Raw genomic sequence first — 71,238 nt, 5'->3', positions numbered from 1 at the left:
GACCAGGGCTCGAACCCGTGTCCCCTGCATTGGCAGGTGGATTCTTAACCACTGCGCCACCAGGGAAGTCCCATAAAGGTATATTAATAGGCAGGTTACAGATTGGGCAACTGAGGTTCCATCTCACTGCCGGCCCTCTGAGAAAGCACATGGAACATGCCTCAGACTTGTGCTCTTCTCTACTGCCCAGGACAGGAGGTTGGAGCATGAATCCATCCACCCCTGTCTTCTGTTGGTTGAGGGTTGCCTGAGGGGGTGTGAATTCCCTGGCTTATTTTAGTTTCTGGCAGTGAATGAGCTCTGGTTTGGGAGAAATCTCTCAGACAGATCAGACAAGAGAGGAGGCAGGTGCTGACTGCGAGGCTTGCTTCTCTGAGCCTCGGTTTCCTCAGATGAGTATTTACCTTGTAGAATTAGAAGAATCAAACCAGATGAGATATAAAAAGCACTTAGAACATTTCCGGTACACTTCCAGTTGAGCCATATGAAATTGCTGATATCCAACGATTTTTGGCCCACAAAAATGGAAATTTCAGAGCTCAAACTATGAGTTGGGTAAGTGCCAGTATATATTAACATTTACTATTATCAGTTGTAATATTAGTTTTCATGTTTTGCGAACACAAAGGAAGGCAGCTGGGAGTCCTAACTTCCCCCAAGTCCTAGAATTGGGATCTTGGGTGTTCTTCTCTTCTTCCAGGTGCAGGAAGGTCTCACAGCCTGGGTGAGACAGCAGGGGTCATACTCAGAAGGACTGACTCAGGGTCCTGCCCCTTCCCTCTCATGACTGGTCTCCCTCACGCCTCATTCTGGGAGGGGTCTGGAATGCTCTGCTCACCCAGAGTCCAAATGCCACATCCTGCTGAGCTCAGGAGGAATTTCACAGCGTCTGTACAAACCCAGCCTGGCTGGGCCTGACCCCTGGCCTCTCCCTGAGGGCTGCCTCACCTCCGACTGTTGGCTCCCCGAGCTCTTGAGGGCAGGAAGTGTGGTAGCCATCCCCACACTCGTGGTAGCTGATCTCCATGGCTCCCTGTCTCACGAACTGCTGGGCATTTACACACCTGATTCGGGATGTTTTTTGGCCTGTTAAGGGAGAGAAGTGGCCTAAAATCCTGAGGACACAGCTGGGGAAGTACTGCTGTCTTTTTCCTCTTGCCTTCCTCCTTCCCCAAAGAACAAACACCCTCAGGACACAGCATAGAGTCAAAAGACAAATGACACACTGGGGAGGAATTATTTGCAATCTATATTACAGGTAAAGTGATGCCATATAAAGAGCTCTGTGAAATTGAGAAGAAAAAGTGCAAAAAACCTAACAGGCGAATGGGTAAATGACACGCGCAGACAGTTCATAGATAAAAGAAAGGCAAATGGCTCTTAAACGTATGAAACTGCGTTCAGTTTCATAAGCAATCAGAGAAATGCACATTAAAACTTCATTGAGGGCTTCCCTGGTGGCGCAGTGGTTGAGAGTCCACCTGCCGATGCAGGGGACACGGGTTCGTGCCCCGGTCCGGGAAGATCCCACATGCCGCGGAGCGGCTGGGCCGGTGAGCCATGGCCGCTGGGCCTGCGCGTCCGGAGCCTGTGCTCCGCAACGGAAGAGACCACAACAGTGAGAGGCCCACGTACCGCAAAAAAAAAAACCAAAACTTCATTGAACTATCATCTCTCACTTATTAAATTGACAATTCACTCTGAGGCTGTGCTGTCTTGTGCGTCGCTATGAGAGGGCAGAATGGAGGGGAAGTTGGCAGTACCTAAGTGGCACATGTAGTTACCCTTTGACCTGGCACTAGCCAGGAATCTACCCTGAAGATACAGCTCAACAAATAAGTACATGGTTATTCACTGTGGCATTATTTGTAAAAACAAAAGATAGGAAGAACCCAAATGTCCAACAAAAGGGGGCTCGTTGAATAAACTCTGGTATGTCCAGGTAGTGAATACCAGGCAGGTCTAAAAAAGGAATGAGGAAAAATCTCTGTGAATACATGTATGTTGATTTCTAGGATATACTGTTAAGTGAAGAAAGCAGGATGCCAAACAGAATATATAGTGTTACCTTTTGTGTAAGAAAGAATTGAAAATAATAATTAGATACTGTTTGCAAAACAGAAACTAGAGAAGATACTTACATATTCAGTGGGGATGGGCTGCTGATGAACCGGGGGTAGAAGATAAGGATGATAGACTTTTCTGAGTACATCATTTTATATACTTTTAACTTTTGAACTATGTAAATGTTTTATGTATTTGAAAGCAAAATTAAATAAAAGGAAAAAATATACTCTAAAACTGGACAGAAACAGATGAACCTAACTCCATGTTAAATTGATAATATTACTTCATGGAGAAAATAATTATTTCAAACAACTTTTTAACATAGATTTCTGACTAGAGTAGAATATATTTTAAGGGGAAAAACAACTGCAAAGAAAGTTAAAATTTCACTTAGTAGGCTTATTGTTAGAAGTAGTATTGTAATTTTGAAGCGATTTTATTTTTGTGAAATAAAGCAAAAAAGAAAATATATTAATTTTATTAGGAACCAAGATTTTCAATATAAGAGAAAAGAGATACAAATATAAAAATAAAAGAAATTAGAAAAAAACTTGCAATATTAACTTTGCATTAAAAATTGTAATATAGACGCATGGCTTTTAAAGGTTTATTTTCTATCCACGTCCTTAAAGCACTTAAAGCAGCGACACCTCAGTGGCGATGAGCATACCTAGTGCCCAGATCTTGGTTTTTAAACACTATGGTGCCTTGGATCTTGGCTGAGCCCAGCTCTGGAGCAGGAAAAGTACAAGATCAGCCTGGAACATCTTTTGTGTCAGAAAGCAAGGCGGCACTCAAAGGTGAATGGAAGTTATGTCCAAAGAACACAGGAACCAAATTGAAGGGCTTTCTTCTAAATAAACGTGGCCCAATTTGAGCCAAATCATAAAAATAATGATGGTCATTAATTGTAATACTAAGAATTAAAGAGTCCTAAGAGACTCCCACCGCTCCCCGCAAATAGAGAGAGAGAGAGAGAGAGAGAGAGAGAGAGAGCATGCGTGAGCGGGTGAGCACGGGAGGAGGGAAAGCTCTGTCTCTTTTAAACTGAAGAAAGTCTACTTGTACATGTAAAAAGAGTGATAGAATTAGAAAAACATTTCACAAGCTCCAGTGTAGCAATTGATATAGGCAAAGATCGGCAATGGATGCCAAAGTCATTAGGTGAAAGGTCAGTGGGGAACTGCCCGGTGTCAAAATAGCACTCCACAAAATTACTTATTTCAAAGAGAAAAGCATACCTTTAGGATGGAAATACCTGGAGGGCATCACCATAATCCGAAGATCAAATAGCATCACTCAGAGTGAGGCAACCTGATAATATATGCCTTCTGGTGTGATGCAATGTAAAGAACACAAAATCACTTAGGAAACTTGTTTAACCTGAATTAGTACCAAAATTTGTTTAACCTGAATCTACTCAAGCATCTAATTCTCACTTCTAATTTGTAAGAAACATGGAGATTGAAGAACAAGTGACATAACACCATGTGGACACAGTCGGGCAATGTGGGAACCTCTACAAAGCTTAGACTCTTCAAAGAGCCAATATTATGGGTCTGGCTACATAATTTATGGGGTCAAGTGCAAAGGGACATGTGAGGCCCCTTGTTAAAAGAGTAAAGAACAAAATGCTTTTAAGGACACTGTAATATAAAGTTTTTTCCTTTTTCTATGGTTCCTCTCTTGATTGGTCATATTTAAAATTTGCTATTTAATGACATTTTAAGTAAAGAGGAATGAGCATTATTAGCATGAATTTTCTCATCCATCTTTATTTTGTGCAATGCCACTTTTAACCACAAATAAGTACTTAATTCATATGTGGAATCACCAAAATGATACAACGTGTAGTTCATAGTTTGTACATACATGTGTATTTGGTTATTACCAGAAGAGTGGGATTGCAGCACAAAAATAACAGCTGCTTTTATTTCATTTCTTTTTTTTTTTTGGCTGCATCGGGTCTTAGTTGCAGCACACGGGATCTTTGTTGAGGCGCGTGAACTCAGTAGTTGTGGCACGCAGACTTAGTTGCCCCGCGGCACATGGGATCTTAGTTCCCTGACCAGGGATCGAACACATGTCCCCTGCATTGGAAGGCGGATTCTTTACCCCGGGACCACCAGGGAAGTCTCTATTTTGCTTCTTGATACACTTTGCCAACACTCTCTACCTTCCATGTACTTATAATTAAGGAAGTCCGGGAAGGAAAAGATTGCTCTGTCTTTCCCTTTCCTTATATGTCATCATTTTCAGGTAAGTTACAGGAAAGCATGTTACAAGGAATTAAGGTGAGTAAGGAAGGATATGATAGGATTCCTTGGTCACGCGTGTCTCTTAGAACCCTCTTGCCTTTGTTCTGCATCTGAAGAAAGCCTCTGGTTTGAATGAAAGTGCCCCACTTACTCTGTCGTAGATGTAACATACATTATGGGTTCACTGGAATTGTGTGCTTGTGGGCTATTGGGGACTATACACAGAAGGGTGGCAGAATGACGGCAGACACACATATTGTGCATTTTTCCTCTGCTCGTACACATTGTCCTCTCAGACTTCACTTATAAAACACGAGCTCAAAGCTAAAATTTCAGGAGAAATTAAGAATTTCAGGAGAGCAATAGCAGGACATCAAACCAAGCACTGAGTCCTCCTGAATACAAGTGCACAAGTCATACATCCTTGGTCACGGGGGACAAAATGTGGAGAGAGAGCTCTAGATCAGAGGTTGGCAACCTATGGCCCACAGGACAAATCTAGCCCACTGCTTTTTTTTTTTTTTTTTAACAGCTACAAGCTAAGAATGGCTTTTATATTTTTGAATGGTTGTTAATCTAAGTACCTACCTTTGTTTTTCTTCTTGGCCTGAAAAACATAAAATATTTAAATACTATCTGGCCCTTTGCTGAAAAATCTAGATTCCCTGCTCTAGATTAAAAGAGACTAAAGAGCAAAACAGCCAAATGCAATGGGGGAACTTTAATTGGATCCTTGTTTGGGAGAGAAAACAGAAAAAGTCGTTCTTGGGACAATTGAGGGAAATTTGAGTGTGTATTCATAGAGTATATACATATTCATTGTACTAGTTTTTCAACTTTTCTGCACATTTGTATTTTTTTCATAATAAAAATTGGGGGAAAAAATACAGGCCTAATGAGTTTCCCTGCCTATTGGGGGTTCAAAATTACTGTAATATAGGCTAGGTTTGAAACATACCATAGATGACATTAGAATGCAGGGATGCACTATGCTCCCAGGCCTAGCGTGGTGAGTATCATTCTTGCTCATGTTGGGGTTCCTGGGGTGCAATCATTGGTGTGTTGTTAAATGTTTAACAACTGGATCGCCAGGAAAAGAAAAACCAGTTTGTAGCATTTGCCAATCTCCGTCGTATCAATGCGCTCACCATGGCTGATTTAAAACTACCAACGTGATGTTACTGAACTCAAAGTTGAGAAGACATTCTCATAAAAACAGCTCTCATAGGCCCATAAGAGTTGGCTGCAGTACACCACTACAGTCTGGCCTGACAAAGGGTCGGACCAGACAAAATGCATCCTGATTCCTCGGGCGTTAAGGGAGGGCTGGTGGCTGGAACCTGGACCTCAGGAAATAAGGCACATATCAGCTAAGATTTAGGGTAAAATGAGCCTCCCAGCTTGAGCCACCCTCTTGCACTGCCGGCACGTGGCACCTCTTCACTGCGCTTCCCATGGGTTCCACAGTCTCCGAGCTGGATGCCCCACCTCCAGCTGGCTGCTCACCATTTCCAGACTGTCCACAGCACATCTTCTTTCCTAACAATCCATCCTTGCTCAAGGCTCCTGGGGCTCTCCACCCAGAGTCTGAACTTCTTTGCCTAGGTGTTCTCTCCTTGCTCCACTTCATTTCCCACACCAGCCCAGTGTTCATCCTCCCCTCACTGCCCCACAAATACAACCTATGTATTCTTTCCCTGCAAGTTCTCACTAACATTTCCCTGGCTTGGAATGTCCTACTCTCTCCTCTCTAAATTTTACAAGTCTGTAAATTCTGGTTCAAGACTCACACATTCCAGGAATCCCTCCCTGACTGCTGCAGCTCACAAATGACTTCCTTCTTCTTTATTCCTCATCTTCACTGCAGTGATTGCTTCCATTAATCATCACCTCCACCACCACCTCCAGTGCCTTCGTCACCTCCACCACCCCTGTCCCTCACCTTCACTAACTAACACCACTATCATCACCACCACCAGCACCTCTACCTTTATCTTCATCTCCTACATCACCTCTACCTTCACTGGTTCACAACTTCCACTACCACTTCCACCACCAATGCTCTGTTACCTTCACTATCACTTCCTCCAACACAATTATCACCACGTCTAATTTTACTTCCACTGACTTCATCTCCTTCTTCACCCCCACTACTGCTCCATTATCTTCCCTCCCACTTCTACCGTCACCCCCTCCATTATTATCGCTTCCACTTCTGTCTTCTCCACTGTTACTTCCATGTCTTATTCTCACTCGTCAACGCCACCATTATGACCACTGCTCTTTATTTCTTTTGCCTCTATCCTTAGTGCCTCCTCTTCACTATTATCAGATTTTTCTTAACTGCTTCCGTGTCCCTACCTTCGACGCTGAACATAGAAACCTCATATCTGGCCCTTGCCCGTAAATGATATCCATGTAAACATGAGCCTCTTCCTGCTGAGATAAGGAGACTTGTCTGAAGAAAGTAAAGTCAGATAGTGCTCAAGCCCATGGACAAGGACATTCACAGCCTTTCTTGGGCACTAGAGCTTGGCACATATGTGAGTAGTGGGGGAAGAGAACATGTGATCAGTTCAGAGGGTGGCGCCACCGGCTCAGCAGCTCCCACTCTGAGTCCTGCTTCCCTATCATTATCAGAACCAGGGTCCCCCAGGCTTGAGGTCAGTGATGCAGGAAGCAGGAGCGGTGCCAAGCCGGGTTGGATGAGTGGTCAGTCCAGCCCAACCCTTGGTCTGCCCTGTCTGCAGGCTTGCTGGGAAAGCATGCTGGTGCTCCAAGGCTCCAACCTCAGGTGGTTAGGCATAAGTGCCAAACATCCCCAGCTTCCCTTAATAATCACTGTGACTCTCCCACCCCTGAAATTATCAAAACCCTCCTTGAACCAATTTTTGTTTGCCTCCCTACCATCTCTAGGGTGGATTAATTCCAGATGTTTGCAGCTTCCTGGGCAAAGTACTGCTTCCTGTTTCCCCCCCACACAAAGCATCCCTTTCTAAACTTGTTGGGGTTACTCCCTGCTTCCACCATTTTGACGTGCTGAACCTTCTTCACTTTCTTCATGACACGAACACTTTCTCTCTTCTTCTCAGTGCTCTTGAGAATGAACAAGACAAACATGTAAATCTCTTTTCAGTCTCAGTTCCTGGGTGCTCTGATGGGCTTAGTCACTCTTTCTCCATGCGTAATAATGCCTTTATCGCTGGGGAATGGGAGTGAGTCGAACAGGGCTCCACTTCATGAAAAGCATACTGTCAGTTACTCATCTGATTCCTATGTATGTGCCTTCAGGGTAAATTCAGAAGAGGAGCAGGGCATACAATTGTTTTTCAGATTCGACCTCTCTCACCATCCTGCTTCCCTCCCTCAGGCCCCTGCCATCTGCCAAACAGCTTTGCACTTGAGGCTTCTCCTCTTGGAACGCCCTCCCTTCTCTTCTTCTTCGGGCTCAAGACCCAGTTCAGACACTTGGTCCCTAGAAGTCTTCCGTGTTACCCAAGGGGGAGACTAGATGCCTTCCACTGGACTCCCAAAGCCCCCTATACTCCATCAATTAGAGCATTTATCACACTCCACTGTAACTGTCAGGTTAGGTGCCCCCATCATCACCCCCTAAACTGAGATCTGCACAAGGGGGAGGGGCCATGGCTTCATCTCTGACTTGAAATAGCTTGTACTATTGGTTTGAGATATCTCCTGTAAGAAGTTCCTTGAATTATGTTTTTGACCTATAAACCTTATTAAGACAGCTCATCAAAGAGAGGCTTGTGGATGAGAGGATTCATACTTCTACAGAGAGGAGCTTGCCTTTTAGAACGAACAGAGGAGGAAAACACCCAGGGCTTGGGTGGATCAGGAAGTGATGCAGGCGTCTGGGTTGGTGAGACTCAGCGCCCTGGCAGGGGAGCACCAGCTGCCTCTCTGGGGTGGGGGGCTTCTGGGTTCCTGTGCTTCCTCAGACCCACTTCCCATTTTTGAAAACATACCTTTTCCTCTACGATGATCTGCAGTTTCACCAGCCCAGCCAAACAGGTTCATTATTTAGCAGCTCTTTTGGAGCCCTAGCTCACATCTTTCCTGGACTTTCAATATGACATTTTAAATAGTCTTGTGGCTTCCTGTAGACTAGTTACTTTTAAAGCAGAAAATGTTTCTATTTATTTCTGTTTTTCCCTAACAATATTTTCCAATAGTTCCTCTTACTAAAAATGACAGCTTTTTTTTGGTTCTGACCCTATCACCAGGAGGTAGAGTTTAATCTAGTATGTGTGCTGGGGTGAGAGGTTTACCCAAGTATTTCCTGTGTAAGATCCAGGCCACTCAGGACCAAGCTCCGTGTGTGTCCTTTCCCTGTGGGTTCTAAAGCTATAGTGCCTGCCCCAGGAAATGCTTGTGTGTCTCCTTTTCAAACATCTCTTCCATTCTGTGTTCGGAGGAGGTTATTTCTGCTTTCAGAAAAGCTGTCATGTTGGATGTGCACAATCAACATGGGTGGACACGTGTTCCTGGCCCAGGGGTTTCCAGGATCCCCAGCCCACACAGTCCTTCCCTGGCAGTGTCTGTGGGAGGAGAGGAGCTGAGCGGCATAGAGGGCAGCGAGGGGGCTGAAGGTCCAGCTCTCTGAAAGCAGAACCAGCTCCACCGTGGCTTCGGACCAGTGAACTGGATCCCAGTGTTCAAGAGTCTCATTGGATGGTGGGTGCCTACTCGTGACACATAAAAGGGAGAAGTTTCCCCTCAAAGATTTCATTCTCCCTGGCCTCTCTGGCAGAGCCTTCGTCTTTCCCCTCTCCTTTCCAACAGGATACATACACTCCGTTTAAGCAAGGGGCAATGTCAGGGCCCAGCTGATGGACTGTTGCTCTCAAGCTCATATATAGCTTGACAGGGCTCCCATAGGTATAGCTCAGATCAGGACCACCCCCACCTCTAGCTTCATCATCTAAGCAGATCTAAGCAGTGCCCTTCCAGGGACCACGTGCTTTCATTCCCTTTTGTTATCAGTCTCCTTCCTGGACCAAGACGTGCAGCCTCCTGCATAGTCCTTTCTGGTGCTCTGTGTCCTATTGAACTTAAGACTAAAGTTGGCTTAGAAGACATTTCTATTTTATACTTTCAAGTATGCTGGGTATTGCAGATAAACTTGCTCTGGACGTTCTTTTTCATGTCTTTTTGGTGAATATTTGTACTCCTTTCTGTTGGCTGTATATCCAGAGGTGGAATTGCTGGGTCATGGAGCACTATTTACCTTTAGTAGATTCTACCAAATGTTTTTCCAAAGCAGCTGAAACAACTTACCCTCCCACCAGCAGTGTCTGAGAGTTCCGTTTCTCCACATCCTCCCCAATACTTGGGATTGTCCATCTTTTTAATTGCAGTCTTTCTGGTGGGTACGTAAGAGTGTCTCATTGTGTTATTATTTACATTTCTCTGACAAGTATTTGATGTTGGGGATTTTTTCTAAGTAGCCATTTTGGATATCTTTTTTAAAGTTCCTGTTCAAATATTTCCCCTATTTTTTAACTGAGTTGTTTCTCTCCTTATCACTGACTTGTGGAGTTTTAAAAGTAAACATTCTAAATAGGACTTCTTTGTCAGATATGGGTATTGCAAACATCTCTCAGTCTTTGGCTTATCTGTTTGTTTTCTTAATAGTGTCTTTTGATGAAGAGGTTATTGATTTAAATGAAGTCCACTTTTTAAATTTTTTAATGCTTAATGCCTTTTGTGTCCTTTTTAAGACATTCTTGCCCTTCCCAAGGTCATGAAGATATTGTCTTATGCTTTCTCATAAAAGATCGTTTTACTTTCCTAATTAAGGCCTGTGATACACTTTGAATTAATTTTTGTGTGAAGTATAAGTTAGGGGTAAAGGTTAATTTTTTTCCACGTAGATATCCAATGGCTCCACCATCATTTATTGCAAGATATTTTTCTCCCATTGAAGAGCAATGGAGCGTTTGTTGTAAATCATAGCAGCTTTATTCATCATAGTCCTACAATGAAAACAACCCAAATGCCCATGAATGGAGAGACAAACTGTGGTACCTCTGTACAATGGAATACTACTCAGCAATAAGAAGAATGAACTATGGATAAGCACAATGACATGAATGACTCTCAAAAACATGTGGAGGAAAAGAAGACAGAGACAAAAGAATGCCTACGGTTTGGTTCCATTTATATGAGGCAAAACAAATGCACGGTGATAAAAGTCAGAACAGTGGGTCACCACCACTGGGAGCGTATTGGTGGGATAGGCTGGTTTGCAAGACACTTATTTTCTCAGCATAATCACCCTGGCAATAAAGGTCAAGAGAGGAGATGAGGCATCAGGTAGGAGGCTGTTAAAAATCCAGAGTAATACAACCTGTTTCTGTTTTAGTTGGGTTATTTCCATTTCTGCTCTGAGCAGTCTCGGGACAATTGGACCTTTCCCGTACTGTATCAGGGCATTAATTACTTTCTGTAGAGTCCCAGAATGTGGAAACTCCTAGAGTCCTAAATCATTAGTTCTAGAAGCAGTCTTAGGGCTCATTTGGCTGAGCCATCTCATTTTATAGAAGAGACAACTAGAGCTGACAAGAAAGGGGACTGTAAAAATGAAAACTTGGATCAAATTTTTTATTCCCAAAAGTTAAAAAGAGTTTTATGATCATCATTATTATTTTTGTCATCATGGCTGTTAAGATTTTGCAGACTCACTACATGGCAAGCACTGTGCTAAGCCTTGTGTAATTAATCCTCCCAACAAGCCTGTGAGGGAGTTGCTAGTGTTAGTACATGGTACGGATGAAGAGTTTGGAGCTTGGAGGGGCCCAGGTCACACGGCCACATCTGCCTAACTCAGTGCTGCCGAGTCTTCATAACTAGTCACCGTGTGCCCCTCCAGTGCTTCCATTCCTCAAACATGTGGTTCTTGTAGACCTCAGTGTTCACATGGTCTTTGAGTAGTCCTGGCCTTCTGTTCCAGGAGGGCCTGGATCCACACAGCATCTTCATGGGTCCTCCCTTGTCTGCTGTGGTTCCTGAGGCTGCCATCATATGGGAGCTACCTCCAGAGGTGTGGATGTGAAGGGCCCTCACCCAGAGCTTGTTCCATTCTGTCCCCTCCCACCTTCTCTATCTTTTCGGGTTTCTGTCCTCTGTGTAGTGTTGGGCCAGCCCCCTTTGGGCTCCCCTTATGAAGCCCAGCCTTGAAGGGTGATGTGAGGCTGCATTTTGTATGGACCTGTGGAAGGCTCATGAGCAAGTGTGAAAGATGACTCATCTTCACACCAACCCATGGTTCCCCTCAAGCCCTGAGCCCCTGGATTCATGTCCCAGATTTTCTCAATCTTTCCCTATTGGGTGGAGACTTTATAGATAGAAGTGACATATTGAGAAGAAACCCTAAACCAACCTGAGATTCCTTTTCTGCCCTGCAGACCATGAGACCACGTTTGTACGTGCGTGTGTGCGCACACACATACATTCAGGGGACCAGAGCCACGGGGATCCAGGATTGGGACTGCCTTTAACCACAGAGGCAGATCTGTGCAGTGGAACTTAAGTGGGGGCTGGGAATTAACTTTCTTCTTGACTCACTTGGCCCATCCCCTAGTATCTCCTTCCCTGGCCGGGGGTGGGTGGGTAGGGGTCATTGCTTTATGTTGGTGACTGGCCTCTACTAGGAGTCCTTGCCCTCCCTTGGATCTGAATCCAGCTGCCTGCAGCTGTGCTGAGTCTCCAGGAGATATAATCCCAGGGGTCTCCAGCCAAGTGCAAGGGAATGTTATGCCCACAGGATGAGGAAGAGTGGATGGGACAGCCCAGAATCAGGGACTTCTGCCCCCCTGCTCCCTGAAACCCTAGGCCAGAGGCAACCCTCAGCAGCCTTCTGCCTACCTGGCTTTCCCTGGGCAGGGGAAGGGGAGGAAAAAGAAGTAGAGAAAAAACAATGGGAGGAAAAAGAGGAAAAAATAAGGAGGAGAATCCCCCTTTCCCTGTCTCAATTGGGGGCCCATGGTGCCCTTCAGGACTCTTCCCTGAGGAAAGTGTGTGGATGGAGGGCTAGCAGATACCTCATCCCTGAAAAAGTGCTTGTATTTTTTAGGGGCTGCTTCCAGACAGGGCCCCAGAGGTGTCTGTTTTTAAATATAATCATGGAGGACTTCCCTGGTGGCACAGTGGTTAAGAATCTGTCTGCCAGTGCAGGGGACACGGGTTCGAGCCCTGGTCCAGGAAGATCCCATATGCCGAGGAGCAACTAAGCCTGTGTGCCACAACTACTGAGCCTACGTGCCTAGAGCCTGTGCTCCGCAACAAGAGAAGCCACCACAATGAGAAGCCTGCGCACTGCAACAAAGAGTAGCCCCTGCTCGCCGCAACTAGAGAAAGCCCACGTGCAGCAACGAAGACCCAACGTGGCCAAAAATAAAAGAAAATTAAAAGAAAATACTAGGATACCTCATTTAAAAAAAATAATAAATAAAAGCATGGAGTTGGCTTGAAACACTTTAAAAGTGTGCTGGTGTCAATAGTTGGGTCCTGTGCAGTCATAAATATAAGACACTAATTTATGTACTTGTTTGTCTCTCCAGCAAATGAATGTTCCCTGCTGTGCTAGACCCTGACATGGCAGAGAACAGAGTCATGAACCCTGCTCTTGAGTCCCAGGCATTGTCGGGGGAGGATTTCCAGCAGAGGGAGGCAAAAATGGATGATTCCCAGGGAAAGTGATGAGCCCTGGGGGGAAAGAACCAGGAGACGGCAGAGACAGGAGACAAGACTCTTCTAGTCCAGAGTCAGTGGAGGGACACCTGTTTCGTGTAACAGTTCTTCCTTTACATATGGTCTGTGGCAGCAGTTAGATGGTTGTGGCAGAGACCACAAAGCCCGCAAAGCTGAAAATAATTACTATTTGACCCTTTACAGAAACTGTGTGACAACCCTAACCTAGACTATAAGCTACCGGAGGACAGGATCCGATCCTAATTTTGGAGCCCGAAAATCTTTAACACACTGCCCAATGTGTACTTGTTGCTCAATAAGTATTTGTTGTGTGAAAAAGTGAGCCTAGAACAGACTAAAGGTGGGACATAGCAGAGAGGATCCAGGAAGATTTGGTTCAGGAAGGGAGTGGGGAGTGCAAGAGGAACACACAATGATCCTCTGTATTCAAGGATTACATTTTCCGGAATTTGCCTACCCACGTGTTCTTACTGAGGTGGGATAAGGTGATGCCCTGCCTTCTTATCTCAGCTCTCATACTATAAATAAGTGGCCTTTTTTGCTCTATTTAGTGACACGTTTTTTACATATCTGTACTTTGTGTGGGTGATTTTGCTGTTTAGGATGGCCCCCAAGCATAGCACTGAAGTGCTGTCTAGACTTCCTAAGAGCAAGAAGGCTGTGATGTGCCTTATGGAGAAAATACATGCTTTAGATAAGCTTAGTTCAGGCATGAGTCACAGTGCTGTTGACTGTGGATTCAATGCTAATGAATCAACTACATCTATTAAATAAGATGCCCTTAAACAGAAACGCACATAAAGCAAGGTTATGTACTGATGGTCGATGAAAATGTTGTGGCCAGAGGCTGGCAGGAGCCTAACCCCACACTTCCCCTAGGAGCAATGTTTCAGTATTTGCTAATTAGGGTTCACAGTGACCTTATGGAACATAACTACAGAGAATAATGAGAATTTACTGTAGATCAAATGGCAAGAAATAGACAACGCTTATTAGAACCGACCAAGAGAAGAGAAGGGCAGTGTGGAATGAAGAGGATGCAGAATGGACAGGAGGAGGTGTCAAGGAGATGGGGTTCTTTGGACTGAACGAGGGCCAGCAGCTGTGAAGCTGTGAGGAGGACAGCTGGGCCGTCAGCACCTTTAGTCAGAGGTCACAGCAAGGGCCAGGGACCCACACAGAGAAATACCTGAGCCCTGCAGAGGTGCAATGGGAGATGGTGCCCACCTTGGATGGAGGCGGGGCAGGGTGCAGGTACACCTGGAAGGGAATTCTTTTACCAGGAGGGCACCCCAAGGTGCAGTGGGAGATTGGACCTTGAGGATGAGGGGCCATCCCTCCCTCCATGCCATGGGAGATGGAGTGGACAGGACCTTCCAGCCAGCACCAGGCTTCCTGAGCCTCAGGCACGGGCTTGTGACAACACACACCTCCAGAGCAAGCCCAGAACTGCCCTCGGAGCAGAGGAGTCTGTCTTGGGCACCAAGCCTGCTCTGTGGGCCAGCTGGCCGTGGACAAAGTCCGGGGCAGGGAGGCATCAGCAGAGCAGGAAGAGGGGCAGAAGGTCAGGCCAAGGCTGGGGGCTTCAGGGGAATGTCTGCCTTCTCCCCTCTGTTCCTGGTAGGGGCAGTGGACTCAGAACCATAAAGGCCCCTCCATTCAGAAACCATCTGCCCAAGAAGACTGGCTGTGATCAGACTGATTTAGTCCTTACCAGTGATCTGAAAGTCACGAGGCAGGGGCTTCGCTGGTGGCGCAGTGGTTGAGAGTCCACCTGCCGATGCAGGGGACACGGGTTCGTGCTCCGGTCCAGGAAGATCCCACATGCCGCGGAGCGGCTGGGCCCCTGAGCCATGGCCGCTGAGCCTGCGCGTCCGGAGCCTGTGCTCCGCAACGGGAGAGGCCACAACAGAGAGAGGCCCACGTACTGCAAAAAAAAAAAAAAAAAAAAGTCACCAGGCAGAAAACAGCTCCCCACCCCTGACCCAGGCACACCTCGTTATGTCAATGTTCTGTTTGCACACAAATAACCTTTTGTTGGCATTTTAAAAAAACTATTAAGTCATAGGTTTTCAAACTGGAAAGTGCCTCAAGAAGTGCAGTTCCTTACCCTGGAGCAAGTAGAATATTATTATTGTGCCCACGTTACAGATTAGGAATAGGGTACAGGGGCCCTTATAGATAATAAGGGGCAGATGGGGACCTGAATGCAGGTCCCTTCTTCCTAGGGTCTCCCTCTAGACTAGCTTGGCTCCCCCATGTGGTTTTGGGACTTGACTTTCTCCATTCGATCCCTGTTTTCCTCCAACACGTCTCAATGTAACGGAGCCATGTGCCTGCTCTGATGTGCGCTCCCGATAACTTCGGCCTCTCTGTCCCCCATGCCGGCTCTCTGGTCTCAGGCCCTGACTCTCTCAGTCCTCTGTCCATGGCTGCTCTCCGTGGCTTCAGAGAAAAGTGGCTGTGAGGGTGCAGACACGGGTGGGCTGCCTCGTAGAGCAGGGGGTTCTGTGGCTCCCTGAAAACAAGGCTTACTCTGTTAGCCATGCTGCGGAGGCCAGCTGCTGGGGGAAAGCAAAGGAAAGAAAGTCTGTTTCAAAAAGCCCAGGTGAAGGTGGCCAAGACAAATACACTCAGCCGAGGGAACAGGAGGGCTGGAAGATTCCAGATGCAGAGGCCTCCCTGCACTACCACGATCTGACCAAGGGGCTGGGCAGAGGAGGGAGGGAGAGGAAGATGCCAGGCAGGGTGTCTTTACCTGCTGCCGTCTGAGCCCAGGCAGGAGACGTTCTCCTGGGGGCAGGCCCTTAGTGGGTGGGGGACTGAGCCGGATTCAACCCAACAACACAAGCTTCCTCCGGAAAACCACGGCCCCGCAACGGGAAGCAGGGGAAGGGGTGTGCAGATAACACCCGGCGTTGTCCCAGGTGATGATCAGCAAGGGAAGGTGGCTTTTTGCTCCCTCTCTTCCTCATTCCAGGCCCCTGCCTTACTCACTCTTGTGTCACGTGGCTCTTCTGTCAACGCTGGCTGAGCAAGAGGTGCTGAGGGAAGGTGTGGGTCCTTCTTTTATTGCTGTTCTGGGAACCAAACCTGGGCCTCACGGAAATGTATGTTCTGAAAGGACAGCTCGTGGTCTCCCAGCACGAGACATTTACCCAGGGCGGGCCCCGGTAAGTCAGGGGGCCACACGTCCCGGGAGAGAGTCACGCCAGTGGGTTGCAGGCCTGAACAGTAGGGCATTTTGCTGCCGCCTCATACCTAACCCTCTCTCACGAGCACAGGGAAAGGGAGAGAAGGGCAGAACCAGCAGCAGACAACGTCGACACGAGGGAGAAGACCACACTGGCTGGAGGAAGCCCGAGGACCTGGTTGGGCCAATGCCTCTGGGGCTGGGCCACCAGGCAGAGGCTCTGGGATCTGCAAACAGTGGCCCCCTCCCTGACTGCTGGGAGCAGACATGTGTTGGCCTGATGTCAGACACACTGGGCAGGCCCAGAGGGAGCAGGGCAGTGGGACAAAGGCCTCCATGGGCAACCTCACCATATGTCTGAGGCCTCCTGGCTAAGACCCAGGGGTCTTTTCCAAAATGTTGAAGGGCTGGCCTCTGGAAGAGAGTGATGCTGCTCTCTAGGCCCCCCCGAGGGAACTGGAGTGATGGATCAAAGAACCTGGAGACAGTTATCCTCAAAATAAGGAAGAGGGACTTCCCTGGTGGTGCAGTGGTTAAGAATCCACCTGCCAATGCAGGGGACACGGGTTCGAGCCCTGGTCCAGGAAGATCCCACATGCCGCGGAGCAACTAAGCCCGTGCGCCATAGCTACTGAGCCTGAGCTCTAGAGCCCGCAAGCCACAACTACTGAGCCTGCGTGCCACAACTACTGAAGCCTGTGCGCCTAGAGCCCGTGCTCCACCACGAGAGAAGCCACCACAATGAGAAGCCCGTGCACCGCAACCAAGAGTAGCCCCCCTCGCTGCAACTAGAGAAAGCCCGTGTGCAGCAGCAAAGACCCAATGCAGCCAAAAATAAAGAAATAAAATAAATAAATTTACATAAAAAAAAAGAACTTGTCAGTAATTGTGAAATCTCTCTGAGGACAGATAAGGTGTTTTAGAAGATAATGAGTTTCCTTCCATTAAGTGTGTCCAAACAAAAGGTAGCAACTACTTTGGAGGGATGTTTGGAGGGGAGTCATGAATTGGATTAGTGACTGCCATAGATTTTCTTAAAGGCATGTCTCATCTACCCTGAAAGTCTTTAAGTCCCAGGAATTGAGTCAGTGGCATGCACATTGGCAAGTGTTTTAATCTCACTGAGCCTCAGTTTCCCCATCTGAAAAACAACATGTCTGGGTCACATCATGATGGGGATCCAATGAGCTTTGACACTCTCAAAGATATAGTGACATGTAAGATATCACTAACATGGGCTCTCAGTAAATATGGGTGGCTATTAAATTAGCAAGGTCAGTATCTGACACCAATGGCAAGACCCCCATATCTACTGAAGTCTCTAGTGCCAAGCCTTGCCTCATTGTTCCCTAAATCAGCAGTCAGACTGAAACACACACACACACACACACACACACACACACACACACACACTCTCTCTCTCTCTCTCTCTCTCACCTCCTCCCATTCTGAAGAATCTTTCAGGTTAGTCAGGGAGCAGATCACCTTCCTCCACCTGACTAACTTTTACTTTTTTTTAAAAAAGACTGAACTCAAAGACCATCTCTTAAGTTCTTTATGACCTACTTGCCCTGTTTGGACTAGACCTTCTCGCCCGAGCTAGTATTTCTATAGGTCTTTTGTAATGGTCTGTTTCCTTGCGTATCTTTCCCACCAGGCTGAGCTCTGGGGGCCAGAGGTGGTGTATAGTGCATCATCAAGGCAGGAGAGTTCAATGATAAAGACTACGTGCTTTGGAATTGAACATACCTGGGTTAGAGTCCTGGTCTGCTCTTGACTAACTGCTGCAGGACCTTGGCCTCCTTGGCAGGAACTTGAGTCTCAGTTTTCTTGCCTGTAAATGGGAAGAATAAAGTGAGGATAGGGTGGGATGAACTGGGATATTGGGACTGACGTATATACTCTATTGACAGTATGTAAAAAACTAAATAAAGTGAGGAAGATACACTCAGAGTCATTTTGAGGATTAAAGAAAGAAGGTATGTAGGAGTTTAGCATGGGACCAGGTACACAGTAAACGTCCAATAGATTTAGCTATTGTGATTTTGATTATGGATTATTTGTTCCTAAGGCACAGTGGTAGTTTAGAGTGTAGGTGACTGAACGGATGGAGAAAAGACTGAACATTCGCCTGTCCCCTGGCTGGCAGGGCTGAACTCATAGCGACCTTCTGTGGTGGGCCCCCTGTACTCTGTCTCCCTGCGGTGGAAAGTGCACTGTGTTAGGGATCAAGGAGCAAGGAGCCCCTTAAGGCAGGGAACTGAGGGACCAAGGGGCTGAGGCTTTATCTTGGGTCCCACCAGAGCCACTCTGGAACACTTCAGAGGAGGCCCAGGAGGGCGGTCCTTGTTGGGGAGCCCTGGAAGGTCCTGGTGCCACAGCCTGGGTCCCATCCGCTCTTGTGCAATCCTCACTCCCAGGGTGACTGTTGCTTCTGGAGTTTGCTTAAGGAAAGTGGCGGAGGGAGCATGAGCTTTGGAGCCACTCGGCGTCCGCTGTGGCTGCTCAGGCAGACACACAACAAAGCAGCCCATTGAAGGCCAGAACAACCAAGTCCCATAAACAGCCTTCAGAAGGGACACCTTGTCCCACATTTACAGAAATGCACCCAGGGTCTATTTAAAGGCCTACACACTGGAATAAGTACAAGTCGGTTTATTTCTGATTGTTCACGTGGCCCCCCCCTGGGATTTTCTCTGAAGAATGAATCCCACTTCCCTATTGTCCCCACCTATCCCCAGACATTTTAGCCTCTCTGAGTCTCTTCATTAAAACGAACAAACAAACAACCTAGTCTATTAGATTTTTAAATTTTTTCTTTCTGAAACATGGTTTAGCCAGATCCCCCTTTGAGGGCTGAGCTTTGGCCAAATATAGATGTTTAAAATTTAATTATTTTGATGTTACCAAGTAGCAGAGACCTGTTTTCTTGGGGGAGGAGGGGCTTGGCGGAGGTACCGGGTATGAAATATAGGCCAACTGCAAACTTGGAGCCTATGATGACTCCTCTCTGCCTGGGCAGAAAGAACTTTTAAAATACAAACAAGAGGCAAAGGACCCCTGGGCCCAAACTACCCGCTTCTAACCAGCCACTCGTAGGGAAGGAACTGAGGAAGGGAAGGGCAGTGCCAGGTGTCAAGCTCCGAGCTTGGAGTGTGTGTGTTACACACCCAGCCTGGGTGTCGCTACAGGGAGGGGCAGGGGGTGGGGATCTCTGGGGTCAGGCAGACGGGGGTTGAAATCCTGGCTCCACCAGGGAAACGTCTTACCTCTCCGTGCCTCAGTTTCCTCGCCTGTAAAAGAGGATAATAAAAGAACCAGCTCATAAGGTGGTGGCAAGGATGACATGAAGTGATATTTGCAAAGCAGTTAGAACAGTGCCTGGGTCATGATAAATAATCAATAATTATTATTCCCACATTAGAGAGGAGGAATCAAGGCTTGCAGAGATCGGGCGAGTTGCCCAAGGTCACACAGCTAGCCAGTGGTGGAAATGGGTTTCAAGCCCGAATCAGCTTGGTGTAGAGCTAGTGGGCTTGCCCTCACCCTTTACTGCCAAGCAAAGGAAGGGGATTCCTGCTGAGTCTTGAGCTGAAGAGGCTGAGGGGGACCTTGCCTACCCTTTCCCATGCCCACAACCTAAGGGGGCCCAGAGAAAGAAGGTGAGTCCTAGGATTCTGGGATTATTTAAACACTGACATTTAGCCAGTGCTTCCTACTGCTTATATTCAACAGGAATACAGCTTTCACTATGGGCCAACTCTGTTCCAAGCACTTTACATGTAACTTACTCATTTAGTTCTTATAATAATCGCCTATGAGGTGGCTAGTTATTGTTATTAGCATTATTTTTCAATGAAAATCATTTATTATAAAACCACTGAAACTTTCCTTAAAAGGTCAAGCTTGCAATCACTTGAACGTGACAGAATTAAGAACGGTTTTCCCCACTTCCATCCTCAACCGCATATTTCATGGCACAAGCAAAACTGGATGGAGCCTTAGCCTCCCAACCTCCAGGTCAGCACTCCTGCGGGCAACACCATCCTAGTCCTGGGTCTGCCACCAGCAGTCATCTGGATAGGGGATTCTGGACCGGCCCCAGCCTTAAACGAAGCACCCCCAGGCCCACGCAGAATTTAGCAGCCATCTGGTCCAGAGCGCTCGCTCGATTTCCCAGGATACGAAACTGGAAAGACATTGCCACAATGAGGAGCGTCATAACATACTGGTAAAAGGGCGGTCCGATGATGAAGATCCAAGAGTCTGCATCCTGTGACCACGTTGATCACGAGGAAGACCCTGAACCACATGTAGAAGGCCGTCAGCATCTTGCTGACCTGGCCAAACAATGCGGGTAACATCCACAGCTCCACGTAAATGACCTCTGGGTTGTGGCGCCTCTAATCTGTCTCAGACTTCGGGCACGAACAAGCCCCATGAGCCAGAGGGGCACAGGGAGGAACATGGGCCCGCTTCTACAGATGAGGAAACTGAAGCACAGAGAGGTTAAGTAGCTTGCTCAAGGTCACACAGCTAGCACATGCTGGGATTTAAACCCAGGTCTGGCTCCAGAATCCATGCTCTTAACCATCATGTCAAATGTTTTATATTCAAAAACATTTAAATCTGCAGCTTGCCCCTCCCCCCTGCCCTCAGCACCCCATTGCTTGATCCTTTGCCACTTTTTCTTTTCTCTATAGACCTTGTCACCCTCTAACTTAACATACACTTTACTTATTGATTATGTCTATTGTTTATTGTCTCCCCACTATCTTTAATGAATATAAGTACCACTAGGAGCTTGTTTTGTGCACTGATGTATCCTAGTCACCTAGAACAGTGCCTGCACACAGTAGGCACCAATAAATACCAAATAAATCATTAGACGAAGAAGCAAAGGGCTTACGGGGGTTGTGTTGTATCAAGTACATTAAGCAATTTGTTCAAGCATTCATTTGGTTGAGTGGTGAGACAGGACTCAAACCCAGATCTGACTTGATAATGCTCTTCTTAATCATGGGTTTTCTTTTAAAAAACGATGTGTTTAACCATATATATATATATATATATATATATATATATATATATATATATATATATACATTTTTTTAAACCAACAAAACTCTGAGAGAAGTCATGTTGGGGCTTATTGTTTGCTGGCAAACATAGCTAATACCACACTTTGCAGGTGCTGTTTTGAGAAACCAAAAAGCAGAAGCAAGTTTCATAAGCAGGGCTGGGTAGAGACTTTGAAAGTTGCTATGGACCTAGAAGAATATGCCCCATATGTAATCAATATGAAAGCCACACTAAACCAATAGGAGTGTAAGGGAGGCCAACAAAATTTTCATTTGCCCTATAATAGGGACTTTGATGCTTTTTTTAGAAATGTCAAAATTCTAACTTCTTTCAAAAAAATCTTATGTGTGTGTGCCCCTGCTCTGCCGGTGCACCAAGGGGCTGAGCTGGACTTGGGGATGACACAGTTCCTGCCCTCGGGGAACTCAGGCCAGTGGGGGCAACCAAAACGTAGTGCCCAGTGACTGTGGTGCGTGGTGTATAGAAGCTTAAGGATGAGGCGCTTGGGAGCACAGGGGTTTGGGAGCTTCAGGGAAGTCACCCAGAAGAGGGAGGGGACATTGGAACTAGATCCTCCCATGTTCCAAAGTCCCTGAGTTTCGTCCATTTTGCACCACCCCTTGCAAGGAACAGGGGTTGACAAGGTCAGGGCTACTCACCTCCATGAGGTCCTGTAGGAACACAAGGCCTGGGATAATGCTGGTTGTCACAACCCTGCCTCCTGTAGTCTCAGAACCAAGCCCCTCCTGAGAAACTAGCGCCCCCTCCAGGCAGCATTCCCTGAACACCACCTCCAGTCTCTGCTCTTAGAACAGTTGTCCTTCCATTAGGCCCATAATTTACAATCAACCCCGTGGGGCAGGCCTCTTTTCTCACCCACGCTGTAGCGCCCTGCCTCTTCCCTCTGCTGTGCCTGACTCGCAGCCTGCAGGTGAGCCTGCTCCAGAGATGTCCAGCTGAATGGGCTGTGCTTGTCCTTATTCAGCCCCAGAAGCATTGGTTAGTTCCCTAACAACTCACATTTGTCAACACTGGAGCTGTGTTCCTCGCTTTGCTGCTTTATCTCAATTCTCACATCAACCCAGGCATGGAGGTGCGGGCATTATTTCCATTTCACAGATGAAGTGACAGAGGCAGAGAGAGGAGTCAGGTACTGCCTGAGTCACACAGGTTACGAGGGGCAGTGCTGACCTTGATGGCAAGTTGTTGACTCTGGATCATCACAGTGTCTGTACTGCCTCCCACATGTGTAGGTGAGGGGCCTGAGGGCCTGAGGATGGGCCTGGAAGGGGCAGATGTGAGGATATCCTAGACATAGGTCCACTTCCTCAACTTAAGCTCACTCTGGACCCAGAGTGTGGGCATATTCCTGTGAGGTCTTTCCGCTCCTATCCTTAGGTGGAGGTCCAGGCAGGCCCCTTGCCTCCATCCCCCAGCTCTCCTGGGACCCCAAGAGCTGATGTCCCGCAGGCTTGCCCTCCTATGGAGGTCCTGTGCTCCAGACATTTCGTGACCCATCCTCCACCCCTGTAGGGATTCTCTGGCTTCCCAAGGTACTCACCCCACAGGAATGCATTAAAGACAACTGTCCTTCTTCCCTAAGCAGGGCTTTCTGGAGACATGGCACTATGACAAAGATGAGAATTTCAGTGGTGAATTTAGTAGGGCCTGTATCATCTTCTCCAAAGCCGACTTAAACCTTCTGATTAGAGCTCCTTCCTCCAGGACTCCTAATGCTCCTGTGCTGGTCTCCCTGTCCTCTTGCCATCTCTCCTCCTGGAGCCGTGTAAGCTCAGGAGGCTGCCTCAGCCGCAACATAAGGGCTCAGCACTCTGCTCCCTGCCATGCCGAGGGGAGCAGCCTGTGTGAGCAGTTTGCACCTTGGGATCAGCTCCTGCTGCTTCATGCATCAGGCCTCTAGGGACTACAGGACAGAGCTTAAGCTCTTCATTCTTCAAAACTGGGAGATTTCTGGCAACCTCGGGGAAGGATTTTATATTTTGTCTCCTGTTTTTCTTTAATAGCCAAGGGATGGAAAATGTAGAAAACCCTGTGCTCAGCAGAAACCTCCTTCTATAAGGAAATAGCAGGAAACCGCGTTCCAGGATGATCACAAGGCCAGCTTAGGTGTTTCTTGGAGCCTCTGGCTTGGTTCCATAATGCCTGATGGCCCAGCCCAGGTGAGCTGGCACCTCTGGAGCTTGGCAAGCCCACTTTGCTTTGTGAGCCCCCTGCCCTGGGCTGGTCAGGCCCTGGGAAAGGCACAGGCTTTCTCTGTGATTAACAGTTTTCTATTTAATACTGACTCCTCTTGTGCCCCTTCTTCCCTGCCCCCTGGCTCATTTTTCATGGAAAAAACAACAGTTTCCATGATGAGCTCAGCGTACAGGCAGGAACTAAACCTGTCTGGGCCTTTTGCTTCCCCATTGGAGGGGTGTGGATTAAGTGACCTGTGGTTTTTGCTTGGAGCCAACATTCCATGATTCTATGGTTTTTCTCGCGGAGGAAAGCTTCTCTCTGTTCTTGAGTCTGCAGACTGTGACTGAGGGGGAAGGCTTCCAGGCAGAGCCATCAAGCTCCTTCCTAGTTCACTGTGACTAATCCTGTCCTCTCCGCCACCTAGCAACAACACACACATACACACAGTGTATTAAGCAAGCATGCCTCTCATGGGTTGCCTTCTTTCTTTCATTCATCCACCCATCCATTCATCCATCCATCCATCCATCCATCCATCCATCCATCCATCCATTTATTGGCTTATTCATTCGTTCCATGACTGTTACTTAAGTGCCCACTGTGTCCTGAAGACACAGAGGTGGTTGGATTCCCTGCCTGCCTTTGAACTCACAGACTGGTGGGGGAAGGGCACCATGTAGATCAGACAGGCAATGCTGAGTGAAAGGTCTAGTGCAGCAGTCTGGCAAGGGGTTGTGAGGAGAAGTGGCCACAGCATACTGGTCATATCACCACCTCCTCAATTTATGCTTGCTCACACTGGACCCAGAGTGCAGGCATACACCTGTGAGGTGCCCTAAATGCTTTGGAGACCCAATCAACCCAGGAGGGTTGGCCAAGGTTCAGGAAGGGCATGCAAGTGGGGAATTTGGGACCAAACCCAGGACCCCTGAATGTTGTCAAGTTGGGGATTCTTATCTTGATGACAGCTAGCAAGACTCAGGACTCTGAAATAAGACAGGGTGAAAAAAAAGCACTCAGGCTTCATTGTAGAATTCCAGAGCCAGCGTTGTCACCTACTTCCACTTCCTCTTGGCAGGCAAGGAAACTGAGGCATAGATCGGACAAGTCATGTGCCTAATGTCCCCAGCTAGGAAGGGGCTGAGCTGGGAGAATGCCCAGGTCTCCTGACTCCAGGCTGTTCTCCAACAGACTCTGGTTCAGCCACACTGCTGTAATTGCTTACACCCCACTTCCAAAACTTTCCCTGGGAGGTCCCGAATCAGACTGACTGGCCACAGCAAATGCTGCTGTGCTAGCAGAAGGGGTGAGCTCATCCCGTGAGGTGACGTGGCAGGATAGTGGTAGCCTGGGCTTCTGCTGCCATCTGAAATCATGGATGAAAATAGCTTGCCTGTGGTCTATTGATACCCAATACTCTATCATCAGATTGGGGAAGTCAATTAAAAGTGTCTGGTTTCCCCCCGGGGGCCTGGGAATTGCACGGAGGCCAGAGACCAGTGGCCAAAAGGAACAGGGCCATAACTCCCCTTTTACAACACCAAAGCCAGAGGCTGCAGGCTGCACCTAGCTGGTCTGCAGGAAGCAACAGGCAGCTTCCAGGGACTGGCAAAACCAGCTCTCCAGTCTGAAGAAAGGCTCAGACTCAGGTCGCAGGAACATCTGGCCCTCCTGGAATATGCACAGGAAACAGCTCAGGATGGGAGGATCCTGGGATTGCCCTGGAACTTCCTGTGGCCACTGGAGCAGAGGCCAGGAGACCAGGCTGGTATGAGTTGGGAGCCACTGTGGCTGGTTCCAAATGGGACCTCAGGGATACTGGTTAATGTTCAGACCAGGGCCGAGCTATGAGTGCCCAGGGGAATGCAAACTCCTCTCCTGTCACTTGTGAAACACAAGAATGTGGACCTCCTTCCCCTCTTCAGCAAGATGGTGACCTGGGCCAGCCAACAGGAGGCAGAACCAGGCTCTGCAAGCCCTACTCTGGCTGAAGTCAAACCGTGCCTCTTCCCCAAGATAGCCTGACTATCTGTGGGCTGTAGGTCTGATGTAGCTCCACCTCATTACTCAGCCAGCTCCCCTTCCGCCTTTTCCCCCATTGTCCTTCCTCTTTTCAGGCCCCCAGATTCCAACTTGCCTTGGCTGGATGGTGAAAACTGTGAGAGCACAGGGGTAACATGCTGGGCCAGCGGTTTTCCGACTTGAGAATCCAACATCCGAATCATCTTTGAGGGCTTGTTAAAATAGAATGCTGGGTCCCATCCCAGACTTTCTTGGGTCCTAAGAACATGCATTTTGAGCAAATTCCTGAGTGATGCTGTTGCAGTGGGTCCAGGGACCACACTTTAAGAAACTCTGTGCTGGACAATGACCAGATAAGGAAGGGAGCAGCCTTAGCTGACATAACTGGGGAAGGCCTCCCTGAGGAGGTGACATTGAGCTGGAACTTGAAGGGCAAGGAAGAGCCAGACATGCAAAGGTCTAGGGGTTCTTAAACTCTTCTGTGCCACAGGCACTGGGACACTCTGATGAAGCCTATGGACCCCTTCCCCAAATGATGTTCTTAAACACATAAAATGTATTACACAGGGTTACATAGGAAAACAATTAAATTAAAATCCACCTCAATCTATGGACACCCCCCCCCCCCACCCTGGTTAAGAACCCTGAGAGAAGGAGTGCTTGGGAGAGAGGGAAGAGCAAGTGCAAAGACCCTGGGGTGGAAATAACTCGGCAGGTTGGAACTCAGTTCAGCGGACTGAGCATAATAGGTGGAGGGGAGTAAAAGCAGGGGCCTGGGGCTGTGGCGTTGGCTTTCGCCTGTATTCCCAGCGTACTGGGAGACATCGGGGCTTTCAAACAGGGCAGAGTGGTGATCAGATTCCTGTTCTAAAAGATCACTTTGGCTGCTGGACGGAGAATGGTATGTTAGCGGGACAAGAGGGAACGCCGGAGACCCATGCAGGGTGTTGCCAGCCCCTAGGTGATACACAGGACCTGGCTTTGACTCAGAGTACCGCAGAGAGAGAGGAGCCTGGGGAGTCAGGAGGGATCTGGGAGGTATACTTGAGTGAAATGCCTGTGTGTTGGCCACAGGGCAGAGGCAAGGGAGGACAGGGAATGGGGGTTAGAGCCTAGTGCTGACTGTTCCTAATTCACCAAGCGACCTTGGACCAATTGCTTCGCCTCCCCGGTCCTCAGGCCCTAGTGGGTAAGGGGAGGGGTGGACTAAACTCTAATTGCGAGTCTATAAGGGTTCAGTGCGGGATTGGCGAACCCTCTGGCTAAGAAGTGCTGTTTGCCCCCAGGGAGGGTGATGCCCGCGGTGGCGGCGCCCCTGTGGCTGCCCAGCCTGGCCTGCGGGCGGCTCTGCAGGCGGAGGGGGCGGCGGCCGCCGCGGCAGCCAGGTGGCGAAGCGACGAGGCGGCGACGCGGCGAGGCGCCTCGGTCCGGCTGCCAGCGGCGGCTCGGCGTCGTCCAGCAGCGCCCGCCCAGGACAGTGAGAACCCGAGGGAGCTCGGGCGGCCGCGCGGGGGCGAGGCTAGCGCCCTCCTCCTCCGCCTCTGCCGCCGCCGCCTCTTTCTCCTTCTACTCCTTCTCTGGGCAGAGCCTTTGGAAAAAAGGGAGCGGCAGAGGGGCAGAAGGCAGCTGGCCGGCTCCGCGCCGCCCACCCGGGCAGCGAGTGCTCAAGAGGAAAAACGGCCATCTCAGCCCCGGCTCCCACCTGACCCCATCCCTCCTCGCTAAGTCCACGGGCCGACCCCCGGAGGAGGAGGCACTCCCCACCCACTGGATGCCTGAAAAGGAAATGGTTCTTCCAACTTCACTGCCACAGGCCCCTCGTTCCCCCCCCCCCCTCAGATCCTTGAATTGCAGTCTGGAGATTGCTTCTGGGAGGCTCCGTCACTTAATCTACAAACTTTATTGAAAAACCGCTCCTTGCTGGCCCGGAGCTGGAGCCCTGGTTGCTACACAAATTAACATCCAGTCCCTGCCCTGGAAGAACACCCGTGGAACGGTGGAGACAGAAATGTGTAGTAAGATGAATTGAGCACCCACTGTTTGCCAGGTTTTGAAGGTAGGTGTATTATCCCCATTTACAGATGAGGAGACAAATACCATACATGGTGCACTAAGATAACAGATGGGTGAAATTACATTTTCAAGACAGTATATAAAACCCGAAAGAAGTGAATCTCTTAGGATATATAGATCTCTCTTACAAAACCCACCAGAATGGCTACAATTGAAAAGACTGAAAGTATCAAGTATTGTCAGGGATAAGGAGCCACTGGAATTTTCAGAAACCACTGGTAGGAGTGTAAATTGGTACAAACATTTTGGAAAATGTTTGGCAGTTGTCCATTAAAGCTAAACCTGCAAAAATCCCAATGATGCAACAATTCCACTCCCAACTGCACTGAGTGCTTATATCCATCAAAAGGCATGTTCAAGAACGTTTATAGTTGCTTTATTCATGTGTAATAGCCCCAAACTGGAAACAACCCAAATGTCCAGCAACAAGAAAAAGGGTGAATAAATTGTGGTATAGGCACATGGTGGAATATTATGCAGCAATGAAAAAGAATGACCTAATGCTGCAGACAACAACACAGATGGGTCTCACGGATAATATTCAGTGCAAAAATTACGTACCATTTAATTCCATTTTCATGAAGTTTCGGGACAGGAAAACTAATCTAAGGTGATAGAAGTCAAAATAGTGGCTACCTTAAGAGGTTACTGACTTAGGGGGACACAGGGAATCTTTGTGAGGGCTGGAAATGTTCTAAATCTTGATCTGGGCAATGGTTACACCAGTGTAAACATGTGTAAAAACGAATCAAGTTCCACACTAAAGATCTGTGCACTTTACTTTTTGAAAGTTATATCTCAATTCAAACAAAGCGAAACAAAGAGCTCCTGCCTATCAGTAAGGAAAAGCTAGGAAACACAAAGTTTGACAGGCAAAGAATACAAATTGGTAATTCACAGAAAGAGAAGAACTAACAGGTATTTCAAAAGATGCTCAATCTCATTAGTAATAAGATGAATATGCATTGAAACATGATATCACTCAACACCCATCAGAAGGGAAAAGATTAGCAAAGTGGACGGGTACTCAACGTTGGCCGGGATGTGGGGAGGCGGGGGCCGGAGCACTGCTGGAGGGCAGGCAGGTAACTAGTTGGCTCAGGCAGTGTGGAAGCAGTGAAGCCAGCAACCCTGGGTGATAAGAAGTAAGTGCATACCTTGGGACCCGGAGATCCAACTCAGTGCTTGTGCAGATTGGCAAGGGGACTGGAAGGATGACATGTTCACCATGACATTATTTATGGGAGTGCTGCGTTGGGCGCAACCTTGGTGTTCATCAAAGGGAGGGATAAGTACGGTGGTGGGGACACACTATGAATGTTGCACAGTAGTTAGAAGCAGCAAACTTCTAACTGCAGAATAGGCATAAGGGAGCTCAAAAAATAAGATCAAGTGAAACAAGAAACAACTAGATTTACAGTATAGTACTATGTACATAAGTTAACTCCCCCCAACCGCACACATGACAGCTCTGAGCATTTTATGAGGATATGTTCATAGTTAAGGGAATACGTTGAATATCAGAGTGGGTGCTTAAGGGAGAGTGAGAGTAAAGATCGGGAATGAAGGAGAAAACTAAAATAAAATATGACCCAGCCATTCTACTTCGAGAGAGAAATGAAAGTATATGTCGGGGCTTCCCTGGTGGCGCAGTAGTTGGGAGTCCGCCTGCCAATGCAGGGGACACGGGTTCGTGCCCCGGTCTGGGAGGATCCCGCGTGCCGCGGAGTGGCTGGGCCTGTGGGCCATGGCCGCTGAGCCTGCGCGTCGGGAGCCTGTGCTCCGCGGCAGGAGAGGCCGCAGCAGTGAGAGGCCCACGTACCGCAAAAAAAAAAAAAAAAAAAAAAAGAAAGTATATGTCCACACAAAGTTTTCTATATACATGTTCACAGAAGCTTTATTTGTAATAACCAAAAACTGGGAACAACTCCAATGTACATCAACAGATAAATGGACGAACAAATTGTACTATAACCATATAGTAGAATGCTACTCAACAATTAAAGAGGAAAAACCATTGATACACACAACAATATGGATGATGTGCAAAATAATTATGCTGAATGACAAAATCCAGACAGTATGATTCCATTTATATACATTTCTAGAAAACACAAGCTAATCTATAATGACAGAAAGCAGATGAGTCGTTGCCCCCAGAGTTGGGGATAGGAGGAGGGGAGAGGAGGGAGGGAGAGATTACCAAAGGGCACAGAGAAACTTGTGGCTTGTGGGGGTGATGAATTTGTTCATTACCTGGATCACAGTGATGGTTCTTCGGGTGCGTGAACATGCCAAAACTCATCAAACTGCACACTTTAAATATTATTCTATGTCAATTAAAGCTATAAAAAAGAAATAAAATAAGAAGGGGACTTGCATTAACTAATGGTGATCATATACCTTGAGCTAAAGGATGGAATTAACCCAACTCTCTGTGCTTGAAATTAAAAACTAAAAACAACAACAACAACAACAAAAATACAAACAAAGCAGAAAATAGAGCTTAGATAGTTAAATTATTTGCCCAGGCCTCACAGCTGGGATGCTGACTCCTAGACAAGAGCCATTATACTCTGTGGCTCAGGGCTTGTACTAGTATGAGGTGCTGTACAGGCACCACACTCACCCAACCTTTAGGGGTCACCTCTGGGAAAGGAACCGGGCACTCAGAGATGGGGTGCATGGCCCTGACCTCTAGGCCCTCCCCATCCAGTTGGGGAGAGAGACTCTTAGACAGATGGTCACAATGCTGGGTAAAGTCAGGGAAGGCTTCCTGTAGGAGGTGATGCTTGCGTTCCAATAAGCGCTTGGCCCAGAGTAAACACTCACTGAATGTTATCTATTTATTTTTACTATTCCCCATGATTTTAGAGAGAGGAGAGTGGAAAGGAAGATGGCATTCCAGACAGAGGGAAGTGCACCATCCAAGGCAGGTGAACATGTTGGGGAGTCACAGATGATTTGGTTTAGCTGTGACTGGGGAGTGGGGCAAAGTACCAGAGAAGTCTTTTCAGGGCTGGTTGACATCCCCCTGAAAGTGAGCCTCCCATAGGACATGCGGGCATGGGATAGTTCGGGGCCTCGTGTGATGGAGGGGTCAGAGAACACTGGGTGGCTCCCCCAACTATGTAGTTTAGCCTGGATCTTTGCATGGTTGACCAGGAATCTCAACGGTAACCTTGGTAGCTGCCCCCCTCCTCAGCCCTGTGCAACCTAATCTGCGGGCGGCTTTAATCCATCAAGAAGGGGTGTCCTCACTGAGTCTCTTGCCTGCCTGACACATAGTAGGAAATCAACAAATGTTAGGTCCCTCTCCTGCCTCCTTCCTTTCCCTGGATGCTTGCAGACTGTGCCCAATACCTACCCTTGGGGCCACTGTCCGTACAAGACCTTGACAGAAAGTGGGCAGGCAGGCCTGGGCTGGGCCAGGTGGACCCTGAGTCTAGAAAGGGTCAGGCAAAGGCTATAGGGACCAGTAAGCTGTCGGCCGGGTGGAGAGAGGGGGCTGTTACTGATTCTCTGCCATGAAAAAGCCCCATTGTGGGGTCTTTGGGGGAGAATATATTTATTTTGTTTCCTGAGCTGTGTGAACAGTGCACTGTGCTGCCTGGGTTGAGAGGGCTCTGTGTGGCTAGGGAGGGATTACATCCCCCTCTTGGGTGGTGTGTTATGAAAAGGCCTCATTCAGCCAGGCCCGGCTGCCCACCGGCAGCCCAGGCTCCTGCGCTGTCCCTGGGGGCAGCCTGGTGTCCCTCCCTCTCTCCCTGAGGTGCAGGCTTGGGGCTGCGTGTGGACGTGAGTGTGACAGGCAGCCAGTATAGGCCCAGTCCCTGAGGGGCTGCGGCTCACCTTCAGGTAGAGTCTGTCAACTGCACACCTCAGGATGGAGCTGGCTGAGGGACTGGGGCTCAGACACAAGAGGCGTTTGGTCCGTGTCTCGACCTCAAATGTTACTTACCTTTGAGGGAGGTTTCACATCCAGTCAGAGATTTGCTGAAGGAGACCTTCACCATACAACTTTAAATCCATGTTCATTGCTGGGCCACGTTGCCAAGGGGGCCTCTGAATGTTTGTATAATTTCTATGACTATTTTGTGAATAGCACGATTATGTTGCATTATGTTTGGGGGGTGTGTGTGTGTGTGTAAAGAGTGTTAATTTGTTCACAGGAAATGTTTTTAACACAACTCAATTTTTGTAACCCTGTTTGGCATTTCTTTATTTTTCAATACCCTGGGAGCCTCAGTCCCTGGAAGTGTATGTGGATAGTCTGAACCTCTGAGGGCCCTTGGCAAAGACAGCGTGCATCCCGAGCACGTCTGGACATGAGGGGTGAGGTGAGCAGGCAGGGTGCCTGAGTCCCCGGCAGCCATGGGAGCCGTGGGTGGAAGGGCTGCCTCTTGGCCAGCCAGCCCCGTGAGTAGGCAGAGAGGGCAGGAAGGGGGTCCTTCTGTGAAATTGGCTGGCTCCCCAGGTGATCAGGGCTCTGGTGGGGAACATGAAGTTCAAGTCCTTGCGGGGCCGTTCCCTGCCTCTCCAGCTGTGCTGGGCTCCCAGGCCGAGCATGGGTCACCCCTCACTGGACGTGCTCCCACCCCGCTCAGACCCAAGCCCCACTTCTCTACTGCCTTTCTGGGCTCACACCATCCACCTGCCTCCACTAACAGAACCCTTTTTACTCAAAGTTTAAGGGGCAGAACCCAGAACCCCCAGCTGCCGTGGGGTCTTATCTCAGTGACAGGGTAGCTCGCTGTCACTATCCTGCCTACTGGACTGGCCCTCTGCCTTCTAGCTCCAGCTCTGTCTGTGCCTCACTGAGTGACCTTGGAAAGTCACTGACCCTTGGTCTTCCCATCTGCACAAGGGGGAATTGCATTGGTTGGTCGCTGAGGGCCCTTGAAGCTCCAATTTCCTGTAAGTCTAGAAATCTGGATGCAGGTATCTGTGGTCAGACTGAAAATATCTTTACGTGGGTACCTGGGACGTCATGCCTGGATCGTAGCCACTCTGTGTGCCCCAACACGGCCCCAAAGTGGGTTTCTCCTGGACATTTGCATCTATGCTCTTGGGGAGGTTAAAGATGTTTGACTAACATACAGCCCCCTTCATCCCTCCCCCTCTTTGCAAACAATCATAGAGGAGGGCTTGATACTGGCATTTGGAGCAGAAGTGGGTGGTGGGGAAATGAGGCTAAGGAGGGAAGGAGTTGGGAGTGGGCTGCACTAGAGGGGTCACTGCTCAACTCTGGGGAGCCCTGAGCTCCCAGCTGCCTATTCTAAAATAAGGTCTGATTTCAGGTTATGGCCCATTGTGCCATTGGAGAGGCTCCCCTCCCAGAGGAGTAAGAGGGCCATTTGCTCTCCAGCAAGACTTCCTGATGGAGAGGCATCTTGGTGTGCCAGGTGGCCCTGCACGTGCTCTTGGCCTTGGACTTGTACTCAAGGGTGAAAAGAAGGTGAGTGGAGCATCTGGCTGGGCATAGCTTAAACGCCTGGGGGATGCATATACCAGCAACTCTGGCTGAGATGTGACGTTACTCCGAGCTTGCAGGACAGGGATCTGGCTTCCTTGAAACATGACCTAGTCATCCCAGAGTAAGCTGGGATGTTCTCAAAGGATGAAAGATGGATTCATGGATAGATGGATAGATAAAATTAAACTGATTTGAGAGAGGAATATCTAATGACTTTCTGTAGGTGATTGTCTTATTTAACAGGAGAGGAAAACTAAATTTTATCTCAATGTTTTGAGCCTGGTGAACTAAGAGAATGAGTCTGGAAGGGAGGGCTGCTGGTTAGGGTGGTGGAAAGGAGATGGATGTTTGGCATGGAGTATAGTGGGAATCAGGCAAGGATGGCTTGATTTGAGACCTGTTGAGTTTGAAGCAACAGAAAGAGAGCCAAGTGGAACAAGGGATACTTGTCAAGGTGGGGATAGATTTGGAAGCTTCATACATAGAGATGATAGCAGAGGTACTATGAATGAGTCAGTCCTCAAAGGAGAGACATTATGGCAAAATATGAAGAATGAGGAACCTTAGGAAGCTTGAATTAATATTGCTTGGTTTATAAATGGGCAAACTGGGCTCCAGAATTTGTCATTCATTCACCTGGCCATCCATCCATCCATCCCACTCAACAAATGTATTTATTCTGAAGCTATAATGTACAAGGTAATATATCTGAAAATGTTCATGGGTAAGGGACTGACAAGGGATAGTCAGCAAGGGGAGAGCGGAGAGAGAAGCATCTGGGAACCAAGGGAGGAGGATGTTTCAGGAAAGCCAATAACATCCAATCTTGTGGAGCTCAAAGAGCAGGAAAGCTAAGGAAAACAATTTGGATTTGCTCTCTGGTGGATCCTGGGGGAGAATTTTGGTAAACTGTTGGCAAGGGGGAGTCATGAATGAAGGGGCTAAGGAGGGATTGTCTATGCTTCTGGAAGATGGACAGGAATAGTTTTTGTCTCTAGCTTCTGCATCGTGCTTTTCAGTGGTGAAGCATTCTGTGCAACCAGCACATTCACCAATTACAGACATATTGCCTGAAATGTCTAAATAGGATTCCATTAGGACGCAGTCCCCTGAAATAGAACAGATGCTCTATCACCTACCATCTAGTCATTTACTAGTGATAGCATGTGCTTTGGGAAAAGCCCTGTGCCAGATGTCAGAAGACCTGCTTTCTATTCCTGGCTCTGATGCCAACCAACTGGATTACCTTGGCTAGATCATTCAATAAGAGCTCTTTATCCATACACCAGCGAGGTTACTTCCCACTCCTTATCTGGTATTGTTGTTCATTTTGGACTCCCCCCAAATATATTACCTTGCAAATTGTGGCTGCTAAATAAATCCATTTGTTGTGTGGATGGATGGAAGGATAGACGGGTAGGTGGATGAGCTACAAATTCTGGAGCTCAGTTTACACATCTATAAACCAAGGGACATCAATTCAAGCTTCCTGAGATTCCTTCCATCTCCAATCATCTATGACCATGCTTTTTTTTTTAATCACAAGCAGAATTCTTCCAAAGTTGCTTAGAGCTAGCACACCTGGGCCAATTAAGCTTTTGTAGAGCATTCCATTTAATCTCCTTGAGGTTAGAGACTGGGCCATCTATTGTCACAGCTCCAAAGCCTTTCTTCTATGATCAGAGATAGGATCCTAGAAGATTGATACTAAGCGTTCATTGGAGGAAAAATAAATCACTTCCAACTATACTCTGATTCTCTAGAGACACATTTAAAGATATGTAGCATGTGGTTCTCATGGTAGAAAACATGCCATGGTGTTTGCCAGCTACTCCAAGATTGTTCTTGATGACAGGACGTGTCCCTGTAACCAGTTTCTGGTGAGACATCTGCACGCGGCTTTGCAGTTTCAGGATGTCCCTACATCCGTCAGCCCATCAACAGAGAATCTAGGAACATCAGCACAGAGTCCCAGTCCCAGTGTAAAATGTAAGCTGACAGCTTGGAAAGCATCCAGAGGCGAGTGGCCAGGAGGGTGAAGGGTCTGGAAATGACCGAAAATGAGGAGTGGTTAAAAGAACTAGGGGTATTATCCAGAAGAGAAGATGACATGGTAGCTGCTGCGAATGGTGTAGTCCAAGCTAACTTGGACTAAAGTTGATACTTTCTTCTCTGCACGGGCTTCCTGAGAACAAACCTGTGACTGGTGGATGGAAGTTACGGGGAGGCTGATTTCAGCTCATTCTAAGAACTTCAGAAGATTTTTTTCAACCGAGTTATAAGAATATAGAGTTGACTGCCCTGGGAAACAGGCAGTGGGTGACAATTGCCAAGGATGGAGGAAAGACCAGGTGACTTCGGAGGTCTCTTTCAGTGTGGAGATTCCAGGATTCTAAAGAATTTAGAACTGGAGTAAAGAGAAAGCTCTTTGCTTTGTCAGTTTAGAAACCATCTGCTGCTCTTCACTGTGCTTCATCTCATTCCCAGCTGATCTCCTCCAAACACAGTTCTCTATTCAGCAGTTCTAGTCTCCCATCTGAAGTGATTATAAACCTCTCTACTCTCTTTAAAAAAAAAAAAAAAAAAGGATCTTTTCTTTTCCAAATAAAGAGCTTAGGAGGTCTCAGCAAGACTGTACCTACATGGAGAAATCCCATAAGAAATAATTAAGTAAACAAACAAATAATAAACCTCCAAGCCAAAATTATATAGCAGTGAAGGCCACACCCCCCAAATTCAGGTTGTCTGGCTGTCCAGAACACAGAGCTTTTGTCTGTCTTCAGGGATGATGGATTTGTCTGACCCAAGATTGGAACTCTTAAATTCAGTTCTGGGCACGGGTAGGTGGGAAACCCTCTGAAGCCCACACCCCCTGAAGGTGGATAGAGAGGGAGAAACTCTGTCTCCATGGAAACTAGGGGTCCCAAGCATAAACAATCTTTTTTTTCACCTGGAGCCAAGTCTTCGAAAAGTGACTCAGCCTGAGGTTTGCACACCGGGGGCCTCCTATCTGGTGGTGTTGATGTCAGTGGAGCCTCTGATGGAGAGATTTTCTTGGAATTATTCAGAGTGGCCCACAAAATAGAAATTAATCTATCAAATGCAAGGCCTAAAATAAAAACTGATTCACAACCACTTTATTTGTGACAACACCACTGGCAACTAGAAGTAGCCCTTGGCTCCCCGACCCAGGGTTCAATTGGAATTTTTTTCACAGTAGCACAAACGTCCAAGCCAGAATGGCTATTCGGGATGATTCAACCCCCTCATTTTACAGATGAGGTTTTGTTTGAAGCTTAGTTCCAAGCAGGATTGGTATCCAACAAGAAAGCATTAACATTTTCCAGAAGCAGCCCTTGCCTCCCAGCTGAAGGCTACTTTAACACGAAAGTCCAAGTCTTCTTTCAATTAGCTCGGGTGCTCTGGGCACAATTACTAGAAAATGGGTGAGTGAGGGGGAGACCCCAGGTAAAAAAGCCTGGTGATGTGTCCACGGTCACCAACTGAGCCCTCACTTGTGTGGTTGGTGATGGAGGGAGCAGCTCGTTCTAGGTGGCAGCTACCAGTCATCGGGGGCCACTCTGGGAGAGGCACCTGAGGGAGAGGCACCTGAGGGACAGGGCGCAGGTAGAGGTGGCAGCTTCTGTCTCCATCAAGCTGGGTATCAGATGCAAGGGCGCCACCTACTGGTCGAGGAGATCAAGGGGCTCTCTGCATCCACTGTGGGCAAAGAAACTGTACTGAGCTACATGTGCTGGGCTGCTTCTCCAGGGCTCTGACCTGTTTGGAGAGGAGCCTTTTCTCCAGCTGCATCCACAGCACCCTCCCTCCTCCACCAACCTTGGCTCCTGCACCTGCTGCATCTGACAGGCGAACTAGGTTCCACCACACTACCAGGTGTCGCAGAGGAGGAGCTCCAATTCCCTGGCATGGGCTCTCTATGAACTCACAGAAGACCGTGCCTGCATGGGTTTCTCTTCCGTGTGTGTGTGTGTGTGTGTGTGTGTGTGTGTGTTTGGGGGAAAGGAAGGCGGAGTGAGGGACGTTGTGTTGTGCTGACAATGCAGGTCTGTTCTGAAGCCCAGAGGAAAACATTAGTACAAAGTAAAAGAAAGAAAATGTTGGTGTTTCCAAGAATACTTAAATAATTGCTGCTATTCTGGCCCTCAGATTGGTGGTGTGTCTGAGTAATAGTTCTGGCCTGAGTCCTTTATACCACACTGTGTCCCAGAGGGCAGGCTGGCTCTGTCATGTCTGTAAGGATTTACCCAGGGTGTGTGGTGCTCTGGGGGACTCCACGGCGACACAGAGGAGCCAAACACTGGGCTATAAGGAGAGACAGTGAAGATGGCACTTCGCTGTTGAGGGACACTCCTCGGAGCTCACAATTCATAGCACTTCAGACATGTGGAGGCTTCTGGGGGGCCTCCTCAGTTCCACTCCAGGCTCCTCCTCCATGGGGAAGGTTGGCTCCATGCCTGCATCCCTTCTGGGTCAGAAGACACTTACTGGGCTGCCTTGGGGCCACTCAGGCCCCGGAATTCCGCCCCCCCCAGTCATTCCCGCTCTGCCACCCCGGGCCCCTCCCCAGTCCCGGGTGCATCCTCAGGGCTGTCACCTTCCAGAGGGCCAGCAGGTGCCTCCTCTTTCAGCTCCTGCCCTTAAGAGGGGGCTTATGATCTGTTCATCCTCCACCCGCTCCCTGGGATGCCCTGAAAGCCTCCACATCAGCAACCAGACACGACATCCTTGTTCACTTCCAATCCTTCCTTCCCGGCTTGGACACTAATCACCAATCTCCCAGGCCAGAAAAATCTTCGCTCAGGTAGTACTACTCCTCGATCTTTTCAGACTCCCACCTGGAGGGAAGCTTTGGAGTTTAAGAGCCAAACATTATGTTAATTTATTCTGTGGTTCCCCCAGGATGTTTCACCTTGGAGTAATGCTGAGTTGGTGTCTCCCTATCCAAGTGGGGAAGAGTCACATTTTAAGGCAAAACTGGGGGGAGGGGATTCAAAACAGTTCCTACTACACATGTCATCTTGTCCCCACTGCCTTGCTCTCACCCCATGGCTTATCCCTCTTCTGGGTGGGGCTGTGTCACCTCAGATGGCAGCTCCTTCTAGTGACGGCTGCAGGGAGGAAAGGCGGGGATATGTGTCTCTTCGGGTTGCTGTGGAAGGAGCCCATGGCCCTGAAGGTGTGTCCTGGGTTCCCAGAGCCTGAGCTTTGGTCCTGGGCTCCCACCCACGGACCCTGCTGAAATTCTGGGCAGCAGAGCAAAGGGTTCAAACCCATGGCTTTGGCATTTGTATCTGGGTTTCCCACACCCTAGCCATGCCACCTTAGGGAAGGACTTAATTCCCCCAACCTTAGTTTTCTCATCTGTAAAATGGGGTTAGCAGTACAATCCACAGTCCCTTTTCTGAAATCCTTGGGGTCAGATATGCTCCAGAATTCGGAATTTTTCAGCTTCAATCATGTAACTTGGTGTATCTACTCTATAGGACATAATAACCACTGGGGTCTGAAGGCACCTTGTAATCAAACACATTAGTGTTTCTGACACTGAACTTTTGAGCAGTCACACTACATAAAATAAAGACCATAAATTGTCTTGTGTCTGTTCAGTTCAAATTTTGTTACCAAACAATTTTTGTTCAGTTTTCAGAGCCTTGAAGGGTTGTAGTTACAGATAAGGGTCAGGCTACCCTGTGTCTCTGTAGATAATGGCATGCGGCACAAAGAGGTAAAAAAATGTTCATGGTTTGATGCCAGACCAAACACAGCTGTGAATCTTGGGATAAGACAAGTCTCCTGAGAAGGCCAAGGGTGATGGGTGGGGAGAATCATTCTGGAGCAGCAGTGCCATTACCCAAGTGTGTGGGCAATTGGTTCAAACTCCAGAGATCTTGAGCCTCAGCCATCACAGACCCCTGAGACTTTCCAGGCGTCTGATCAATCCTCCTCCAGAGCCGAATCTTCCTCTGGTGGGTCCTCGGTGAAGACCACTGCCATGTTGGTGGCAGTGACCAGTAGGACCAGAACGACCACCACATAATCGTCCGCAGGCCTGGGCTCCTCAACCATTATGGGTTGCTGCCTCCGACGGCTGCAGCTGCTCTCCACCTGCGTGGCCTTCTCCCTGGGAGCCAGCGTGGGCACCTGGAAGGGGACCATAGGTAACTGGTCCATGTTCATCTGGTGCTTCTGCTTCGTCGTGACCCTCATCAACCTCATAGTCGAGTTATGTGAGCTCGAGGATCACTTCCCCTTCTCCTGGGACAACTTTCTCATCACCTGCAACTGCTACTCTGCCCTCCTCTGCCTCTCGGCCTCCATCATCTACCCCACCACCTACATTCAGTTCTTGCCCGATAGCCGCTACCGGGACCGCACTATCACCTCCACTGCATTCTCCTGCCTTGCTTTTGTGGCTTATGCCATGGAAGTGGCCTGCACTAGGGCCCAGCCCAACATGATCACAGGCTATATGGCCACCGTGCCAGGCCTGCTCAAGGGGCTGGAGACCACTGTGGCCTGTGTCATCTTTGTCTTCATCAGCAGCCCCTACCTGTACCTGCACCAGCCGGCCCTGGTGTGGTGCGTGGCCGTGTACTCCATCTGCTTTCTCCTGTCATCTGTGGCCCTTCTGCTGAACCTGGGCAAGTGTGACAACAGGCTGCCCATTCCCTTCCCCATTTTCCAGGTTGTGCTCACTCTGCTCTCCGTCCTCCTCTATGCCACCGCTCTGGTCCTCTGGCCGCTCTACCAGTTCAACCAGAAGTTCAGCGGCCAGCCCCAGCGGTCCAGCGATGTGAGCTGCAGCGATAGACTCACCTCTTTGGTGTGTACCTGGAACCAACGACTGGCTGTGGCCAGTCTGACAGCCATCAACCTGCTGATTTATGTGACTGACCTGGTGTTCTCGGTCCACCTGGATTTTGTCAGTGGCTGAGGCTTTGCCCAGGGGCTCCTGATTCCTCTTCTCACCTGAAGTTCGTTTCCAAGCCCTGACGTCCTCTGATGTGCTCTTCCTGGCTCCCCTCTCTCCCTGCTCACATCCTTCCCCAACCATCTCGCTCTCTTTTCTGCTCCCTTCCCTCCTTCTGCTCTGTCTCCTTCCTGTTTTGTGTGGTTGCCCACATTCTGTTTTGCCTCTTTCTCTTTTCACTCTCTTATTTTCTACATTTTCTGCTTTTTGGCCCTTTTCTGGTCATTTTTGTTTTCTCATCTCCTGTGTCCTGACCGCCTCTTCCCCTTTTCCTTCTTCTGATCCACTGGGACCCTGAGCTTCTTCCTCCTCTGCCCACCGCCCCCGTCCCACCTCCTAAGGTGCTGACTCCACATCACACAGCCCTCTGTGCAGCTGTTCACACCCTGGGCCTCCAGAGGGGCCTCACAGCCAAAGTATGCCTGTGCCCCTGGTGGCGCCTTCGTTGGTGTGTGTATATGGGTTTGGGGTGTGCCAGTGAGTAGGTAGGGATTGGGCCTCACTTCCTCCCAGTGGAGGGGGGTGTACAGTGCACCTTCCCTTTATTTAAAAAAAAAATCTCTTGAGGGCAATAATTTCCGGTGGTCAGGAGGCTTAAAGCAGAGACCCTGGGTCCCTAGGCCCCAGCTGGTGCTCGGCCCTGCCTGACACTGGCTCCAGAATTTTTCCCGGCTTACTAAAACCCACCTCCTAGAGGTCATCTTAAAAGACGCAAGGGCTGAATGCCTTCCATCTGAACTACTTTCTTGGGGATCAAAATAGGAGCTGGCAAAAAACTGCACGGTCTTGAAGACAACTGTCTGAAGTATTTGTGAGGGGCAGCGATGTGGCCCTCCTGCCTCAGAGTTCAAAACAGCATGTCCTGCCTCTGCAGGGAGAAGAAAATGGCCACTGCCAGCCTTAAAGCTGATGTTAGACTGGAATTTTTCTTTTTGTGTGAGTGGTCAGGAGGTCAAAAATTACTGGATGGCCCTGTTCTTTTTTTTTTTTTCTAACAAAGATAAGATTGAGTTTAATTGTTTGTCTTTGGATTTTTTTTCTTTTTTTAAAAAAATATCTTTATTGGAGTCTAATGGCTTTACAATGTTGTGTTAGTTTCTGCTGTACAACAAACAAAGTGAAACAGCTATATGTATACATATATTCCCCATATCTCCTCCCTCTTGCGCCTCCCTCCCACCCTCCCTATCCCACCCCTCTAGGTCCTCGCAAAGTATCAAGCTGATCTCCCTGTGCTATGCAACAGCTTCCCACTAGACGGCCCCGTTCTTAAAGGCAGAGTTTCTTTTCTATTTTGGAGGGGAAGGTGGGTTGAATGGGTGGGGATTTTCGCTGCTGCAGTCAAAGGAACTGCAGTGCTTGAGTATGTGGTGCACACACGTGTTTCTGTATGTCAGTGGTTGCTGCTTTTTGTTGCTGCTTCCTGCTTCCCTGGGACTCATGCATAAAGTGACCTATATAAATGTAGAAATATATAAATATATATATATTTTTTCTTTTTCTTTTAATTACCTGGAGCTTCTGGTCCCCATCAGTCCCTGCTGTCAATCATAGAGAGAAATCTTGTCCTTTCTGCCACATCCATAACGATCTTTTTTTAAAACCTCAATACAAAGATAAAAGAAAAAAAGAAAACAAAAATGAGACCAACAAAATCCACAGATCCTAACTGCCCCAAGTTTGACTAGAAATCAGAAGCAGCCTAGCTTTTAAAGGGGCCTTGCTAGCTCCTCGATGCCTCTCTTTAAAGGGGTGTGCTTTGTGCATACTGAGTGTGTAGTTGTGTGCGTGTGTCAGTGGGCATGCATGCATTAAGACCAGCAGCCCTTTATATAACTGTTGGCAGGGAAGTCACCCCAAGCCTTCTTCCTCTCCTGTTTTCAGCCACAAAGGCTCAGAGTCCAGCATCCTAGTGTCACCAGGGCCAGAGAAGCCAGGCAAGTAGAGCTGTGGGGAAGAGGCAGGGGAAGGACCTGCACTGCTGCCACTCACTCCTGTACTGGGATGAAGCAAGAAGCAGGCAAATCTTAAGAAGGAATGAAATAAAATTCTTATTTTAAGACGAGACAAGAAAAGTTTATTTGGCCAAATTCACTTAAAGCTGGGATAAAAAGTTAAACAGATTTCTTTATTGCAGGACTTCTTAGGACCTTGTATAGATTAGTATGCATTACAAAATTACCAAAAGAGGTATATAGCAGTAAGTGATTCCCCAACTTATGTGATCAGGGAACTCTTTCTTTTCGTGGAACATCATGGACTAGTGGTCCATGGGATACCCTTTGGGAACCATCCGTCACATCTCCCCCCGCCCCCCACTGCCCCCAGACTGGTTCAACAGCTTGGCTTGAAAGGCTCTCACAAAATCACCTCCCGCAGTGGTCCATCTCCTCTGGGGCAGCTTTCATTCCTTAGGGGGTGCAAAGCCCACTTGCCCTGCTCTCTGGACTTGCACAGAGAATTTCAATCCCTGTTCAGCTGGAGAGTTCTCTGAAAAGTTCTCAAGTGTTCTTGTGTTTCCTGTCCTTACGTGCTCTAGACTGAATGTCTCTGCATTAAGTCAGGTGCTCCTTCAGGGCATGAACTGGGCTTTGCTGTGGGATCTGCAGTGCCCAACACACAGTAAACACATGGTAAATAGTTTTTTAGGACAGAGATGAATAGAACCTCCACAGTTCTCTCATGCACACCTCAACTGTGCCCCCATCTCCAGACCTTCCACGGTCCTGGCTGCCTGTGTTGATGGGCTGTGGAGTCACATATGGTGGCTCACATGTTTCCTGTGAGAAAGGAAACATTCAGTCTCCTTGGATGTGACATTCAGTGACATTCAGTCTCCAATGCTCATTGCTCCTTGGATACTTGACTCTCCAGATCCCACAACTCTCTTACACGTAATCTCACGATGACATCTTGATCCCTCCTCAACGCCTTTGCACAAGCTGTTCCTTTGCCTGGGACATGGCCACCTCTTTATCAGTCTTCAGATCTCTGCTGAAATGTCACCTGTGTAGAAGAATCTTCCAAAAGTACATCTGCCCGTGATGCTACGTCCTAAGACCCTGTTTGTTCTCTTCATCGTGCTGGTCACTACCTGAAGTTTTCTTGTAACAGTATTTAACAAGTTTATGGGTTTGTCATCTGCCGCCTCCACCAGAGGTTCCACTCGGACAGATGTCTAGTCTCTGCTGTCACCTCTGTGTCTCTGGGCCAAGTCAGTCCTGGGCATGGTGTGGACACAGTACATTTTGGACAAATGAACAACTGAAATCAGTAATCATTTGGGGAAGGGGGAGTTCTTATCACATGCACACAAAATGATAATTATTACAATAAGGGGGGTGGGAGGAAACTTTGGAGGCGATGAATATGTTTATGGCCTTGATAGTGGTGACGTTTTCATGAGTATATATTTATCCACCAACTCATAGAGTTGTATACATTAAATATTTACATATGTTTACATGTCAATTATATCTCAATAAAATTGCTTCTTAAAAAATAAAATGTAGTTAAAAGTGCTACACAGTAACATGGGAAAGTGAGTAGCATATTTAAAAGACAAATCACATGTAGTACAATTATAATAATATAAAAATAAGTTTTGATGTTGAGATAAGTTACAAAGAAATACATGTTTCTATTACTTAAAAAAAAAAAAATCAATCATGGAGGTCTTTTCGTCCAAGATGGCTCAGACTCTCTTTCCACATTTCATCATAAACGCTTCTGTCACTCTTCAGTCAGACTCCAAGGGGCAGAGCGAGGCTTTGAGTCGCTGACGTTCTAACAGAGACTGATTCATGAGGAGTCGCCTCTGGCTGCCTGGCCAGCTCCGTGCAGTAGAGCCTGTGAAAGACCCTTGTCATGTTTCACCGTGTGGTCCTTCACCAGGATTGGCTAGACTGACCGAGAATTTTAATTTTTTGAAAAAATTCAAACCATCTTGAAACACACAAGCCAGGCATCCAGGTGCAGGTGGGAAGGATGAGCATGTTTATTGGGAGGCTCCTCAAGGAGGTGCAGAGGCAGGAACCCAGGCTGCCTCCCTGATCCTCTGGCTGGTGTACCCCTTTCCTAGACTCCCTTCCCAAAGCACTCAGTACCCGGGTGCCCAGAGGGAGGGGCGGGGGTGCTGGGAGCACCTGGCATGGGGTCTGAGAAGGTTAAGGGAGCAGGAGGGAGATGTGAGGCTACGGTTGCCCTGGGGGGCATCAAATGTCTGGCACTCTTGGCCCCTCCCCATCATCAAGACCAGGTGAATGCTTGTTCCCTGAATATTTCATAAGTCTGCCCCCATTTTCCACCTCTGAAAGTGTCTTTGCTCAAGGCCCATCATTACACACCTCGACCGTGGAATTAGCCCGGAAACTGGCCACCCAGCTTCTTGGCCAGCCTCCATTCTGTTTTCCTCCTAACGGCCAGAGTGACAGTTCCAAGGTGGGAATGTGATTGATCAGCCCCTGCTTACAGAATGTCAGTGAGGCATCATCACTTACAGCTAAAATCCAACTTATTTTTCAGGTGTTCAGGCCCATCCACTTTGGACCCTGTCTGCTGTACCTGCAATACCTCCCTTACTCCCTGCCTCACTTGTTGTGCTCAGATAAGACCTAGGAGCTTGTGGTGACCTGCCCACACCAGGCTCCTTCACAGAAGTGTCAGTCTGGGAGCAATGGGAGATGGAGTTGGTGGAATCCAGTTAGGCTTCCTGGAGGAGGTGATTAAGGGTCAAGTCTTAAAAGACAAATAAAGGTTAACAAGGCAAAGAAGAGAGGAAGAGTTTTGGGTTTTATGATTTGCTCAAGGATCTCATGAATCTTCAGTGGTGAAGTTGATGTGACTACGGCTTGTGTGTGGGAGAGGGAGGGAGAAGGGAGAATTGAGCGTGGCCAACTGGAGGCCGGTCTATATGCCCACTTGGGTCAGGAATGAGGCTGTGGGGTGGCACAAGGTAAGGAGTTGGAGCTGAGACACTTTGGAAAAGCCAGGACCGTGTGGCCTGCAGCCTCACAGCAAGAGTAGACAAGGAAAACTATGTCCTTCAGCAAGAGGAAATGTCAAGGCTGATATCCGCCTCCACTGGAGGTTTGGATTTTTTTTTTTTTTAAGTCTCCACAGAAGAAATCAAAATCTCAGGGCTTCAGTTCTTGTGAAGTGGGCCCAAATGTGCATGATCTCTGAGGTCCAACAACTCTAACCTGGGAAATTAACTCAATCAGTGCCCAACAGACGACTGGCCTGGAGGGTCCTGAGCAGAAGCAGGTGCAGTTATTCTGGGTGAAGCTCCTAACCCAGGCAGCAGGATCCTCCCAGGAAAAAGGGGTCCTGTAAAAGGGGGCTCTGAGTTTGATGACAAAGTACACGAGGGAACAATCCACTGTGAGTCACAAGAGCTCCAGTGAACAGACACCAATCTGAAAGAGAAAACAAACAAATACACTTAATACAATTAAGCACATTAGAAAAAGACACCATGAAGAGAAGACAGGAGGATATGAAAGAGAACCCTAATGGGTTGAAGAATGTCCTCCTAAAATTCATGTCTACTCAGAACTTCAGAATGTGGCCTTATTTAGAAATAGGGTCTTTGTAGAAATGATTATTTAAGAATCTTGAGATGGAAATCATCCTGGATGGAGGGTGGGCCCACAATCCAGTGACTAGAGTCTTTAAAAGAGAAAGGACAGAGAGATTTGCACACACAGAGTTGAGAGAAGATGAGCACGTGAAGGTGGAGACAGAGATGCAGTTAAGCGGCCACAAGCTAAGGGGCCTCCAGAAGCTAAAAGAGCAAAGGAATGACCCTCCCCTGGAGTATGAGAAGCAGCATGGCCCTCCTGACCCCTTGATTTCACACTTCTGGCTGCCAGGACTGTGAGAGAATACATTTCTGTTGTTTTAAACCACCAATCTCGTGGTAACTTGTTGCAGTAGCCCTAGGAAACAAAGATGAATTAAAAAATGGAAAATAGAGCCTTTGTCATATTTTTATAAATTTCCAGAAAAGCTTGCCCACTTCTGGTTCCAGAGCATGGTGGTCACATGGATCCAAGGACCCCTTGTCCTAAAACTGTGGTGCCCCAGTGTGTGAGACTCACAGGGTAGGATCCACTAATCTAGAGAAGGGTGGTCGGTCTAAAGGCCCACAGGAGCCAGCGGGGGAGGAGGTAAGTAAAGGGGATGGAGACGACTAAGGCCCACTGGAGAGGACCACCTGCATCTGCCAGGGGATAATAGAAAAGCAAGATGCACTGTGCATGACACGGTCTCCTGTTTATAAAACGGGAAAAAAATTTACAGATACCCCTGCAAACGTGTGTGCATAAATGTACACACATGTCTAAATATGATTTCAGAGCATGTGAAATGTGTTAAAGGCTGTATATGAGGTTGAGGACATGGATGCTCCCTGGACGGAGGGGTGGACACTCCTATTAGCAGGGAGGAAGGCTGGCCACGCCGAAGGGAGGAAACTGGGCACATGTGATGTGATCATATTCCTGCTTTATGTCAATTATACATGAGAATAAGTAAATATAGAAAATACTAAACAGACATGAAGAATGAAAAGCAATATAAAGTAAAGGGGGTAGCAGCTGCTCAGCTCCAGCCACCAACCCACCACCCCCTAGGGAACATAGCCCAGTGCCACAAGATCACGTCAACATGCCTGGCTGCTGGGCAGGCAGGGCTCAGCCACATCTAGGATGTGCTCTGACGGAGGCACCATTTCCACGCTCACAGATCAGAATGGTGGAGCTGCTGGTGGGAAACTCAGGCAAACCTGTTGCTTTACAGGTGGAGGTATTGCGGCACAGAGAGGGCACATGCCTTACCCAGGGTCACATAGCTGGAACCCCCATGCCTCTCCTCCAAGTTCTGCTTCTGTGGCATTAAATTGATCCAAAGTTGTCATTTAGCCCTAAGCCCTCACTTTGTGGAGGTAAGTTGGGGACAAATTCGGGGACAGACAGCATGACACCCTCAGCTGCCCTCAGAGCCAGTGCCCCTCCCCCCACCCCTGGCAGTGTCCACTGGAAGGCCAGCAGGCTCCAGGGCTCCACTGGCAACTGGGGCTGAAGGAGCCTTGTGAGTCCAGGTAGGTTCTTGGGGTTTGCTCTGTGTTTCTCTTTCCAGCCTCAGCTTTTCCCAGGGTTTATTATCAGCAAAGGTGACAAGGCCCCTGATGGCAGGAAGCTGGCTGCAGGCTCAGGCTGCTGACCCTTAAGCCCTGGGGGCGCCTCTCGGCCAATAGTCCCTTTGAAACAGGGCAGCTATCCCTGAGGAGGGAGCGGGCCGGGGAGGAGCTCTCAGTCCCCCACACCCTGGGACCCTTGCAGGAGGCCCTGAGTGAGGCAGGACTGCAGCCCTGCTGGCGGGACTGTCTTGGGCAGGTGACCTGGGCGATTCCCTGGTCTCCATGGTCCTTGCCACGCTCGCCACGTGTCCCCTGTCCCAACCCTGAAACCCCTTTAGGCCCCTGTCCTCCCTCTTTCAGTTCCACTCCAGGCCCCTCCTCCATGGGGAAGGTTGGCTCCATGCCTGCACCCCTTCTGGGTCAGAACACACCTACTGGGTTGCCTCGGGGCCACTCAGACCCCGGAAACCTCCCCAGCTCATCTCCACTCTGCCGCCCCCGCCCCAGTCCCAAGTGCATCCTCAGGGCTGTCAGCTGCCAGAGGGCCAGCAGGTGCCTCCTCTTTCAGCTCCTGCCCTTAAGAGGGGGCTTATGATCTGTTCATCCTCCACCCCCTCCCTCCCTGGGATGCCCTGAAAGCCTCGACATCAGCATCCAGACGCAACATCCTTATCCATTTCCACTCCCTTCTTCCCAGCTTGGAAGCTGCTAACCACTCTACCAGGCCAGAAAAATCCTCACTCAGGTAGGACTATTGCTAGATCCTTCCAGACTCGCACCTGGATGGCAGCTCTAGAGTTTAAAAGCCAAACATATGTTAATTTATTCTGTGGTTCTCCCAGGATGCTCCACCTTGGAGTAATGCTGAGTTGGTGTCTTTTTTCCCAAATGGAGAAGAGTCACATGTTAAGACAAAATTGGTGTGTGGGGTGTGGGATTCAAACAGTTCCTGCTTCCCATATCATCTTGTCCCCGCTGCCTTGCTCTTACACCATGGCTTATCTCTGTTCACCCCTGAAGCTGCTGGGTCACCGGGTGGGGCTGGGTCGCCTCAGATGGCAGCTCCTTCTAGTGACGGCTGCAGGGAGGAAAGGCCGGGACACATGTCTCTTCAGTTTGCTGTGGAAGGAGGCCATGGCCCTGAAGGTGTGTCCTGGGTCCCAGAGCCTGAGTTTTGGTCCTGGGCTCCCACCCACATGCCCTGCTGAAATGCTGGGCTGTAGAGCAAAGGGTTCAAACTCACAGCTATGGCAGTTTTATCTGGGGCTCCCACTTTCTAGCCATGCAATCTTAGGGAAGTACTGAAGTCCCTGAGCCTTAGTTTTCTCATCTGTAAAACGCGGTTAGCAGTACAATCCATGATCCGTTTTCTGAAACACTTCAGGTCAGATATGATTCAGAATTCAGAATTTTTCAGCTTCAATCATGCAACATGGTGTATCTACTCTATAGGACATAACACCCCACCGGAGTCTGAAAGCACCTTGTAATCAAACACATTAGTGTTTCTGCCACTGACCTTTTGAGCGTTCACACTAAGTGAAATAAATAAAAAACATAAATTATCTCACATCTGTGCAGGTCAAATTTTGTTACCAAATGAATTTTTTAAAAATTCTTCTTCCATTTTCAGAGACTTGAAGGGTTGGGATTGTAGATAAGGACCATCCTAAGCATCATGTCTGCGTAGATAATGGCACACAGCTCAAGGGATTAAACAAATGTTCATGGTTTGAGACCAGACCAAACATGGCTGTGAGCTTTGGGATAAGACAAGTCTCCTGAGAAGGCCAAGGGTGGTGGGTGGTGAGAGTCATTCTGGAGTAGCTGTGCTGTTACCCAAGTGTCTGGGCTATTGGTTCAAACTCCACTGACCCTGAGCCTCAGCCGTCACAGGCCCCCGAGCCTTTTCCAGGAGTCTGACTCCAGAGCTGGAGTTTTCACTGGGGGGTCCTCAGCAAAGACCACTGCCGTGTCGAGAACATAGACCTGCACGACCATCATGACCTCCACACGGTTGTCCTCAGCTCTTTGACCATCATGGGCTACTTCCTCAGCCTGCTGCAGCTGCTCTCCACCTGTGTGGCCGTCTCCCTGGTGGTCAGTGTGGGCATCTGGAGGGGGGCCATGGGTAACTGGTCCATGTTTGGTGCTTCTGCTTCGTTGCGACCTTAACATCTTCATAGTTTGGTTACGTGGGCTCCAGACCCGCCTCCACCTCTTCTGGGACAGCCTTCTTGTCACCTGTGCCTGCCATGCCACCCTCTTATGCCTCTCGGCCTCCATCGTCTTTGCCATCACCTACATCCAGTTCTTGCCTCACAGCCCCTTTCAGGACCACACCATTGCTGCCACTGCATTCTCTTGGATGGTTTCTGTGGCCTGGACCTGTGCCCTGACTGGCAAGTTCTCCTGCTATACGCTCACCTTGCCAGGCCTGCTCAACAGGCTGGAGATCTTCATGGCCTGTGTCACCTTCGCTTTCATCAACAGCCCCTACCTGTATCAGCAGCCACCGGCCCTGGTGTGATGCGTGGCCGTGTACCCCATCTGCTTCCTCCTGGCAGCCACGGCCATCTTGCTGAACTGGTGCAACTGGAACTACAGGCTTCCTATCCCCTCCCCCATTTTCCATTTGGAGCTCACTCTGCTCTCCGTCCTCCTCTACACCTCCGCTGTGGTCCTCTGGCCGCTCTACCAGTTCGTCGAGAAGTTCAGCAGGCAGCCCCAGTGATCCAGTGATGTGAGTTGCCATGATAGACTCACCTCCTGTGTGTGCGTCTGGGAACCATGACCGCCTATGGCCATCTTGACAGCCATCAACCTGCTGATTTATGTGGTTGACCTGGTGGACTTGGCCTGCCGGTTTTTTTTATCAGGTTCTGAGGCTCTGCACAGGGCTTCCCGATTCCCTCGTGTCAATGGAGGTTTCTACACCAAGCCCTGACGTCTTCTGATGTCCTCTTCCTGGCTCCCCTCTCTCCCTGCTCACATCCTTCCCCAACCATCTCGCTCTCTTTTCTGCTCCCTTCCCTCCTTCTGCTCTGTCTCCTTCCTGTTTTGTGTGGTTGCCCACATTCTGTTTTGCCTCTTTCTCTTTTCACTCTCTTATTTTCTACATTTTCTGCTTTTTGGCCCTTTTCTGGTCATTTTTGTTTTCTCATCTCCTGTGTCCTGACCGCCTCTTCCCCTTTTCCTTCTTCTGATCCACTGGGACCCTGAGCTTCTTCCTCCTCTGCCCACCGCCCCCGTCCCACCTCCTAAGGTGCTGACTCCACATCACACAGCCCTCTGTGCAGCTGTTCACACCCTGGGCCTCCAGAGGGGCCTCACAGCCAAAGTATGCCTGTGCCCCTGGTGGCGCCTTCGTTGGTGTGTGTATATGGGTTTGGGGTGTGCCAGTGAGTAGGTAGGGATTGGGCCTCACTTCCTCCCAGTGGAGGGGGGTGTACAGTGCACCTTCCCTTTATTTAAAAAAAAAATCTCTTGAGGGCAATAATTTCCGGTGGTCAGGAGGCTTAAAGCAGAGACCCTGGGTCCCTAGGCCCCAGCTGGTGCTCGGCCCTGCCTGACACTGGCTCCAGAATTTTTCCCGGCTTACTAAAACCCACCTCCTAGAGGTCATCTTAAAAGACGCAAGGGCTGAATGCCTTCCATCTGAACTACTTTCTTGGGGATCAAAATAGGAGCTGGCAAAAAACTGCACGGTCTTGAAGACAACTGTCTGAAGTATTTGTGAGGGGCAGCGATGTGGCCCTCCTGCCTCAGAGTTCAAAACAGCATGTCCTGCCTCTGCAGGGAGAAGAAAATGGCCACTGCCAGCCTTAAAGCTGATGTTAGACTGGAATTTTTCTTTTTGTGTGAGTGGTCAGGAGGTCAAAAATTACTGGATGGCCCTGTTCTTTTTTTTTTTTTCTAACAAAGATAAGATTGAGTTTAATTGTTTGTCTTTGGATTTTTTTTCTTTTTTTAAAAAAATATCTTTATTGGAGTCTAATGGCTTTACAATGTTGTGTTAGTTTCTGCTGTACAACAAACAAAGTGAAACAGCTATATGTATACATATATTCCCCATATCTCCTCCCTCTTGCGCCTCCCTCCCACCCTCCCTATCCCACCCCTCTAGGTCCTCGCAAAGTATCAAGCTGATCTCCCTGTGCTATGCAACAGCTTCCCACTAGACGGCCCCGTTCTTAAAGGCAGAGTTTCTTTTCTATTTTGGAGGGGAAGGTGGGTTGAATGGGTGGGGATTTTCGCTGCTGCAGTCAAAGGAACTGCAGTGCTTGAGTATGTGGTGCACACACGTGTTTCTGTATGTCAGTGGTTGCTGCTTTTTGTTGCTGCTTCCTGCTTCCCTGGGACTCATGCATAAAGTGACCTATATAAATGTAGAAATATATAAATATATATATATTTTTTCTTTTTCTTTTAATTACCTGGAGCTTCTGGTCCCCATCAGTCCCTGCTGTCAATCATAGAGAGAAATCTTGTCCTTTCTGCCACATCCATAACGATCTTTTTTTAAAACCTCAATACAAAGATAAAAGAAAAAAAGAAAACAAAAATGAGACCAACAAAATCCACAGATCCTAACTGCCCCAAGTTTGACTAGAAATCAGAAGCAGCCTAGCTTTTAAAGGGGCCTTGCTAGCTCCTCGATGCCTCTCTTTAAAGGGGTGTGCTTTGTGCATACTGAGTGTGTAGTTGTGTGCGTGTGTCAGTGGGCATGCATGCATTAAGACCAGCAGCCCTTTATATAACTGTTGGCAGGGAAGTCACCCCAAGCCTTCTTCCTCTCCTGTTTTCAGCCACAAAGGCTCAGAGTCCAGCATCCTAGTGTCACCAGGGCCAGAGAAGCCAGGCAAGTAGAGCTGTGGGGAAGAGGCAGGGGAAGGACCTGCACTGCTGCCACTCACTCCTGTACTGGGATGAAGCAAGAAGCAGGCAAATCTTAAGAAGGAATGAAATAAAATTCTTATTTTAAGACGAGACAAGAAAAGTTTATTTGGCCAAATTCACTTAAAGCTGGGATAAAAAGTTAAACAGATTTCTTTATTGCAGGACTTCTTAGGACCTTGTATAGATTAGTATGCATTACAAAATTACCAAAAGAGGTATATAGCAGTAAGTGATTCCCCAACTTATGTGATCAGGGAACTCTTTCTTTTCGTGGAACATCATGGACTAGTGGTCCATGGGATACCCTTTGGGAACCATCCGTCACATCTCCCCCCGCCCCCCACTGCCCCCAGACTGGTTCAACAGCTTGGCTTGAAAGGCTCTCACAAAATCACCTCCCGCAGTGGTCCATCTCCTCTGGGGCAGCTTTCATTCCTTAGGGGGTGCAAAGCCCACTTGCCCTGCTCTCTGGACTTGCACAGAGAATTTCAATCCCTGTTCAGCTGGAGAGTTCTCTGAAAAGTTCTCAAGTGTTCTTGTGTTTCCTGTCCTTACGTGCTCTAGACTGAATGTCTCTGCATTAAGTCAGGTGCTCCTTCAGGGCATGAACTGGGCTTTGCTGTGGGATCTGCAGTGCCCAACACACAGTAAACACATGGTAAATAGTTTTTTAGGACAGAGATGAATAGAACCTCCACAGTTCTCTCATGCACACCTCAACTGTGCCCCCATCTCCAGACCTTCCACGGTCCTGGCTGCCTGTGTTGATGGGCTGTGGAGTCACATATGGTGGCTCACATGTTTCCTGTGAGAAAGGAAACATTCAGTCTCCTTGGATGTGACATTCAGTGACATTCAGTCTCCAATGCTCATTGCTCCTTGGATACTTGACTCTCCAGATCCCACAACTCTCTTACACGTAATCTCACGATGACATCTTGATCCCTCCTCAACGCCTTTGCACAAGCTGTTCCTTTGCCTGGGACATGGCCACCTCTTTATCAGTCTTCAGATCTCTGCTGAAATGTCACCTGTGTAGAAGAATCTTCCAAAAGTACATCTGCCCGTGATGCTACGTCCTAAGACCCTGTTTGTTCTCTTCATCGTGCTGGTCACTACCTGAAGTTTTCTTGTAACAGTATTTAACAAGTTTATGGGTTTGTCATCTGCCGCCTCCACCAGAGGTTCCACTCGGACAGATGTCTAGTCTCTGCTGTCACCTCTGTGTCTCTGGGCCAAGTCAGTCCTGGGCATGGTGTGGACACAGTACATTTTGGACAAATGAACAACTGAAATCAGTAATCATTTGGGGAAGGGGGAGTTCTTATCACATGCACACAAAATGATAATTATTACAATAAGGGGGGTGGGAGGAAACTTTGGAGGCGATGAATATGTTTATGGCCTTGATAGTGGTGACGTTTTCATGAGTATATATTTATCCACCAACTCATAGAGTTGTATACATTAAATATTTACATATGTTTACATGTCAATTATATCTCAATAAAATTGCTTCTTAAAAAATAAAATGTAGTTAAAAGTGCTACACAGTAACATGGGAAAGTGAGTAGCATATTTAAAAGACAAATCACATGTAGTACAATTATAATAATATAAAAATAAGTTTTGATGTTGAGATAAGTTACAAAGAAATACATGTTTCTATTACTTAAAAAAAAAAAAATCAATCATGGAGGTCTTTTCGTCCAAGATGGCTCAGACTCTCTTTCCACATTTCATCATAAACGCTTCTGTCACTCTTCAGTCAGACTCCAAGGGGCAGAGCGAGGCTTTGAGTCGCTGACGTTCTAACAGAGACTGATTCATGAGGAGTCGCCTCTGGCTGCCTGGCCAGCTCCGTGCAGTAGAGCCTGTGAAAGACCCTTGTCATGTTTCACCGTGTGGTCCTTCACCAGGATTGGCTAGACTGACCGAGAATTTTAATTTTTTGAAAAAATTCAAACCATCTTGAAACACACAAGCCAGGCATCCAGGTGCAGGTGGGAAGGATGAGCATGTTTATTGGGAGGCTCCTCAAGGAGGTGCAGAGGCAGGAACCCAGGCTGCCTCCCTGATCCTCTGGCTGGTGTACCCCTTTCCTAGACTCCCTTCCCAAAGCACTCAGTACCCGGGTGCCCAGAGGGAGGGGCGGGGGTGCTGGGAGCACCTGGCATGGGGTCTGAGAAGGTTAAGGGAGCAGGAGGGAGATGTGAGGCTACGGTTGCCCTGGGGGGCATCAAATGTCTGGCACTCTTGGCCCCTCCCCATCATCAAGACCAGGTGAATGCTTGTTCCCTGAATATTTCATAAGTCTGCCCCCATTTTCCACCTCTGAAAGTGTCTTTGCTCAAGGCCCATCATTACACACCTCGACCGTGGAATTAGCCCGGAAACTGGCCACCCAGCTTCTTGGCCAGCCTCCATTCTGTTTTCCTCCTAACGGCCAGAGTGACAGTTCCAAGGTGGGAATGTGATTGATCAGCCCCTGCTTACAGAATGTCAGTGAGGCATCATCACTTACAGCTAAAATCCAACTTATTTTTCAGGTGTTCAGGCCCATCCACTTTGGACCCTGTCTGCTGTACCTGCAATACCTCCCTTACTCCCTGCCTCACTTGTTGTGCTCAGATAAGACCTAGGAGCTTGTGGTGACCTGCCCACACCAGGCTCCTTCACAGAAGTGTCAGTCTGGGAGCAATGGGAGATGGAGTTGGTGGAATCCAGTTAGGCTTCCTGGAGGAGGTGATTAAGGGTCAAGTCTTAAAAGACAAATAAAGGTTAACAAGGCAAAGAAGAGAGGAAGAGTTTTGGGTTTTATGATTTGCTCAAGGATCTCATGAATCTTCAGTGGTGAAGTTGATGTGACTACGGCTTGTGTGTGGGAGAGGGAGGGAGAAGGGAGAATTGAGCGTGGCCAACTGGAGGCCGGTCTATATGCCCACTTGGGTCAGGAATGAGGCTGTGGGGTGGCACAAGGTAAGGAGTTGGAGCTGAGACACTTTGGAAAAGCCAGGACCGTGTGGCCTGCAGCCTCACAGCAAGAGTAGACAAGGAAAACTATGTCCTTCAGCAAGAGGAAATGTCAAGGCTGATATCCGCCTCCACTGGAGGTTTGGATTTTTTTTTTTTTTAAGTCTCCACAGAAGAAATCAAAATCTCAGGGCTTCAGTTCTTGTGAAGTGGGCCCAAATGTGCATGATCTCTGAGGTCCAACAACTCTAACCTGGGAAATTAACTCAATCAGTGCCCAACAGACGACTGGCCTGGAGGGTCCTGAGCAGAAGCAGGTGCAGTTATTCTGGGTGAAGCTCCTAACCCAGGCAGCAGGATCCTCCCAGGAAAAAGGGGTCCTGTAAAAGGGGGCTCTGAGTTTGATGACAAAGTACACGAGGGAACAATCCACTGTGAGTCACAAGAGCTCCAGTGAACAGACACCAATCTGAAAGAGAAAACAAACAAATACACTTAATACAATTAAGCACATTAGAAAAAGACACCATGAAGAGAAGACAGGAGGATATGAAAGAGAACCCTAATGGGTTGAAGAATGTCCTCCTAAAATTCATGTCTACTCAGAACTTCAGAATGTGGCCTTATTTAGAAATAGGGTCTTTGTAGAAATGATTATTTAAGAATCTTGAGATGGAAATCATCCTGGATGGAGGGTGGGCCCACAATCCAGTGACTAGAGTCTTTAAAAGAGAAAGGACAGAGAGATTTGCACACACAGAGTTGAGAGAAGATGAGCACGTGAAGGTGGAGACAGAGATGCAGTTAAGCGGCCACAAGCTAAGGGGCCTCCAGAAGCTAAAAGAGCAAAGGAATGACCCTCCCCTGGAGTATGAGAAGCAGCATGGCCCTCCTGACCCCTTGATTTCACACTTCTGGCTGCCAGGACTGTGAGAGAATACATTTCTGTTGTTTTAAACCACCAATCTCGTGGTAACTTGTTGCAGTAGCCCTAGGAAACAAAGATGAATTAAAAAATGGAAAATAGAGCCTTTGTCATATTTTTATAAATTTCCAGAAAAGCTTGCCCACTTCTGGTTCCAGAGCATGGTGGTCACATGGATCCAAGGACCCCTTGTCCTAAAACTGTGGTGCCCCAGTGTGTGAGACTCACAGGGTAGGATCCACTAATCTAGAGAAGGGTGGTCGGTCTAAAGGCCCACAGGAGCCAGCGGGGGAGGAGGTAAGTAAAGGGGATGGAGACGACTAAGGCCCACTGGAGAGGACCACCTGCATCTGCCAGGGGATAATAGAAAAGCAAGATGCACTGTGCATGACACGGTCTCCTGTTTATAAAACGGGAAAAAAATTTACAGATACCCCTGCAAACGTGTGTGCATAAATGTACACACATGTCTAAATATGATTTCAGAGCATGTGAAATGTGTTAAAGGCTGTATATGAGGTTGAGGACATGGATGCTCCCTGGACGGAGGGGTGGACACTCCTATTAGCAGGGAGGAAGGCTGGCCACGCCGAAGGGAGGAAACTGGGCACATGTGATGTGATCATATTCCTGCTTTATGTCAATTATACATGAGAATAAGTAAATATAGAAAATACTAAACAGACATGAAGAATGAAAAGCAATATAAAGTAAAGGGGGTAGCAGCTGCTCAGCTCCAGCCACCAACCCACCACCCCCTAGGGAACATAGCCCAGTGCCACAAGATCACGTCAACATGCCTGGCTGCTGGGCAGGCAGGGCTCAGCCACATCTAGGATGTGCTCTGACGGAGGCACCATTTCCACGCTCACAGATCAGAATGGTGGAGCTGCTGGTGGGAAACTCAGGCAAACCTGTTGCTTTACAGGTGGAGGTATTGCGGCACAGAGAGGGCACATGCCTTACCCAGGGTCACATAGCTGGAACCCCCATGCCTCTCCTCCAAGTTCTGCTTCTGTGGCATTAAATTGATCCAAAGTTGTCATTTAGCCCTAAGCCCTCACTTTGTGGAGGTAAGTTGGGGACAAATTCGGGGACAGACAGCATGACACCCTCAGCTGCCCTCAGAGCCAGTGCCCCTCCCCCCACCCCTGGCAGTGTCCACTGGAAGGCCAGCAGGCTCCAGGGCTCCACTGGCAACTGGGGCTGAAGGAGCCTTGTGAGTCCAGGTAGGTTCTTGGGGTTTGCTCTGTGTTTCTCTTTCCAGCCTCAGCTTTTCCCAGGGTTTATTATCAGCAAAGGTGACAAGGCCCCTGATGGCAGGAAGCTGGCTGCAGGCTCAGGCTGCTGACCCTTAAGCCCTGGGGGCGCCTCTCGGCCAATAGTCCCTTTGAAACAGGGCAGCTATCCCTGAGGAGGGAGCGGGCCGGGGAGGAGCTCTCAGTCCCCCACACCCTGGGACCCTTGCAGGAGGCCCTGAGTGAGGCAGGACTGCAGCCCTGCTGGCGGGACTGTCTTGGGCAGGTGACCTGGGCGATTCCCTGGTCTCCATGGTCCTTGCCACGCTCGCCACGTGTCCCCTGTCCCAACCCTGAAACCCCTTTAGGCCCCTGTCCTCCCTCTTTCAGTTCCACTCCAGGCCCCTCCTCCATGGGGAAGGTTGGCTCCATGCCTGCACCCCTTCTGGGTCAGAACACACCTACTGGGTTGCCTCGGGGCCACTCAGACCCCGGAAACCTCCCCAGCTCATCTCCACTCTGCCGCCCCCGCCCCAGTCCCAAGTGCATCCTCAGGGCTGTCAGCTGCCAGAGGGCCAGCAGGTGCCTCCTCTTTCAGCTCCTGCCCTTAAGAGGGGGCTTATGATCTGTTCATCCTCCACCCCCTCCCTCCCTGGGATGCCCTGAAAGCCTCGACATCAGCATCCAGACGCAACATCCTTATCCATTTCCACTCCCTTCTTCCCAGCTTGGAAGCTGCTAACCACTCTACCAGGCCAGAAAAATCCTCACTCAGGTAGGACTATTGCTAGATCCTTCCAGACTCGCACCTGGATGGCAGCTCTAGAGTTTAAAAGCCAAACATATGTTAATTTATTCTGTGGTTCTCCCAGGATGCTCCACCTTGGAGTAATGCTGAGTTGGTGTCTTTTTTCCCAAATGGAGAAGAGTCACATGTTAAGACAAAATTGGTGTGTGGGGTGTGGGATTCAAACAGTTCCTGCTTCCCATATCATCTTGTCCCCGCTGCCTTGCTCTTACACCATGGCTTATCTCTGTTCACCCCTGAAGCTGCTGGGTCACCGGGTGGGGCTGGGTCGCCTCAGATGGCAGCTCCTTCTAGTGACGGCTGCAGGGAGGAAAGGCCGGGACACATGTCTCTTCAGTTTGCTGTGGAAGGAGGCCATGGCCCTGAAGGTGTGTCCTGGGTCCCAGAGCCTGAGTTTTGGTCCTGGGCTCCCACCCACATGCCCTGCTGAAATGCTGGGCTGTAGAGCAAAGGGTTCAAACTCACAGCTATGGCAGTTTTATCTGGGGCTCCCACTTTCTAGCCATGCAATCTTAGGGAAGTACTGAAGTCCCTGAGCCTTAGTTTTCTCATCTGTAAAACGCGGTTAGCAGTACAATCCATGATCCGTTTTCTGAAACACTTCAGGTCAGATATGATTCAGAATTCAGAATTTTTCAGCTTCAATCATGCAACATGGTGTATCTACTCTATAGGACATAACACCCCACCGGAGTCTGAAAGCACCTTGTAATCAAACACATTAGTGTTTCTGCCACTGACCTTTTGAGCGTTCACACTAAGTGAAATAAATAAAAAACATAAATTATCTCACATCTGTGCAGGTCAAATTTTGTTACCAAATGAATTTTTTAAAAATTCTTCTTCCATTTTCAGAGACTTGAAGGGTTGGGATTGTAGATAAGGACCATCCTAAGCATCATGTCTGCGTAGATAATGGCACACAGCTCAAGGGATTAAACAAATGTTCATGGTTTGAGACCAGACCAAACATGGCTGTGAGCTTTGGGATAAGACAAGTCTCCTGAGAAGGCCAAGGGTGGTGGGTGGTGAGAGTCATTCTGGAGTAGCTGTGCTGTTACCCAAGTGTCTGGGCTATTGGTTCAAACTCCACTGACCCTGAGCCTCAGCCGTCACAGGCCCCCGAGCCTTTTCCAGGAGTCTGACTCCAGAGCTGGAGTTTTCACTGGGGGGTCCTCAGCAAAGACCACTGCCGTGTCGAGAACATAGACCTGCACGACCATCATGACCTCCACACGGTTGTCCTCAGCTCTTTGACCATCATGGGCTACTTCCTCAGCCTGCTGCAGCTGCTCTCCACCTGTGTGGCCGTCTCCCTGGTGGTCAGTGTGGGCATCTGGAGGGGGGCCATGGGTAACTGGTCCATGTTTGGTGCTTCTGCTTCGTTGCGACCTTAACATCTTCATAGTTTGGTTACGTGGGCTCCAGACCCGCCTCCACCTCTTCTGGGACAGCCTTCTTGTCACCTGTGCCTGCCATGCCACCCTCTTATGCCTCTCGGCCTCCATCGTCTTTGCCATCACCTACATCCAGTTCTTGCCTCACAGCCCCTTTCAGGACCACACCATTGCTGCCACTGCATTCTCTTGGATGGTTTCTGTGGCCTGGACCTGTGCCCTGACTGGCAAGTTCTCCTGCTATACGCTCACCTTGCCAGGCCTGCTCAACAGGCTGGAGATCTTCATGGCCTGTGTCACCTTCGCTTTCATCAACAGCCCCTACCTGTATCAGCAGCCACCGGCCCTGGTGTGATGCGTGGCCGTGTACCCCATCTGCTTCCTCCTGGCAGCCACGGCCATCTTGCTGAACTGGTGCAACTGGAACTACAGGCTTCCTATCCCCTCCCCCATTTTCCATTTGGAGCTCACTCTGCTCTCCGTCCTCCTCTACACCTCCGCTGTGGTCCTCTGGCCGCTCTACCAGTTCGTCGAGAAGTTCAGCAGGCAGCCCCAGTGATCCAGTGATGTGAGTTGCCATGATAGACTCACCTCCTGTGTGTGCGTCTGGGAACCATGACCGCCTATGGCCATCTTGACAGCCATCAACCTGCTGATTTATGTGGTTGACCTGGTGGACTTGGCCTGCCGGTTTTTTTTATCAGGTTCTGAGGCTCTGCACAGGGCTTCCCGATTCCCTCGTGTCAATGGAGGTTTCTACACCAAGCCCTGACGTCTTCTGATGTCCTCTTCCTGGCTCCCCTCTCTCCCTGCTCACATCCTTCCCCAACCATCTCGCTCTCTTTTCTGTTTCCTTCCCTCCTTCTGCTCTGTCTCCTTCCTGTTTTGTGTGGTTGCCCAGATCCTGTTTTGCCTCTTTCTCTTGCTGCTCTCATCTTTTCTACATTTTCTACTTTGGGGCCCATTTTTGGTCATCTTTGTTTTCTCGTCTCCTGTGTCCTGACCGCCTCTTCCCCTTTTCCTTCTTCTGATCCATCGGGACCCTGAGCTTCTTCCTCCTCTGCCCACCGCCCCCCTCCCACCTCCTAAGGTGCTGACTCCACATCACACAGCCCTCTGTGCAGCTGTTCACACCCTGGGCCTCTGGAGGGGCCTCACAGCCAAAGCATGCCTGTGCCCCTGGCTGTGCCTTCGTTGGGGTGTGTGTGTGCAGGTTTGGGGTGTGGGGTGGGTAGCTAGGCACTGGGCCTCCTTTCTTCCAGTGGAGGGGGGTGTACAGTGCACCTCCCCTTTAAGTTAAAAAAAAAAAAACCTAGAGGTCAATAATTCTCAGTGGGCGGGAGACTTAAAGCAGAGACTTGGACCACTTGGCCCCCCCTCGTGCTCAGCACCACCTGAGATTGGCTCCAGAAGTTTTGCAGGCTTACTAAAACCCATTGCCTAGAGGCCATTTAGAGGAAGCAAAGGGTGGATGCCTTTCATTCCAGCTACTCTCAGAGGAATCAAAAAAGGAGCTGGTGAAGAACTGCAGGGTCTTGAAGACAACTGTCTGAAGTATTTGTGAGGGCCAGTGTTCAAAACACTGCTCTCCTGCCTCAGTGTTCAAAACAGCATATCTGGGGCTTCCCTGGTGGCGCAGTGGTTGAGAATCTGCCGCCAATGCAGGGGACACGGGTTCGAGCCCTGGTCTGGGAGGATTCCACATACCGTGGAGCAACTGGGTCTGTGAGCCACAACTACTGAGCCTGAGCGTCTGGAGCCTGTGCTCCGCAACAAAAGAGGCAGCGACAGTGAGAGGCCCGCGCACCGCAATGAAGAGTAGCCCCCGCTCGCCGCAACTAGGGAAAGCCCTCGCACGGAAACGAAGACCCAACATAGCCAAAATAAATAAATAGCATTCCCTTTAAAAAAAAAGAATCCTCCTGCCAATGCAGGGAACATGGGCTCGAGCCCTGGTCTGGGAAGGTCCCACATGCCATGGAGCATGTGCCACAACTACTGAGCCCGCATGCCACAACTATTGAAGCCCGTGAGCCTAGAGCCCGTGCTCCGCAACAAGAGAAGCCACTGCAATGAGAAGCCCGCGCACCACAACGGAGAGAAGTCCCCGCTCACCACAGCTAGTGAAAGCCCATGCACAGCAACGAAGACCCAACACAGCCAAAAATAAAAACAAATAGATAAATAAATTTATAAAAAAAAAACCAAACAGCATGTCCTTCCTCTGCAGGGAGAACAAAATGGCCACTGCCAGCCTTAAAGGTGATGTTAGGTTGGATTTTTTTTTGTTGTTTTTCTTTTCTTTTTCTGGTCAGGAGGGCAAAAATTTGTGAATAGCCCTATTCCTAAAGGGGAAGTTTCTTTTCATTTTTTGTTTTTTCAGAGGGGTGGCTTTGGAGGGTGGGGATCGCTTCTACCATAGTGAAAGGAATCGCATGGCTTGACTGGGTGAAGCACACAGAGGTGTGTTTCTGTGTGCCAGTTGCTTTCTCTGCTGCTTTGTGCTTCTCTGGGACTCATGAATAAGGTGATCTATATGAATGTATAAATGTATATATATATATATCTTATTTCCAGGAGCTTCTGGTTTGCATCAGTCCCTGCGGTCAATCATAGCGAAAAGCCTTGTCCCTTTTCACATATGTAGTTTTTTTTAACCTCAATATAAAGATAAACAAAACAAAACAAAAAACCAAAAAAATAACCCCAAATCAACAGATTCTAATTGACCCAAATTTGTCTAGATCTCACAAGAGGCCTAGCAGATTTCCCTCCTCACCCAAACCACCTTCTATGGGAGCCCCTCCCACTGTTTCCACACCCACACCTGATCCAGAGCTTAGGGAGTGGCCCATCCCTGGGAAACTAGAGGTTGGGCCCCATCCCAATGCCCAACATCCTGTCCGCTAACTCTTAAAAGGCCTCTGCCAGCCCCTGGATGCCTCTCTTTAAAGGTGTGTGCCTGTCTGCCTGCTCAGTGTGCGCGTTTGCCTGTGTATGTGCATGTATGTCCGTGTGCACGCCGGCATTGGCACCATCAGCCCTTTACAGTAACTGGTGGTTGTGAAGACACCAAAGCCTTCTTCCTCTCCTGTTCTCAGCCACAAAGCCTCAGCAGCTTTTGAGTCACCAGGCCCAGAGGGGCCAGGCAAGCAGAGCTGTTGGGGGAGGGGCAGAGGAAGGACCCCCACTGCTGCCATTCACTCCTGTACTGGGATGAAGCATGTGATCTTCACCTAGTGGCAGGTTAGGTGGAGGGGGAGAGGTCCCAGGAGGGGGTCCCCATGACAGGCAAATCTTAAGAAGCAATGCAGTAAAATTCATATTTTAAGGCAAGACAAGAAAAATTTCAACATAGAAATTTTCTCTGCCCATTTGGGGCTCCTCCCTCCCCTCTGGTGTGCATTGTGCATCTGCATTATGTGTTAATTAGACCTCCCCAAGGGCAGAAATACCTGCTCCACCATAAAGAGCAATTTTCTTCTTCTGGCCTCAGCCATGTAACTCCTTAGAAGATAACACTACTTACTTATGACCTGATTAATGTCACAGGCTATATTATTTGCACTCTGCCTTTTTTACAAGATAATTGTTTCTTGCATTAACAAATGTGTGATTGAGTCTCTGATAAAAATAATGATGATCAGGTGACTTGAAATGATCGAACATATGTATAGTCTATAAGACCCATGATTATAATAGTGACACTCTAGATTTGGAAAGAAGCAACAGGAGGGAACCATTTCCTGGAGCTGACAGACTAGTAAGACACGTGGTCCAGAGGATTTTGGCTACTGTTACCAGGACTAGGTGAGTAACAGCACCTTGAATGCCCTGAAATGGGTATTCCTAGCGCCTTGGGACAAATTTGCGATGAAATGCCTCCCAAACCCTGGTCAAAATTAAGGCCAAAAGGGAGAGGATTGTGAAATAAAAAATGTTCCCCACCACCCAGTTCTGCAAGAATCAAGTCATTAGCCACTGCAGTCGCTGACCTACAATCCACCCTGAAGGGAATTTAGGTCGAACATCAGGATGAGACACAATGATCTGGGAACACTGGCAGAACTGGCCATCAGATAGCCAGAGTTTTTCAGGAGATATTTTTATGAACCCAGTTTCTTGCATCTTCGCATACTTAGAAAAGCACTAAAACCATTAATTATGGTCTCTGGTCCTTTCGAAGACCAATAACTTTGCCAAGATGTGTGATTGGTTTCATGTACTCCTTCCCCCAAATCACATACATACTGGGCTCCTGCCTTACCTGTTCAGAACAGTTCTCAGAGCTTTCTGAAAGACTGTCTCTTGGGTCATATTCCTCAGGCTGGCTCAAATAAAATTTTCCATTTCTTTCTTAGATTGACTATTGATTAATTTTTCATCAACAAAAGCTAGTATGCATTGACCTCCCCCCAGTCTGTGTGCAGGAATGTCATATTCTTCTATTTTCCTGAATCAAATCGAACATAGCCCTGGGACCTCACTGCTCAGGAGAATGGAAATGTCTCTGTGGTTTAGTAAAAGAATTGCCAAGGATGTGCTCACCTGAGGCGCTCACTGTACAAGCCTCATGGTTCATGAGGGCAGCAACTCCATCCCTCTTATTTGGTGGGGGTTAAGGGTCATTTGTCACAAATCCAAAGCAAGGTCCAGTCCTCTCACTATGGACCTCAAAAGAAAATTTACAGGTCCTCTGCTTAGTTCAACCCTCTAGTCACAGAGAAGGTGCAGCTGGACCCCAGGGAGGGGGCAGGATTTGTCCAGAGTCACACTGTGTTTGGCAGAGTCAAAGACAGGACCCAGGTTTCCTGGTTCCCAGGCCGGCTGCTTTTCCACTGCCCCACGTTGCTTGCTACAAGTGTGGCAGCAGCATCCTCCAGGCTGGGTTTATGCCCCATCCACCCTAGTTCTGCCACAAACCTGCCACGTCACCCTGAGGAGGTCACTTACTGCTGTGTGAGTCAGTTTCCTCATCTACAAGATGGGGGAGGGGGTGCCAGAGACCCCTGGTTCCCTCCCAACCCTGCCTCTTCCCGGTGCCCCTGGACTGTGCCAGTCTGGGAGACTCAGACGTGGAGGTGGAAGCCAGCTCCCTCCCCTCTGTCCACCATCTGCTTGGCTGTTACATCCTGTTTTTGGTTACATCCTTCCTGATTAGACAGACCCTCCTTCACCACAACCTCTGCTTGGCAGTAAACATACTTCTCTTTCACAACATGAGTTTCCTCAGTCACTTACCGGTAGTCAGACTGTCCAGTGATTCTTTTCAAAAACACAAACTGCTTCCAGGTACCTCCACAGTCTGAGGTCCCCCAGACGCCCTTGTTCCTGCACATTCTTGACTTCCCACTTCTTCAGAGTCCAGCTCAGCAGCCCCAGTGCTCTCGCCCTGTTTGGGGACCTCGTGTTCCTTTAGGGAACGCAAAGTCCTTTCTGCTGGGATACAGAGGGGCTGATCCCAAGCAGAGCAAGAGGAAACGGAAGTCCAGAGTGAGAGAGAGGCAGATCCAGGGTCCTCGGCTGGGTCCACAGTCACACGTGGTCCTGCCTCCGGTGAAGTGGCCCCACTGCCCTGGTCTGGTCCCCCTGGGGATGAACCGTGAGTAGTTTGGAGGGCAGAGCCCAAGAGATCTGGTTTCTAGTTCCAATTCTGCCCCAGGGTAACTCATGACCACAGGTGAGTCTAGTCCCTGCTCTGAGCCTCAGTTTCCTACTCATAAGGTGAGCAGATTGGTCTAAAATTGTGGTCTGGAGCACTAGGGTTCTGGTGAGGCAGTGGGGTAGCAAGTAGGGTATTGGCCTCACCCAGCACCTTCTCTACCCCGAGCAGCCTGGTGCAAATCAAGCTCCGCCCAAGATCTCATTTGAAATAAGATTGGACACAACCATTGCTCATCTTTAGGATGCTGGTTCATAAACCAAGGTACAGACGGAAGAGGGAGTACTATACAGCTGGAAAAAATGAGGATGCTCTCAAAATAATAATAAGGAAATATCTCCAGAATATATTTACTCAAAACAGTAAGATACAAAACGATGTCTAGTATGCTATTTGTATGTAACAAAATGGGGAGAAAAAAAATTAACCTGTATGAACTTGATCTGCATCAAGAAGCACGGGAAGAACTCCCGTGAGTGCCGTGGAGCAGTTACCTGATACTGATGGGAGAGGGGAGCTGAGGGGAGAGTGGATGGAGCCACAGGTAGAAGCAAGGTTTCTCACTGTATGGCTTTTTAGAGCATTTTGATTTTGAAACATGTAAGGAAATTACTTTTTATGACAACAAAATTTAAGTTTGAAAAATATACCATGTGGAGAAGAAGGGTCAGGGAAAGGATAGTTGGCCAGATGGTCTCCATATTCCCCGCAGCCTTGATGGACAGGCTGGGGGAGGAGCTGAAAGATGCCCACACATGCCTGTCTGCAAAGGCAGAGGGATGGGAGGCCCCTTAGGTCCCGGGGTCTGGGGCAGAGGAGCTGTGGCACCCAAGCCCACCTGCTGGGTGGTCAGGGCCTCCCCCAGCCCTTTAGCACACACAGCTGATGGACAAGTCCCCGGTTCCAAGGCTCAGGCCCTTTCCTAGCTCTCTGCCTGGCCTGGGCTCCCTGTCTGCGGGGCAGCGGCCAGAGCCGCCCCACCCAGTGGGTGGAGCCTCCTCCACACAGCCATGACTCCAGCTGACGCCAGCCCCAGACTGTGGCCTGAGCCGCGTCCAAAACAGAGTCCAGGGCACAGATGTTCCCATTTTCTGGCTCTGGACCAGCTTCTTGGAAAAATCACGGAGCCGGCCTTCCTCAATTTACCTTTGAGTGGAGAGAAGAGGGACCCTTTTCTCCTGCGGCCTCGGGCACCTGGCTCTCTGCCCTGGTTGGGGGCAGCAGTGCTGGCTGCCAATCCATGCGGCCCTTGTCTGTGTGGCTGGCTCCTGTCTGAAGGTCCCTGTGCAGAAGCGGGTGGGTGGAAAGAGGATGGTGAGGTTCCAATCAGCCCCTGCCAAAAGTCTCCACACTCCTGGCATTTTCTGGCTGGCTTGCCAATAGGAAGTGGTCTGGCTGAGATGGGAGCGCGGCTGCAGGACCTATGGGTGGGGCACTGCAGTCACAGCAGGACACACAGGAGCAAGGAGATGACTCCTGGAACCAAGAGAAGAGGGAAAGGGCTCAGCATTTACCGAGGTTCTACTACCTGCTGAGCTTTGCAAGGAGACAGACCTGTATTCAAACCCAGGCTCTGTCAGGGAGTAGCTGTGTGACCTTGTTTAAATTACATAATGTACTTTCTGAGCCTCAGTTTCATAATCTATAAAATGAGGATGACAATAATAGTATCCCTGAAGATGAAATAAAATAGATGTAATAAGTCACCTAATCAGACATTTTGTACGAAAAAGTATTGGCTACTCTCTCCCTTTGGGTATAAACTTCAAGGTCAATGCCAACCAGAGTTTAAGATACTAAAGCCGCATGCCTGGGTTCAAATCCCAGCTCTGCCACTTACTACCTGTGTGATCTTGGGCCAGCTAACCTCTCTGTGCCTGTGAAAATGGGGACAGTGAGTACATAGTTCACAGGGCTGCTGGGAAGAACAAATGAATCCAGAGCAGTGCTTGACCTTCAGTAAGCACGACACTTGTGACCTCTTATAATTGTTGTGTCAACGACAGCCCAGCTGCAGCCCAAGTTCTCATGGACCCTTTCTTAGCTGACAAAACGTGTGAGCTGTAATCTGAGGTCTCTTCCAGAGACAGCTGGGCTGGTGAGGGTTCATCCTAGTTGGCCTTTTCTGGGTCTGCTTCTGACCAGGGGTGGGGAGATGGGGGGTGGATGCTCAGGCCAAGCCCATCCCCTCACCTCCACTCCAACCAGCATCTGTTTCCCATAAAAACGGTCCAGCGCTTCGCCTGGAAGGAGAGTGAGCTTCCTCAGGAAACAAAGTTCTCCAAAACCACCCATCTGGGCAACCAGGCTGCTCATGGGGTGGGAGTGTAGGTCCCTCTGGGCCTCCTTCCCTCCTTACATTGGCCCTGACAAGCCTCAGGGCCAATGACACTCTCTTAGCACTACTGTCAAGGGAAGTCACTCCCCTTGTCCCAGCTGCAGCCGGCCTGCCCCTCAGGCTCCCGGCTGCCCACTGCTGCCAGCAGCACAGCATCCCTCAGGCCACCTGGTGACTGCAGTGGTCCAAGTCCGTGCTGAGCCGGGGCTAGCTGCCCATCAGCCCAGACCACTCCCCCCAGTAACACTCTTGTTGCTAGTCTGGGACCACTCCTTATGCAAAATGAAAGAGCTTGTGGTTCTTTCTGTCACTTTGGGCAGAAGGAGGCACTTCCAGAATATTCTGTTGCTGCACCCTGGCAGAGGCTGGCAGGGCCCCAGATTCCTCCATCATTTCTTTCACCCTCTGCCCCCTACCACAGCACCCTGGCACCCCAGCTTTCTTCTTCCCCCCAAACTCAGTTTAAGCTTTGTTCCTGTTGTCAACCGGAACTTGCTCAAATATAGGCACATAAAGACACCATTTTCTATATCTTCAAGTAAATAGGGCAGGTCAGCCAGCAGCCCATTAGTAGAAAGCCATAACTTTTGTCTTGAAGTAAGCCTGATATGTTATGAGTATATTATTATGGCCCTCTTATAAAATAGAACGCAAAACTCTACATTTACTTTCAAGTAAAACAGGAGACTTCAAAGATAAACACTAGAATATAGATCCACCAAGTAAGAGTATTGTCTCTTTTGTTCATTAATATATTCTCAGTGCTGAGAAGAGGGCCTGGAACGTGGCAGATGTTTGCTGACTGTATTTAGCACAAGAGTACAGCCTGAGGATCCAGGCTGGACCTCCTGACCTATGCATTCCAGCCCTCTGCCTTTAGGGAAAATGTTTGAGAATCAGTGATTCGTGTGTTATTTCATTTCATCCCCCTAACAACTCCAAGGTATTGTGTGATGCACACCTCCCTGCATGGATCCACTGAGAACCTGAAGTCCCCACCGTATTTGAGGATGCCTCCCTCTTGTGAGTCGTGGTGAGAGACTGGGCCTCACCCTAATAAGAAACTTAAAAGGCCAGACAAATATTTGACCTGACCCACAAGTGGGGCCTGGACACACACCTAAGGAACAGGTGACACACAGACACCAGGTCACATCAGAATTCCTTCTGCTGGGGCTTGAAGTAGCTAGCATCCAGTGTGTGCTTCCAGTGGCCAAGGTGCCTGGACCAGCCTGCCCAGCACCACTCCTTCCTGGTCTGAGACTGTTCTCAGGCTGGTCCCTCCCTAATAATTCTCCAAGCTACCCAGCATCCTTCTAGTATAGTTGTTCTCTGCTTAAGTTGCCAGAGAGGTTTTCTGCAGGGAGTAATCAAGAATCTTCATGTCTAAAAGCAAGTGCTATTATTTCCATTTTCTGGATGAGGAAACTGAGGCTTACAGTAGCATTGCTTGAGCACAGTACTAATTGTGCTAGGCTGTCCTCTGGTCTCAGTTCAGGGATGGGGGGCAGGTTAGGCATGTAAGAGGAAAGGCCCTGAGATGACAAAGAGGAATTGGAAGAGTTCTCAGTGGCTGGAGAGAGGGAAGTGATTAGCCTGTAGAAGTAGAAAGGGCTCAGAGCATACTGGGCTTTGGAGGTGAGGCTTTGGAGTTTGTGTTTCATCCTAAGAGAAGCCGTCAAAGGTATCTTAGTTTTTCAGTCCAAAGAGAAATTGAGGGAAAGGATGGAAATAGAGGCATCAGCTGGAAGCTTATGGCAGGTGTCCAGGTGAGAGGGATGAATGGATCACAAGTACATCTTTGTTCAAGGCTGCCTTTCACTGAGCAAGCCTCTGTGACCACCCCTCCACTTCATTGTCTCTGACCCTCACACTAACACTGGGGGGGTTATTATTACCCCCAATCTACAGATCAGGAACAAGAACCTCAGCAGGGCTAGCACTCAGGACCTCCCAGCCCAGAAACCACTGAGCGGGGCCTGGCCTCCAGCCCTCTGCCCACCAGGTCCCGCCCTTCCCTTGACTGCACCTCGGGCCAGGCTCCTGGGGCTTCCAAATGGCAGGGGAGCTTCAGCCGTGGTCGCTGTCTTCCAGCCTTTTCCTTCCCTTAGAGGAAAGATGCTAGCTCACATAGAAAGAACTTTTATTAAAAGTCTGCCCCTCCTTTCTGTAGACTCCAGTGAGTCCCGGGTGCAGTTAACTCTGAACCTCCAGGCCCGGCCAACTCCCCCTTAGCCTGAGCTCTTCCTCCAGACGGAGGGTCTTGGGTGGGGGTCCGTCAAGCAGAACCGCTCCCGCCTCCACTGGAGGACACCTCGGGAGCAGAGCTGGGACTGGCTGGCAGGGCGGAGTCTGTATCCCTCTCCCTCTGTCCGAGCCCTAAACTCTGGGGGGATGGGCAGGGCAATGAAGAGGTGAGGATGTCCAGTCTTGAGCGAGGGACCAGCTTAGTGCCCTAAACTCAGGTCCCCAACAGCATCCCTTGGGCTCCCCAGCACCTGGGAACAGAGGCCAGAGGTTCTGCCAGGAAACACAGCACATCTCTTGAACTCAGGTTGCTGGGCCCAGGCCAGCGTTTGCCTTTTCTTCCACGTCTCAGCAAAGCTACTCAAACCCTCTCAACCCCCAGCAGGAAAAGCATATGTTCTTTCCATATAGAGGAGAAATTGTTCCACGAGTGAGTAAGGTTCTTGGGTGTGGAGCCAGGCTCAGCCCGCAGCATGCTGGGCAGGAAGCAGGCAGCATTCGTACCACTCCTGGAACCAGACTGGGCTGCATCCTCACCTTCCAAGATCTTTGGATGGGGCCGGGCTCTGGGGAGCAGGGGCGGGACGTGTACCAGAAGACAGTTAGCAGGTCAGGGTAGAGAATCCTTTCCCTGCATAGAAGCTCTTTTCTCCATTCGGGCTGGGCTGTGGGCAGAGGAGGGAGGGAAGGAGGGAAGGCTACGGGGTTTGAGAGGGGTGGGCGCCCTTTCCAATCCCTTCCTCATTCCAGCTGCAAACAGGTCTGAGCCAGAGGTGACCCAGGTGAGCTCAGAGAGGCAAGGCCACTTTAGACTGTCCTTTCCAAACACCCCAGATTCCCCTTGATGCCTTCAGGGTGAGGGGGCAGGAGATGATCACGTCCCTGTGTCATAGTTCATTCTGCCAGAGCCCCGTGAACGTACAGGTCTTTCCAAAGGCAGCCCTGGGCTGGAGGACGCAGCTGCTTCCCTGGGCTCAACTGAGTCCTGGTGTCTATTTGACTTATTTGTTAAGCATCCACTGAGAATGGGGCTGGGGAATTGGGCAGAGAAGGGACAGGGAGGCCAGTGTTGGGGTGGGTGGAGGGGCAGAGGGGAAATTGGTCAGGCTCCACATAAGGGAAAACATTGAAGAAACTGGGGATGTTTAACCTGGAAAGTCGGAGACTCAGGGTTGAGACGGGAGACATGAAGATGATGTGAAGATGGGTGACAGGTCACCATGTAGAGGTGACACTGGATTTATCCTGGTTGGAAGCTTCAGTGGGGAAGCCCTGTGTGTATAGATCAGGGACCTCAGCCCTCCCTCTGAGCAGAGCTTAGTAGGCAGTGAATCATCTGTCCTTGGACATATCCAGGCCAAGGGTCCATGGCCCCCTGGTGAAAGGAGTCAGGTGGTAGGGGGGAGGTGGAGTAGGGTTCAGGCCTCAACCTGGTGGCCTGTGGTCCAGAGACAGCCCTGATGATGTTCCCATGGGCCAGGGTTTCTGCACAGCCAAGGTCAGCTGGGCCGAG

General features: G+C 49.0%; 1 protein-coding gene and 2 pseudogenes across 1 annotated transcript; all 3 read left to right on the top strand.

Moving 5' to 3' along the window:
• The first annotated feature begins 27,388 nt into the window (after positions 1 to 27,388).
• Positions 27,389 to 41,227, top strand: LOC137201853 (myeloid-associated differentiation marker-like). Its single transcript, XM_067696370.1, has 4 exons — positions 27,389 to 27,610; positions 30,502 to 31,967; positions 32,928 to 33,085; positions 34,959 to 41,227. Exon 4 carries the CDS (start codon positions 39,195 to 39,197, stop codon positions 40,059 to 40,061), a length of 867 nt encoding a protein of 288 aa, XP_067552471.1. The 5' UTR covers positions 27,389 to 27,610; positions 30,502 to 31,967; positions 32,928 to 33,085; positions 34,959 to 39,194; the 3' UTR covers positions 40,062 to 41,227.
• Positions 41,228 to 49,278: 8,051 nt separating this feature from the next.
• On the top strand, positions 49,279 to 51,292 carry LOC137220152 (myeloid-associated differentiation marker-like; annotated as a pseudogene).
• An 8,051-nt stretch (positions 51,293 to 59,343) lies between these two features.
• Positions 59,344 to 60,536, top strand: LOC137207040 (myeloid-associated differentiation marker-like; annotated as a pseudogene).
• The last annotated feature ends 10,702 nt before the right edge of the window (positions 60,537 to 71,238 follow it).

Source organism: Pseudorca crassidens, chromosome 1 (assembly GCF_039906515.1).
Source record: "Pseudorca crassidens isolate mPseCra1 chromosome 1, mPseCra1.hap1, whole genome shotgun sequence".
Taxonomy (NCBI): Eukaryota; Metazoa; Chordata; class Mammalia; order Artiodactyla; family Delphinidae; genus Pseudorca; species Pseudorca crassidens.
The sequence above is the reverse complement of the archived record's forward strand: the minus strand, read 5'-3'. Positions and strand labels throughout refer to the sequence as shown.

Coding starts and splice junctions, on each gene's coding strand:
- LOC137201853 (XM_067696370.1), top strand. CDS start 39,195: ATGGGTTGCTGCCTCCGACGGCTGCAGCTGCTCTCCACCTGCGTGGCC.